The 72,089-nt window shown below is 42.3% G+C and overlaps 1 protein-coding gene across 1 annotated transcript; it reads right to left on the bottom strand.

Annotated features, from left to right (window-relative positions):
- Positions 1-31,349: 31,349 nt before the first annotated feature.
- Positions 31,350-68,290, bottom strand: LOC106582852 (RING1 and YY1-binding protein B). The gene is made up of 5 exons (XM_014166381.2): positions 68,125-68,290; positions 67,214-67,339; positions 38,423-39,115; positions 34,209-34,292; positions 31,350-33,197 (listed from the first exon to the last, which is right to left on the bottom strand). The coding sequence occupies exons 1-5, from the start codon at positions 68,148-68,150 to the stop codon at positions 32,948-32,950; spliced, it is 1,179 nt and encodes a 392-aa protein (XP_014021856.2). The 5' UTR covers positions 68,151-68,290; the 3' UTR covers positions 31,350-32,947.
- Between the last annotated feature and the right edge of the window lie 3,799 nt (positions 68,291-72,089).

Here is a 72,089-nt window from a genome sequence, read left to right as displayed (position 1 = left end):
ACATAAGTCATTTGGAGGACTAGAACAGTATCCATATACATTACACAACTAAAATATCTGTCCATTTGTTTGTTGACCGCTACTAGCCAATATCCATTGGTATCTAAAATGTCCCTTTGAAATTATGTGCTAAAATTGCAACCCCAGCTGTAAGATTAGTCCCGTGGGCCAAGAAAATGTCACTGTCCCACAGATTCTTCAAAAAATTATAGTCCTCTTTGCATGAATGTGTCTCTTGAACGAATACAAGATCTGCATTGCAGTCCTCACAAAACAGAAAAAAAGCTTTCCTCTTCAACAGGTTTTGTATGCCCCTGGCATTGATTGACATAAGCTTCAAGTCCATATATACAAAATAGAAAGGAAAATTCCTCTCCATAAAAATGTTCTTCATAAATGTATTAACATAAGTCTTAACTTGTAAACCATAACACCACAATTCAATACTACTCAGTTTATTGTGGGGGAAGGGGCTACCTTGTAAGCCTACCGGTGGAGCAAAACACCCCGGTCAAAGGTTATTTCTACAATACTGCATAAAGATCAGTATGAGTACTTTCTCTAAACTGCATGTGATTATTCAAATCTATGGCACAAAAATAAGCTTCCCACTTTGTGATATGCTAACACACACACTGTCACACACAGACACACACACAATGCCGATTTGAGGCCTGAAGTCAACTTCTTGCAGCTTCCAACCAGAGCACACAGAAGCGAGGATGCCACTCAAAGCACAGTGTTCAGCTAAATAGCCAAAGCAGTCCTCTGAAAATAGGGCACACAGCTGAAGGCTCTGGGGGATAAAGCACACGCCTTGAAAAATATGTGCTATCACAAAAAATAGAAAATTCCTGATATAGCTCTACAACAGGGATGAATGAAAACAATGAATGGCTCAAAACATACACACACACACACACACAGGCGAAGCTGAGCTCCAGCACCTTACGGGTCCAAAGAGAAGAAGGCTAGAAAGTATAATAAAATACTAACCCTAATCGTAACCCTAACCCTAGATTGGTAATACATTTGTACTTACAATGGTAACCCGAGCCCTAGCAATAACCCTAGCCATATCTTTATGTCTACATCTCAGTTCAACCCTAACCATAAGCCTAACCCTAACCCTAATATTGGCACAACCCTAACTCTGACCTAGGCACACTAACCCTTACCCCCACCTTTGAATTCTCAATTTAACCTCTGCATATGCACACAGACAGACAGACAGACAGACAGACAGACAGACAGACAGACAGACAGACAGACAGACAGACAAACAGACAGACAGACAGACAGACAGACAGACAGACAGACAGACAGACAGACAGACAGACAGACAGACAGACAGACAGACAGACAGACAGACAGACAGACAGACAGACAGACAGACAGACAGACAGAGACATTTTGACTATGGACTGACTCGGGGCAGGTTCAACACAATCTGTGATCCCATTTCCTATTTCCTCATGAAGCCATAAGGGTGTGTGGATGCAGTGCCCGTATCATCTTTCTCTTTCTGAGTCATCATGAATCAAAGGAATGGCTAATGATGGCATTAAGAGCAGAGCTATGATGGGATGCTCCAGTTAGCATGATAACCAGGCCTGATTTCCAAGGGGGAAAATGAACCTTCCTAGAAAAATACTTCTGTGAGACACTCTTATATACAGTGCATTCAGAAAGTATTTAGACCCCTTGACTTTTTCCACATTTTATTACATTACAGCCTTATTCTATAATTGATTTTTCCCCCTCATCAATCTACACACAATACCCCATAATGACAAAGCAAAAACAGGTTTTTAGAATTTTTGCAAATGTATTAAAAATAGAAAACATAAATATCACATTTACATATGTAAGTATTCTGACTCTACTCAGTACTTTGTTGAAGCACCTTTGGCAGCGATTACAGCCTTGAGTCTTCTTGGGTATGACGCTACAAGCTTGGCACACCTGTATTTGGGGAGATTCTCCCATTCTTCTCTGCAGATCCTCTCAAGCTCTGTCAGGTTGGATGGGGAGCGTCGCTGCACAGCTATTTTTAGGTCTCTCCAGAGATGATCGAGCGGGTTCAAGTCCGGGCTCTGGCTGGGACATTCAAGGACATTCAGAGACTTGTCCCGAAGTCAATCCTGCATTGTTTTGGCTGTGTGCTAAGGGTCATTGTCCTGTTTGAAGGTGAACCTTCGCCCCAGTTTGAGGTTTTCATCAAGGATCTCTCTGTTCTTTGCTCCGTTCATCTTTCCCTCTATCCTGACTAGTCTCACAGTCCCTGTCGCTGAAAAACATCCCCACAGCATGATGCTGCCACCACCATGCTTCACCATAGGGATGGTGCCAGGTTTCTTCCAGACGTGAAGCTTGGCATTCAGGTCAAAGAGTTCAATATTGGTTTCTTCAGACAAGAGAATCTTGTTTCTCATGGTCTGAGAGTCCTTTAGGTGCCTTTTGGCAAACTGGCTGTCATGTGCCTTTTACTTAGGAGTGGATTCCGTCTGGCCACTCTACTATAAATGCCTGATTGCTGGAGTGCTGCAGAGATGGTTGTCCTTCTGGAAAGTTTTCCCATCTCCACAGAGGAACTCTGGAGCTCTGTCAGAGTGACAATCGGGTACTTGCAAGGCCCTTCTCTCCCGATTGCTCAGTTTGGCCGGGCGGCCAGCTCTAGGAAGAGTCTTGGTGGTTCCAAACTTCTTCCATTTAAGAATGATGGAGGCCACTGTGTTCTTGGGGACCTTCAATGCTGTAGACATTTTTGGTACCCTTCCCCAGCACATTCAACTGTAGGATCTTATATAGACAGGTGTGTGCCTTTGCAAATCATTTCCAATCATTCAAATTTACTACAGGTGGACTCCAATCAAGTTGTAGAAACATCTCAAGGTTGATCATTAGAAACAGAATGCAACTGAGCTCAATTTTGAGTGTCATAGTAAAGTGTCTGAATACTTGTGTAAATAAGGTTTTTATACATTTGCTAAATTTTCTCAAACCTGTTTTTGCTTTGTCATTATGGGGCATTGTGTGTAGATTGATGAGGAAAAATCATAATTTTATCCATTTTAAAATAAGGCTGTAACTTAATAAAATGTGGAAAAAGTCAGGGGCATGAATACTTTCCGAATGCCCTGTAAACCATCCTAGGAAAGGTTTAGATCCATATCAATTCATGGAAACTAGAGTAAGGAAAATGTAATGTTATGGTGGTCCGAGATTGAATTTGATTGATTGGAATTATTAGATAAAAGTAGTAGGCTTCTCCACCTGGAAACAACATTACATACATTTCAAAATTATTGAGGATAAACACACAATAACGCCTCGAGGCTTATTTCCATTGTGGTCTTCATTTTGGCAGTGAGATGGCAGGTGAGCAAGACTGACACTTCACATGCACTCAATGCAATTGAAAACAACAACTGTACCCATTTACAACAATATTGATTGCACAGAGGTGCCCCTTTAAGAATCACCTCGTGAAAAAATACCCCTTAATTTAATCAAACCGACATGTTAGTTCTCAGGTATTTGTTTTGTCACACATTAAAGCTGTTCTCTTATGACAGAGTTTTCACGTAGCTTGGTAAGCTGTTCCACATAATGATTAATTATACAGCACTGCATGAAAATCTGAGTTTCTGGGTGAAATCGGATCTGCTATATTCCTGTGAAATGTCACAAAAACCAAAACCACAGCTAAATGCAGCACTAACCTTTGATGATCTTCATCAGATGACACTCCTAGGACATTATGTTATACAATACATGCATGTTTTGTTCAATCAAGTTCATATTTATATCAAAAACCAGCTTTTTACATTAGCATGTGACGTTCAGAACTAGCATACCCCCGCGTTTAGGTAAAAAGACGAAAGAAAATAAAGCATGGGGTCGACTCGTGCACGCGCCTAAGCCCATTGTCCTCTGATCGGCCACTTGCCAAAAGCGCTAATGTGTTTCAGCCTGGGGCTGGAATTACATCATTCAGCTTTTTCCCGCCTTCTGAGAGCCTATGGGAGCCGTAGGAAGTGTCACGTAACAGCAGAGATCCCCTGTTTTGGATAGAGATGATCAAGGAGGGCAAGAAATGGTCAGACAGGCCACTTCCTGTAAGGAATCTTCTCAGGTTTTTGCCTGCCATATGAGTTCTGTTATACTCACAGACACCATTCAAACAGTTTTAGAAACTTTAGGGTGTTTTCTATCCAAAGCCAATAATTATATGCATATTCTAGTTACTGGGCAGGAGTAGTAACCAGATTAAATCGGGTACGTTTTTTATCCGGCCGTGCAAATACTGCCCCCTATCCCCAACAGGTTAAAACGGTGTAAAATAGTTGATTGTTTGAGAAAATTGAATTATGGTATTTTAGTTGGTTTTGGCTAGGGGTTTGGCTAGAAATCAGAAATCTTTCTGATTAAGAGGGGGTCAAATACTTATTTCCCACATTAAAATGCAAATCGATTTATAACATTTTTGACATGTGTTTTTCTGGATTTTTTGTTGTTATTCGGTCTCTCACTGTTCAAATAAACTTACCATTAAAATTATAGACTGATAATTTCTTTGTCAGTGGGCAAACGTACAAAATCAGCAGGGGATCAAATACTTTTTTCCCTCACTGTACTTCAAGGTCTCAGAACGAGTGACGTCACTGATTGAAACGCTATTAGTGCGCACCCCGCTAACTAGCTAGCCATTTCATACCGCTTACATAAGCACCACATTAGAAATTCAAAGATTAATGAAAGTGTTTTCAAAAGAATCAAGCAGAGTACTGGTAGGAGTCATACCAGCTTGGCCCAGGGCTAGCCTTCATGGAGGTTACTTTAGTTTCAGGGCCTGCTTAGCCTAAATGCAGATACTATTACCCAATTTCTCCTGCTCTACTGAAATTAATTGTCATCTTTCAAGAAGAGGATGTGTGGAACTGATACACAGGAATGTTCTTGCAACGTTCCCATGAAATGGGTCTAGGGCATTAATATCTTCTATTCTGAGAACATGGAAACCATGTTCTGTGTAATTGATGGAACCCAGCAAACATGACTCTATTAGCCCCATGTGGGTATTTGGTGGGCAAGGTGGGCACGGGCTAGCCCACACCAGGCTCACACCAGCCCAACGCAGGCTAGCCCACAACAGCCCACCATGGGCTAGCCCACACCAAGCCCACACTAGCCCAACATGGGCTAGCCCTCACCAAGTCCAACATGAGCTAGCCCACACCAAGCCCACACCAGCCCAACCTAGCCCACACCAAGCCCACACCAGCCCAACATGGGCTAGCCCACACCAGGCCCAACATGAGCTAGCCCACACCAAGCCAACACCAGCCCACCATGGGCTAGCCCACACCAAGCCCAACATAGACTAGCCCAAACCAAGCCCAACATAGACTAGCCCACACCAGCCCAACAAAGAACAGCCCACACCAAGCCCAGCTAGACAAGGTTGCTCATTAGAATATTTGGGGGCGTGGTTTACACACAGTTCTTTTTGTGCAACCATTACTGAGTCATTCCAGTTTAAGTGTTGTGTTGTGTGATGCCCAATTTCTCTTTATCTTGTATACTGCCAATGATGAAGTCTTAAATGCTTAAATAAGTGTATGTGATATATGAGAAACTTAACAGTTTCTCTTTTAAAAATATATGTAGGATAGTAACGACTGGGTTGTCTTTCTGATACAATGTATTATGTTCCCTAAATACCTTAAAGGCTTAAATTATGCAATTCATGCATTTAATTAAATTATAATAAATAAATAATAATTAAATCAATTCCTATTAAATAGACTGCGCATCGGCCCAATCTGTGTAGCCTGCTTATTTCAGGCAAAGTGAGGGCTGCCTTCACCAGATATGGACTGGCCACACTGGGCAAATGCCTTGGGGGTCAACATGGAGCCGATGACCAGTCCATTTCCCTGATCCTCTCTGATGATGCTGCAGAGCAGATGCTTGGAGAATTTGACTACAGGGCGTTAGAGCTTCCCATGTACAGAATTCCGTGTCTCTCAGTATCTTTGCTAGCATCTATCTGACTTTATATCAGTAGCATGGTGACGTCTGTTTCAGGAGAGAGAACAACATGCAGCTGAGATGTTCCTCAGGATGTTGTATGCAAGGCCAGACTAGGCAAAACACATTTTAAAGCTTTATGTCAACCCCCTCAATACAATTCTTAAATTATGCTCAGTTTGCTTATGCAATATACGGCAAATAATATTTAAGACTTGAAATCTACATTCCAGTCTCTTTGAACTACCTCACCTTTTTGTTTGCGAAACATATCTGCAATCGCTGGGTCTATCAAAACAAAAAAGTAATTGAATTGGGTGATGACCTTGACGAATAGACCTCTCAGAAAACGTTTGGGACATAAATTAAATCCTTGACATCACAGGAGCGCAGAGCGAAAGAATGTGACAGTATTTCTCAAGGACTCTTTCATACTTATGAGTGGGCCTGGGTCTCCCATTGCTATTCTTCACACCTCCGTGGGGGCAATGAGGCGTAGCGATGAGTCATAAAGGCCCCCCAGCTCCCATGCTGCCTACCTATCTGCCTGGATGCCTGCCTGTCTGGCTTTTCCATGAAGCGTTAGCAAGGCAGCACCAGGGGTAATTGAGCAGCAGATGTCTCCTCAGAGAGTGCTAATGAGGGACCTTCACATTAAAAACCCACATGAGCCCAGCTCTACCATGGACACCTAGCAGCAGAAGGCTTCTGCCGAAGTCAAGGTGTCATTCTTCTAAAAGAATACAAAGGGAAGTACGAAAGAGAAGAAAAATGGTTTAGAACTTGTTAGAGGTCAAGAATCTTCTTTGATTCTGAGGTGGCTCTTGCCCTGAACACTAAGCAATCACCAAAATCCTCACTAAAATCCACAGCAGGTTTTCTTTTCTCACTATGTCAATTATGGTTTTACTATTCATCTTTTGGATCAGCACTTCTTCCCCCTGTATGGCATAGAGACTTGCCGTGTCCTGTGCCCAGGCATTGCTGACACATGCCAGATCTTACAATGCCTTGATAGGTATTTTACATATCAGCTTACCACATCATATGCAGGGGAACGCGCCCATTAGCTCATGTTTTAACCATTCCTGACAATCACCTTGGTTCATGTGAGAAGATGTGTCCTGCCTACCATTCCCATATCCCTCCTCTCCTCCTATCACTCATGGAGCTGATTCTCAAAGAGAGGTGAAAAAAGGGAGGGAAGCCTAAGAGGCACATTTATCACAAAGTGGCTCTCGACTAGCGTCACTTTCTTAATGAAATCTCACCTGACAAACCCTCCTGAACTCAGCAAAGATGTCAAGCATCTAGGCTATACACATCATCCAGCAATATGTTTTTTTAAGATCCACATTTTGGCACAATAATTGTACAGTAATAGCATTTTTTTCCCAGAGACGTATTTCATTGAGATCTGCTTTCCTTAATTGTATATCATTTTCACAGTTTGTCTCACTGCTCTATATGTTGACATGATAATAAGCCGTTTCAGCTGATGGAGATTCACACCACATCCATATGTCCCCTGTTGCAGCCCCAGCAGCACAGCAGGCTCTACAGGAATCACATCTGAGGTGTTTCTATCGGGCTGCACTTTCATCTCTTTCATGCTCGGAGAGTGCATTACACAGCCCTCTACAGCTCTCCCCCAGGTCCAGAGACAGGCCATTCACAGAGAAACTAGGGACATGCACAGAGCTGTCAAAAAAAAAGTAAACGTGCACATCTGACTCCAGGCAACAGATTGTCAATTAACATATTCGCATAATTCTAATGATGTGGTAGAGTGGTGATGAAGATGTAAGGGCACAGCTGTGAATAAGCAATTTAAAAAGGCAAAAGACAAACGTAAACAGACTGATTTTGTATTTTGGCTTATTATACATAGAACTACACTGAATTCACAAGAACGTATAAGTCACAGTCCACTGTAATTCATTGGGCAATGCAAAATGAATATGTGTGGGCTACATATGTGCATCATACCTGCATCACCGTCATTATGTGCATCATTGTCAATAAATATTTCACACTGCTTCAACTTCTTTCAGTATGAGAGCGAGAGAGAGAGAGAGGATTTGGACAGCAGATTTAGATGGTGAACTCCATTGGCCTATGAGTAACAAAGGTCACCGTAGCCCAGAAAATGTCCCTCTGCTATCATAGGGAAATATATTTGTGTTTCTGCCACTGAATGACCTGCATGTTTGACTCTAACCCACAATTCAGTCTAAACCCCTTAGTTTCCTTGAGACTTCCACTTTCCAAATGTGTAAATTAAAACAGAACATAACGCTGGACAAAAAAAGCTGTGTTAAAATGTGTGTACAAACAAAATGTAAGTGCAAATTTGCTCCAGCACAGCAGATATGATCTAAATCTTATCATTTAGGGAGAGTAATGGAGGGTGAAGGAAGTCAAGGACAAGCTCCAAATAGCTCTTAACTTCTGAGTGAATAGTGAAGAGCCCTGCACTGTGTTCTTCTTTGTCAAAAGCTTCTGCTCCAATAACTCCATTTTTACAGTTATCAGGCTTTGTGGCTTTATGACGCAGGTGCTGGCTACTTCAACTTTCAGATAAATTATTCAGAAGGATCTCCTATAAATATAACTCTGTTAAAAGGAGTGAGGACTGAGGAGTTACCCACAACGCTACTGCTAATGATTTATTCCTTCCCTGTGGCTCAGTTGGTAGAGCATGGTGTTTGCAACGCCAGCATGATGTGTGCAACGCCAGGGTTGTGGGTTCGATTCCCATCTGCTAAATGACTAAAATGTAATGTAATTGTATTCATACACTAGATGACTTACAGGGGGCACTGTTTTGAAGCCACCGCGCCTCCATCTTGCTAGTCCCCCATGTTGTAAAATATACTGCTCAAATAAATAAAGGGAACACTTAAACAACACATCCTAGATCTGAATGAAAGAAATAATCTTAATAACTACTTTTTTCTTTACATAGTTGAATGTGCTGACAACAAAATCACACAAAAATAATCAATGGAAATCCAATTTATCAACCCATGGAGGTCTGGATTTGGAGTCACACTCAAAATTAAAGTGGAAAACCACACTACAGGCTGATCCAACTTTGATGTAATGTCCTTAAAACAAGTCAAAATGAGGCTCAGTAGTGTGTGGGCCTCCACGTGCCTGTATGACCTCCCTACAACGCCTGGGCATGCTCCTGATGAGGTGGCGGATGGTCTCCTGAGGGATCTCCTCCCAGACCTGGACTAAAGCATCCGCCAACTCCTGGACAGTCTGTGGTGCAACGTGGCATTGGTGGATGGAACGAGACATGATGTCCCAGATGTGTTCAATTGTATTCAGGTCTGGGGAACGGGCGGGCCAGTCTATAGCATCAATGCCTTCCTCTTGCAGGAACTGCTGACACACTCCAGCCACATGAGGTCTAGCATTGTCTTGCATTAGGAGGAACCCAGGGCCAACCGCACCAGCATATGGTCTCACAAGGGGTCTGAGGATCTCATTTCGGTACCTAATGGCAGTCAGGCTACCTCTGTCGAGCACATGGAGGGCTGTGCGGCCCCCCAAAGAAATGCAACCCCACACCATGACTGACCCACCGCCAAACCGGTCATGCTGGAGGATGTTGCAGGCAGCAGAACGTTCTCCACGGCGTCTCCAGACTCTGTCACGTCTGTCACGTGCTCAGTGTGAACCTGCTTTCATCTGTGAAGAGCACAGGGCGCCAGTGGCGAATTTGCCAATCTTGGTGTTCTCTGGCAAATGCCAAACGTCCTGCACGGTATTGGGCTGTAAGCACAACCCCCACCTGTGGACGTCGGGCCCTCATACCACCCTCATGGAGTCTGTTTCTGACCGTTTGAGCAGACACATGCACATTTGTGGCCTGCTGGAGGTCATTTTGCAGGGCTCTGGCAGTGCTTCTCCTGCTCCTCCTTGCACAAAGGCGGAGGTAGCGGTCCTGCTGCTGGGTTGTTGCCCTCCTACGGCCTACTCCACGTCTCCTGATGTACTGGCCTGTCTCCTGGTAGCGCCTCCATGCTCTGGACACTACGCTGACAGACACAGCAAACCTTCTTGCCACAGCTCGCATTGATGTGCCATCCTGGATAAGCTGCACTACCTGAGCCACTTGTGTGGGTTGTAGACTCCGTCTCATGCTACCACTAGAGTGAAAGCACCGCCAGCATTCAAAAGTGACCAAAACATCAGCCAGGAAGCATAGGAACTGAGAAGTGGTCTGTGGTCCCCACCTGCAGAACCACTCCTTTATTGGGGGTGTCTTGCTAATTGCCTATAATTTCCACCTGTTGTCTATTCCATTTGCAGAGCAGCATGTGAAATTTATTGTCAATCAGTGTTGCTTCCTAAGTGGACAGTTTGATTTCACAGAAGTGTGATTGACTTGGAGTTACATTGTGTTGTTTAAGTGTTCCCTTTATTTTTTTTTAGCAGTGTATATTTTGGAAGTTTTCGAAATACATTAATTAATGTATACATTTGTTTTTGACACATTTGTTTACATATCATACACTTTAATGTATACTTTGTTTAAAAAAATTATTAGAGCAAAAAAATATATGAAAAAAAAGAGAATTCCATGTAATTTTGTCCTTGACAAAGTTGTCACGCCCTGACCATAGAGAGCCCTTGGTTCTCTATGGTGTAGTAGGTCAGGGCGTGACTAGGGGGTGTTCTAGTTCAAAATTTCTATGTTGGTGTTTTGTATGGTTCCCAATTAGAGGCAGCTGGTAATCGTTGCCTCTAATTGGGGATCATATTTAGGTAGCCATTTTCCCCACCTGTGTTTGTGGGATATTGTTTGTGTTGGGGCTTGTTGCACCACGTAGTCACGTTATGTTGCTTGTTTATTGTTTTGGTTGAAGAACTTTCACTTTAAATAAATATGTGGAACTCAACAAACGGTCTGTCTCTTATCAGCACCGTGACAACAGTGAACAGTTGGGAGTTTGGGACAATTTCATCGTAAAACTTTATGTATATACGGATTCCACATTTTGGACCATTGGGGAGGATGCAAAAGGCCACCCTTTAGATCACAGGGCGTCATTGTGAAATATTGGAGTATGGGCATACCATTTTGTTTCCCAGTTACATTGTTTTCCAATTTTGCGCCAACTAGAAATTGTGCGAGCAATAATAGGACCAAAGTATAGCTTTCATTGTTTAAGCGATGTCAGTGAAGACCACCTCTTCCAGGGCAATATTTCTCTCTATACTCAGCCAGGGGGCAGAAGAATCATGTCTAAACCAATTTAGGATGCTGCGAAGTGTTAGGAATTAATGGGAATGAAATTGTATTTCCAGGAACTATCAGCCTTTCTGAGGAGTGCCAATATGGCCGATCAGTGGCTTCAAAGCCTCATTTGCCAATACACAGCATCAGCAATCCAGGGTTTATGTACTTCATTGGTGACTGCAGTGTGCTGAATATTATACATAGCATTTCTGTTTGATTTATGGCTCACTAACTTCAGAGCTTTGAGTAATTTATTAATACAAATTTGAGAATGCCTGGACTGCACAGAGAGAGAAACTATAGTGTTTGCAACCTGTGTACAATTGAAGTCGGAAGTTTACATACACGTTAGCCAAATACATACACCTTAGCCAAATACATTTAAACTCCGTTTTTCACAATTCATGACATTTAATGCTAGTAAAATTTCTGCCCACAAATTTTCTATAGGATTGAGGTCAAAGCATTGTGATGGCCACTCCAATACCTTGACTTTGTTGTCCTTAAGCCATTTTGCCACAACTTTGGAAGTATGCTTGGGGTCATTGTCCATTTGGAAGACCCATTTGTGACTAAGCTTTAACTTCCTGACTGATGTCTTGAGATGTTACTTCAATATATCCACATCATTTTCCTACATCATGATGCCATCTACAGTGGGGCAAAAAAGTATTGTCAGCCACCAATTGTGCAAGTTCGCCAACTTAAAAAGATGAGAGGCCTGTAATTATCATCATAGGTACACTTCAACTATGACAGACAAAATGAGAAAAAAAAATCCAGAAAATCACATTGTAGGATTTTTAATGAATTTATTTGCAAATTATGGTGGAAAATAAGTATTTGGTCAATAACAAAAGTTTATCTCAATACTTTGTTATATACCCTATGTTGGCAATGACACAGGTCAAACGTTTTCTGTAAGTCTTCACAAGGTTTTCACACACTGTTGCTGGTATTTTGGCCCATTCCTCCATGCAGATCTCCTCTAGAGCAGTGATGTTTTGGGGCTGTCGCTGGGCAACACAGACTTTCAACTCCCTCCAAAGATTTTCTATGGGGTTGAGATCTGGAGACTGTCTAGGCCACTCCAGGACCTTGAAATGCTTCTTACGAAGCCACTCCTTCGTTGCCCGGGCGGTGTGTTTGGGATCATAGTCATGCTGAAAGACCCAGCCACGTTTCATCTTCAATGCCCTTGCTGATGGAAGGAGGTGTTCACTCAAAATCTCACGATACATGGCCCCATTCATTCTTCCTTTACACGGATCAGTCGTCCTGGTCCCTTTGCAGAAAAACAGCCCCAAAGCATGATGTTTCCACCCCCATGCGTCACAGTAGGTATGGTGTTCTTTGGATGCAACTCAGCATTCTTTGTCCTCCAAACACGACGAGTTGAGTTTTTACCAAAAAGTTATATTAATGGTTTCATCTGACCATATGAGATTCTCCCAATCCTCTTCTGGATCATCCAAATGCTCTCTAGCAAACTTCAGACGGGCCTGGACATGTACTGGCTTAAGCAGGGGGACACGTCTGGCACTGCAGGATTTGAGTCCCTGGCGGCGTAGTGTGTTACTGATGGTAGGCTTTGTTACTTTGGTCCCAGCTCTCTGCAGGTCATTCACTAGGTCCCCCCGTGTGGTTCTGGGATTTTTGCTCACCGTTCTTGTGATCATTTTGACCCCACGGGGTGAGATCTTGCGTGGAGCCCCAGATCGAGGGAGATTATCAGTGGTCTTGTATGTCTTCCATTTCCTAATAATTGCTCCCACAGTTGATTTCTTCAAACCAAGCTGCTTACCTATTGCAGATTCAGTCTTCCCAGCCTGGTGCAGGTCTACAATTTTGTTTCTGGTGTCCTTTGACAGCTCTTTGGTCTTGGCCATAGTGGAGTTTGGAGTGTGACTGTTTGAGGTTGTGGACAGGTGTCTTTTATACTGATAACAAGTTCAAACAGGTGCCATTAATACAGGTAACGAGTGGAGGACAGAGGAGCCTCTTAAAGAAGAAGTTACAGGTCTGGGAGAGCCAGAAATCTTGCTTGTTTGTAGGTGACCAAATACTTATTTTCCACCATAATTTGCAAATAAATTCATTAAAAATCCTACAATGTGATTTTCTGGAATTTTTTTCTCATTTTGTCTGTCATAGTTGACGTGTACCTATGATGAAAATTACAGGCCTCTCTCATATTTTTAAGTGGGAGAACTTGCACAATTGGTGGCTGACTAAATACTTTTTTGCCCCACTGGATTTTGTGAAGTGCACCAGTCCCTCCTGCAGCAAAGCACCCCCACAACATGATGCTGCCACCCCCGTGCTTCACGGTTGGGACGGTGGTCTTCAGTTTGCAAGCCTCCCCCTTTTTCCTCCAAACATAACGATGGTCTTGATGGCCAAACAGTTCTATTTTTGTTTCATCAGACCAGAGGACACTTCTCCAAAAAGTACGATCTTTGTCCAGTTGTGTGCAGTTGCAAACCGTAATCAGTTTTTTTGGGGTGGTTTTGGAGTAGTGGCTTCTTCCTTGCTGAGCGGCCTTTTAGGTTATGTCGATATAGGACACGTTTTACTGAGGATATAGATACTTTTGGACCTGTTTCCTCCAGCATCTTCACAAGGTCCTTTGCTGTTGTTCTGGGATTGATTTGCACTTTTCGCACCAAAGTACGTTAATCTCTAGGAGACAGAACGTGTCTCCTTCCTGAGCGGTATGACGGCTGCGTGGTCCCATGGTGTTTATACTTGCGTACTATTGTTTGTACAGTTGAACGTGGTACCTTCAAGCGTTTGGAAATTTCTCCCAAGATGGAACCAGACTTGTGGAGGTCTAGTATTTTTTTCTGAGGTCTTGGATTATTTCTTTTGAATTTCCCATGATGTCAAGCAAAGAGGCACTGCGTTTGAAGGTATGCCTTGAAATACACCTCAAGGTACACCTCCAATTGACTCAAATGATGTCAATTAGCCTACCAGAAGCTTCTAAAGCCATGACATAATTTTCTGGAATTTTCCAAGCTGTTTAAAGGCACAGTCAACTTAGTGTATGTAAACCTCTGACCCACTGGAATTGTGATACAGTGAATTATAAGTGAATTAATCTGTCTGTAAACAATTGTTGGAAAAATTACTTGCGTCATGCACAAAGTAGATGTCCTAACCGACTTGCCAAAACTATAGTTTGTTAACAAGAAATTTGTGGAGAGGTTGAAAAACGGGTTTTAATGACTCCAACCTAAATGTATGTAAACTTCCGACTTCAACTGTATGTTCAATATAATATATTCTCTTTTATCTGTCTCATAGTCTAAAAACAAAGTCCTACCTGAATTCAGACGAAGCAGATTCAAATAAAATTTCTAAGGAAATGTGCCTATCATTCTAAAACCGATGGTCTCAGGATACATCAAAAGTATAAGTAAAGTCCAATAATTGGAAATTGTATTTATTGTACATTTTTCCTTAGAAAATAAGCTGAATGAGTGAATGTCAAAGTGGAGGCAAAATGAGGACTAGTTCCTCTGCTGGTAAAGCAGGAGAAAGACAATATGGCTGGAGTCCAGCCTCCTACGGATTCACTCCAGGCATGCACTGCTGGTTTATGGTTTATACCTGTATTCATCGGTATAGGACACGCTCACAGGTAAAACTACATCCCCTAAGTATTGTAGACTCCAGGTTTCATTAACTGAAGGAACATAACGTTTTTAATTTGATAAAATCACAAGCTGAAACTTTACGTTTTTCTGAAGTTGAAGTTTTTTTGAAGTTGCTCAAATTCAACAACTATGTTATGTTCCATATTTGGTTATGTTTCATGGATCTATTATAATATGTTGGTGATTTTGGGGAGTCTGAAGCAGAACAAATAAGTGCCAGCTTAGTTCCAGCGTGCTCACTGACTCATAAGTGATGAATAATAATAATTAACACACCAATTAGACATCTGTTCTATCTCCAGTGCTGTCCTGAGGATAAATTGTTTACAATTGAAGTAAAGTGATCAAATGAGCAAAGAAACACATATCATCCCTTAATGGGCAGCGATCAACAGGGCGATGGGCTTCAAAGCGATGGGCAGGGGAGTGGAGCTGGATTGTTTTGTGAAGAGGTGCCCGTGGAGCTTGTCATATCTGATTAAGTGAAGAGAGATAAGAAGCCAAATGAGCTGGATTGAGCTGTGAGCACCACAAGTGGTACTTAAATAACCACTGGGTGTCAGCACCAATCACATCACAGCCTCCCTCTGACAACTAAATCAATGATCTAATTGACCGGGACCATGGCCACTGTAACACCAGTATTAAACACTCAGGACTCAGGAACCAACCAGTCAGGGCTTGTGATTTATGATTAACCAGTTGTAGTTCAGGGACAAACTCGGGAGGATGGTGAGGGAGCCAAGGACTTTTGTTTGACCACAAGATGGCACAGTTAGACCATAAAAAGTCAAGTAACTTAGTATATTATCCATTGATGGGAGTTCATGTTTCAAACTTGGTTTTCTGTCTCACCACTTAATTCATGTAATTCATTATACTAACACAAACTGAGGTGGGAGAAATGAATTAAGATTCAATGTCATCATAGAAGGGCCATCTACTTGGTATGATTTGAGTGTAAACACTGATCAATATTGCCATCAGCGTGGGAGTTCTGTATTGTACTGTACAGTGCATGATGCACGTTTTGTCAGGCAACACAGTCAGGAATGCAGACTACGTCCATATTTAGAAAAGAGAGGAATCGCTCACCGAGCCCTCTGACCTCTCCTTGTCCAGGTTCACAGGGGTCACATGACAGAGGGACCCAAACACAATAGCAGGGGAGGGAAACTTGGGCTTGTATTTTTTTTTAACTCCTACCGGACTTCCGAGACGTTTCCCCCTGGGCCAGGGAATTCAACGTGTCCACGGATGTTTACATTCAGCATATGTCTGCCCTCTTCTTTGACACTTCTCTGAGTGAAAATGTGTTGACAAAGTGATATAACTAAGGTCATCATCAGTACCATTCAGGCTTTATGTTTAATGTTTTGCGTGGAACCCAGGAAGAGTAGCTGCTGCTTTAGTAATAGCTAATGGGGATCCTAATAAAATACCAAAAATACATAATCACAGACCACGTACATTTAAGTGATAATGCCCGAGAAGCCGGTGTTTGGAGGATATATTGGCACGGGAGTTGTTAGACCCAAGACAAAACCGTGCCAATATATCCTCCAACACACAAATTAATTTTATCTAAATGTTCCTTTGCCGTACTGGCTGGCAATGTTCCTATACCTTGTTTTCTAGCTAGCCAACGACAGCTTACTTACAGTCACGTCAAACAGTGCCGCCAGAATAACAGGAAAGTAGCTGCCTTTGTATTTGTTTAAGCTGTTTTCTAAGGACATTTATTTGGATACATCCATAACAATGAGCTAATGAGGCGCGATTTCACCTGGCATAGAAAATGTGCTCTCTCATTAGGACACTGTTGTTCAGAGGAGCGAGCCAACAACATAGCTAACACAATCACTTCAAACTGATGCTGGAAAGACTGCAAACTAGCTGCACTTCATTTTGTTCTACCTTTTTTCAATTGACAATTATTTGTATACATCCATAAAAATTATGCCAGCTAATTCATGACTTCGACTGTTGAGAAACGCTGCCTGCCTGTCTGTCTCGTCCCGACTTTCGACACGTTCATTACTATGGGACAGCTGGAGATCAAATTTGAATATTGAAACAATTTTGCAAATGTCGGAGAGACAGACAGTAAGGTTTATACAAATCTCCGCTGTTGAAAATGAAAAGTTAGTCTAAAAGAAATGTGAGATAATGTCTAGATGCTTTTTATAGTGGAGATCAAGTTCATACATTGCATGGCTGATGAGACAATGTATTACATTTTATCTAAATGTCTTACATCCCTCCAAATTAACAACAGTTCATATCGTCTATCTCTATGTTATAATTCAACACTATTATTGAAATCTTGTTAGAGCATTCCATAGGGAGATCACATATGAGCACCAAGCCACGGCACCAGAGCAAGAGCAATGCAACTCATTCCAGAGGCTCCTGTCTACTGTATGTTGATCTGTCTGCAGTCGCTGCTTCCATCCCTGTTTCCAAGGCAGCAAAGCAACCTGCTTTCGCATTCATAGAAATTCTGCCCATTAATTTCCAAGAACCCCAGATAAGTTCCACACTGATGAAATACTTATGTGCGTGGAGGAGCAAAAGCAATCTTTAAGGCAACAGACACCTTCAGTTCATTCTGTTTTGGCTGGCTGGGGCTGGTTGGGGTATGTGGAGGGTGGGTGATCATTTTTTTCCCCCGGCTGTGAGTTCCTGCATCTCAATCAGACTGAGAAAACAGCAATCTGGCCAAGGTGGGTGGGATGTTTTTTCACAATCCACCTCTAGTGTCCATATGACATCTAGACACAGGAACAGAGTGAACACATATAGGCTTCCATCAATGGAATCAATAACTTGATGTCAAATAGCTGATTAGTTATGCAAAAGGAGAATGCTAATTTAGAGGTTTTACAACTCCAAACTGTATAACGTCTATCCAAAAGACCAAAGGTCTAAGCTCAGCCCAGTGGATTAATCAAATTTGTTCAGTTCATTTGGTCTATCTTGTTTAACATCCCGTACATGTAGAGACTATATCACACAGGGCTTGCTAGATTACTGTATGAATGATTCACCAGCCCACTGCTGACTGTGGGTGCCTGCAGTGCTCTCTGGCTGCTCTCTGGTGGAAACACTCAGTATGCAGAGACAGAGTCAGAGACATGCCAGCTGGCAGAGTGGAGGGGCAGTTTGGAACCCATCACACCTCTTGTAGGTATGACACATCAGACAGGATCATAACATCCCAACCTGTCCTTCCCCCGGCTTCTGACTGACATAAAATCCATTCAATGGGAGTGATGCGATCCACAGCAGAGCCTGCAATACGACTGGAGCTCATCCATACTGTACATAACAACTCTGCATCGAATTATGGTTCCCAGTTCCCACTGGAATGAAGCATGTGGGCCTGACGGACTGACTGAGTCAGAATGGCCTTGGAAAATATAAGCGTGACATGCATGGAGCGATGCAAAACATTCAGGTCTGAAGCCCATTATATCACTACAGTCGTGGCCAAAAGTTTTGAGAATGACACAAATATTAATTTTCACAAAGTCTGCTGCCTCAGTTTGTATGATGGCAATTTGCATATACTACAGAATGTTATGAAGAGTGATCAGATGAATTGCAATTAATTGCAAAGTCCCTCTTTGCCATGCAAATGAACTGAATCCCAATAGAACATTTCCACTGGATTTCAGCCCTGCCACAAAAGGACCAGCTGACATCATGTCAGTGATTCTCTCGTCAACACAGGTGTGAGTGTTGACGAGGACAAGGCTGGAGATCACTCTGTCATGCTGATTGAGTTTCAATAACAGACTGGAAGCTTCAAAAGGAGGGTGGTGCTTGGAATCATTGTTCTTCCTCTGTCAGCCATGGTTACCTGCAAGGAAACACGTGCCGTCATCATTGCTTTGCACAAAAAGGGCTTCACAGGCAAGGATATTGCTGCCAGTAAGATTGCACCTAAATCAACCATTTATCAGATCATCAAGAACTTCAAGGAGAGCGGTTCAATTGTTGTGAAGAAGGCTTCATGGCGCCCAAGAAAGTCCATCAAGCGCTAGGACTGTCTCCTAAAGTTGATTCAGCCACGGGATCGGGGCAGCACCAGTACAGAGCTTGCTCAGGAATGGCAGCAGGCAGGTGTGAGTGCATCTACACGCACAGTGAGGCGAAGACTTTTGGAGGATGGCCTGGTGTCAAGAAGGGCAGCAAAGAAGCCACTTCTCTCCAGGAAAAACATCAGGGACAGACTGATATTCTGCAAAAGGTACAGGGACTGCTGAGGACTGGGGTAAAGTCATTTTCTCTGATGAATTCCCTTTCATATTGTTTGGGGCATCCGGAAAAAAGCTTGTCCGGAGAAGACAAGGTGAGCGCTACCATCAGTCCTGTGTCATGCCAACAGTAAAGCATCCTGAGACCATTCATGTGTGGGGTTGCTTCTGAGCCAAGGGAGTGGGCTCACTCACAATTTTGCCTAAGAACACAGCCATGAATAAAGAATGGTACCCACACTTCCTCCAAGAGCAACTTCTCCCAACCATCCAGGAACAGTTTGGTGATGAACAATGCCTTTTCCAGCATGATGGAGCACCTTGCCATAAGGCAAAAGTGATAACTAAGTGGCTCGTGGAACAAAACATAGATATTTTGGGTCCATGGCCAGGAAACTCCCCAGACCTTAATCCCATTGAGAACTTGTGATCAATCCTCAAGAGGCGGGTGGACAAACAAAACCCCACAAATTCTGACAAACTCCAAGCATTGATTATGCAAGAATGGGCTGCCATCAGTCAGGATGTGGCCCAGAAGTTAATTGACAGCATGCCAGTGCGGATTGCAGAGGTCTTGAAAAAGAAGTTTCAACACTGCAAATATTGACTCTTTGCATCAACTTCATGTAATTGTCAATAAAAGCCTTTGACACTTATGAAATGCTTGTAATTATACTTCAGTATTCCATAGTAACATCTGACAAAAATATCTAAAGACACTGAGGCTTCAGACTTTGTGAAAATTCATATTTGTGTCATTCTCAAAACTTTTGGCCATGACAGTACATTCATAAGTCAACAGGAAGCTTGTCCTTACTTGAACATTGCTGAGCTTTTAACATCCTCACCACCCTCATTATTATTAACATCATTGTCATTATCAACAGCAGCAGCGAATGCAACTGTCTGCATGATTGTCAACATCCATCATCAACACTACGAAAATCAAACACACTATAAACACACACACTTCACACGAATGCGGATACATAATCATACTACTCGGGGTGTCATATTGATTTGAAAGCTTCTATAAACAATCTCCCAGGCAGGCAGACAAACAAACACTCAGAAATCCCTAAAGAAAAGAGGAGTCCTTATCGGTGAGTTGATAAAATAGCACTTCAGCAGCAGTGTAGATGGCTCATCACAATCACTGAGCTCTCTCTCTCTCTCTCTCTCTCTGTCTGCCTCTCGCTCTCTGCCTCTCTCCTCTCTCTCTCTGCTATCTCTCTCTCTGCCTTTTTTGCCTCTCTCCCTGCTTTTCTCTCTCTCTCTGCCTTTTTTGCTCTCTCTGCCTCTCTCCCCCCTCTCTCTCTCTCTCTCTCTGCCTCTCTCTCTCTCTCTCTCCTCTATCTTTCTGCCTCTCCCTCTCCACCTCTCTCTCTCTCTCAATTCAATTTCAATGTAATTTCACTTTCAATTTAAGGGGATTTATTGGCATGGGAAACATATGTTTACATTGCCAAAGCAAGTGAAATAGATAATAAACAAAAGTGAAATAAACAATAAAAAAATTCACAGTTAACATTACAATCACAAAAGTTCCAAAAGAATAAAGACATTTAAAATGTCATATTATGTGCAAGTAGTTAAAGTACAAAAGGGAATACAAATATGGGTTGTATTTACAATGGTGTTTGTTTTCACTGGTTACCCTTTCTTTGTGGCAACAGGTCACAAATCTTGCTGCTGTGATGGCATACTGTGGTATTTCACCCAATAGATATGGGAGTTCATCAAAATTGGGTTTGTTTTTTAATTCTTTGTGGGTCTGTGTAATCGGAGGGAAATATGTGTCTCTAACATGGTCATACATTGGGCAGGAGGTTAGAAAGTGCAGCTCAGTTTGTTCCTTATTTTGTGGGCAGTGTGCACATAGCCTGTCTTCTCTTGAGAGCTAGGTCTGCCTACGGCGGCCTTTCTCAATAGCAAGGCTATGCTCACTGAGTCTGTACATAGTCAAAGCATTCCTTAACTTTGGGTCAGTCACAGTGGTCAGGTATTCTGCCACTGTGCACTCTCTGTTTTGGGCCAAATAGCATTCTAGTTTGCTCCGTTTTTTTGTTAATTCTTTCCAATGTGTCAAGTAATTATCTTTTTGTTTTCTCATGATTTGGTTGGGTCTAATTGTGTTGCTGTCCTGGGGCTCTGTCGTGTCTGTTTGTGTTTGTGAACAGAGCCTCAGGACCAGCTAGCTTAGGGGACTCTTCTCCAGGAAGGTTTGGGAATTACTTCCTTTTAGGTGGTTGTAGAATTTAACGGCTCTTTTCTGGATTTGGATAATTAGCAGGTGTCGGCCTAATTCTGCTCTGCATGTATTATTTGGTGTTTTATGTTGTACACTGAGAATATTTTTGCAGAATTCTGCATGCAGTTTTTGTCCCATTTTGTGAATTCTTGGTTGGTGAGCGGACCCCAGACCTCACAACCATAAAGGGCAATGGGTTCTATAACTGATTCAAGTATTTTTTGCCAGATCCTAATTGGTATGTCGATTTTATGTATCTTTTGATGGCATAGAAGGCCCTTCTAGCCTTGTCTCTCAGATCGTTCACAGCTTTGTGGAAGTTACCTGTGGCGCTGATGTTTAGGCCGAGGTATGTATAGTTTTTTGTGTGCTCTAGGGCAATGGTGTCTAGATTAATTTGTATTTGTGGTCCTGGCAACTGGACCTTTTTTGGAACACCATTATTTTTGTCTTACTGAGATTTACTGTCAGGGCCCAGGTCTGACAGAATCTGTGCAGAAGATCTAGGTGCTGCTGTAGGCCCTCCTTGGAAGTGGAGAGAGGCACCAGATCATTAGCTAACAGTAGACATTTGACTTCAGATTCTAGTAGGGTGAGGCCGGGTGCTGCAGACTGTTCTAGTGCCCTCACCAATTCGTTGATATATATGTTAAAGAGGGTGGGGCTGCATCCCTGTCTCACCCCACGGCCCTGTGGAAAGAAATGTGTGTTTTTTTCCCCTCTCTCTCTGCTTCTCTCTCTCTCTCTCTGCCTCTCTCTCCTCTTTTGCCTCTCTCTCCTCTCTCATCATTGTGCCAGTTGGCATGCTGATGAAATAGAAACTCTACGGTCTCTTTCATAATTCAGTCTTGGTGAATGAATAAGAGGTCTACAGTAGGGAATGAATCACATCAGTGGCTCGTCACCAAACATTTGTCAGCGTGTAGAGTAGACTAGTTAATCAGGGGAGGAAAAGACTGATACTGTACTGTCGAGCTATTGAGAGGCAAAAAATATACATTTGCTAGTCCACAGAAGGGATGAGAGGATCATTTGAAAACCAAAAAGAACAGCAACACAGATTAAGTTGCATGTGTACACTAGCCATGCATCCTCCTGTGTAACTAAACATGGGCAAATAAAATAAAGAGCACCATTGTTTGGAAATCCTTACTGATTTCCAATCAATAAAGTACAAGCTTTTCTCTGCTGTGATGTGTTGATTCCAATGGAAATTCTCTTAAGCCTTTGGTCAATTGAGTGAATGAGTTCACGTTTGGCTCCTCCCCCTCCTCCCCAACCCCCCTCATCCCTGGATCTCTCATTATGATTGCTTTGCCGAGCACTCAGGGTTTTGTTTGGATGGCTCCCAAATGGAAACACACATTTGGAGTGGTGCCAGGTTGTCAGCTTCTTGCATGATTTGCAGTGTGAATAATGGCTGCTCGTCGGAGAGAGAGGCCCATCACGCAGTACAGGGCAGTCAAAATCCTCCAACCGAGTGAAAAAACCCAGAGTCCTGAATTCATTCAGGGAGAGTTTCACATTATCCTGGCGATGAGTATTGAGAAGAATTTCTGACTCTAAGACAAAAGCACAACTTTCGAGCACCCTGCTTTAAACAGACAAGACCAATGCATCATCACCTCCCTATATCTGCACAAAATGCAGTAACATTGAAAAACACCCTGTGCACACATGAAAACATGTCCTAGTCCATCCAGCAACAAGGCAGGTTGGCGAACACAACACAAACCCAAAGCCCGCACAGACGCGTTCTCTCCAGAGTCAACCAAGCTCTGTGTGACCACAGTGATTAAGGCCTCAGACTTAATGGATGGAATTTAGTCCTATTAATTATTAAGCTGGCGATGTTGAGTATTATACAGTTCACATACTTAATAAGTGGAGTTCAGTGAGTAGGTCAAGAATGATTACACACTGCATCAGACAGGCGGTGAGCAGCCATTTGTTCAGTAGTAATTAGCCCCAATAATAGAGCAATGCACTGCATTAAGCGAGAGGATAGGACATGTTCAACCACTTTAACACTGGGAAATTAAGACGATAATTGACAATACTGGTCAGCCAATTTGCATGAAGACAACACAATCTTTTTCACCCTCTGATAACGGTGAAACAACTGCAGTTGTAAGATAATTGCACTGGGCAATCGTTAGTCCCGGTGTTGTTCTTAACTCATTCAGTTTCAGCATGACATCAATCAAGCAAGTATTCAGTAAAAAGAGACAACGGCAAAGCCTTTAAGCTAGCGTGGTGTAAAACAGCTTAGACAGAGACAGAGCCAGGTATCAGGTAGTCAGGCCGTGTAAATGGTCCCAGCGAGCAGGTGAAGCTGAAGCCAGGCCCTGAGGTGGAGACATGACAGATAGAAACGTGATAGCTATCAGAGGCTGGGTTTCTGACCTCCAGGTACGTCTGCTTTACAAGCCTCTCAAGGCGCCAGAGTTCATCAATAATTTACCGCGCGGCTGCTCGTGTTAACACTATCCTTAAGCGCAGTCATTATGTATAAGAAACACACACACACACACGAACATACGCATGAGCACGGACGGACACCACATGAGGTTCTGTGGCAACTTAATTGGGGAGGATGGGCTAATGGTAACGACTGGAGCAGTATGAGTGGAATGGTAACAAATACATCAAACGTGTTCGATGCCATTCCATTTGTTCCATTACAGATATTATTATGAGCCATTCTCCCCTCAGCAGCCTCCTGTGGCGCACACACACGCACGCACACACACGCACACACACACACACACACACACACACACACACAGATAATTATGAAATGATCCTCATTATCTCATGTCATGAGAAGGTGTAATTTTGCACATAATAATGGCAGGCAAAGATCATACAATATGGTCAGTATACGAAAGAGGATTCAAGGCTGTCCAATTTCCTAGAAAGTATGGATTGTCTAAATTAAAGTACATACTCCACTTCATTTCAGTTCCTGGCACAAATACGAAGACAATGCGTGGCAGCTGTAAAAGCAAATGTGTCCTCCCACAGACATGGTGGAAAAAAGAAGCCAAGTTCTTGAACAGAGATTTACAGTTCCAGTTTATGAGCACTGGGGGCTGCTGCTCAATAAATCCTTTATCATTGGGCTTTTATTGGGAGATTATTTATTCTCAGCAGACAGATGGGGATTGTGTTAAAATCATTCTGACTGAACCAAGATGTGGTGCCATCCATGTAGACGGGCACTATAGTAATTGTCAATTATTGAAATATAGTTAGTAGGTATGTGTCTATCACAAATCATGTCTGCTCTTAATGTGCTATTTGTGTTTTTGTCAACTCATGAGGAGTGGGTGGCAATCCGGTATTCTCACCAGTTCAGCTGTTGCTGCTGGCAAAATAACAGGTGTAGACTAACAGTGAACTGCTTACTTACGGGCCCTTCCCAACAATGCGGAGAGAATAATATAGAAAAATAATAACACGAGGAATAAATACACAATGAGTAACAATAACTTGGCTATATACAGGGTACCAGTACCAAGTCTAGTGCAGGGGTACGAGGTAAATGAGGTAAATATGTACATATAAGTAAGGGTATAGTTAGGGGTAAAGTGACTGGGCAACAGGATAGATAATAAACAGTAGGATAGATAATACATGTGATGAGTCAAAAGAGTTTGTGCAAAAATTGTCAATTCAGATCGTCCAGGTAGCTATTTGGTTAACTATTTAGCAGTCTTATAGTTTGGGGGTAGAAACTGTTCAGGATCCTGTTGGTTCCAGACTTGGTGCATCGGTACCGCTTGCTGTGCGGAAGCAGAGAGAACAGTTTAAGATTTGGGTGGCTGGAGTCTTTGACAATTTTTAGGGACTTCCTCTGACACTGCCCTCCTGGTATAGAGGTTCTGTATGGAAGGGAGCTCGACCCCAGTGATGTACGTACTACCCTCTATAGCGACTTGCGGTCGGATGCCAAGCAGTTGCCATACCAAGTGGTGATGCAGCCAGTCAAGATGCTCTCAATGATGCAGCTGCAGAACTTTTTGAGGATCTGAGGGCCCATGACAAATCTTTTCAGCCTCCTGAGGGGGAAGAGGCGTTGTCGTGCCTTGTTCACGACTGTGTTGGTGTGTTGGGACCATGTTCATTGCTCAGCCCTCCATTTGCTGTAGTCCACGATCAGCTCCTTCGTTTGCTGACGTTGCGGGAGAAGTTGTTGTCCTGGCACCACACTGCCAGGTCACTGACCTCCTCCCTATAGGCGGTCTAATCGTGATTGGTGATCTAGCCTACCACCATTGTGTCGTCAGCAAACTTAATAATGGTGTTGGAGTCATCCGTGGCCACACAGTCGTGGGTGAACAGGGAGTACATAAGGGGAGTAGACACGCACCTGTGAGGTGTTGTTGCCTACCCTCACCTCCTGGGAGCATCCCGTCAGGAAGTCCAGGATCCAGTTGCAGAGGGAGGTGTTCAGTCCCAGGGTCCTGAGCTTAGTGATGAGCTTGAAAGGCACTATGGTGTTGAACACTGAGCTGTAATCAATGAACAGCATACTCACATAGACCGGAGATCAATGTAGTATTGACTCTTACCTATCAAACTAAATGGTTTTCCCCCATTGATTGCAGTGGAGAAATGAGATGTGAGTGTGGTGTGACTTGTATTCATGATAAGCAACGCAAAACTTTTCAGTGGAATATCTCAGCATGTATCCTCAAAACGTATCCTATTTGCTGGAGTCTCTTGTTGGAGTCAGAGAACCTAATAATGTTCAAAGAAGCAGTGGACCAACAAACGTTCTAAGCACCGGGCTCAATTCCATTTTCTTAAGTGAATTGTCTGCGCGTGCATCTGGACAACAAACAACATCTGGTATCAAATGGACCATGTGATCTGTTCTGTCAGGTGTTACAGTTAAGAGTTCGAAGGACATGTGGGGCTTGTAGGTGGAGTCCAGCGACAACCTTTACTGCGCTCCAAGCCACTGCAGTTATGAAGGCGTTAACATTCTGCAGTAAAAAATAATCCACCAGGAACAGAAAGAAAATGCAGCAGATATCACTCATGCAATTCCAAGGCATGAAGAAACAGTTTCTCAGTGGTGGTGCTCAAACAAGCACAGTGCTTTAATTTCAGCTCTTGGATGGTGCATTATATGGAGAGGCTCTGAGAGAGGTCTGACTGCTGAGGAGGGAGTGGGTTGAGAGCTGCAGCTCTATACAGGGCCTGGCAGTCTGAGGAGATGCAGGTGGCCGTCCGGACCCTGTGGTGGCCTCCTCCCAGGAGCCCACTACCTCTCCTGCTGTATTATCTGCTCAATACACACTGATACCCATATTTCCAACCTGCAATACATACACATAACACATGCACTCTGCAAAATGTTAATATCTACTTTGTGGTTGAGAATGCTAGAATCATAGGGCAATCTGGGAAACGATAGAGAAAATAGCTGCACATTTTCACTAGACTAATTGCTAGGAGACAAATACAAACTTGGAAGTGAAGTCTGCATAGAGACAAAGAGGATGGTCTTGCTTTTAGACTAGCCTACCATGGACTCTGTTTGGAAGCAGATAAGTGCTGTGTGCTGTCAAAACAACATTTGGTAGATTATTGAAATCATAGACAATACTTTGTAGTCATACCCAATCAATCAAACTGGTGCTCGAATGATGTTTTAACCATGATGCTTTACCTTGCCACATGCTCTGGATTCCCTGTTTAGCTGACACGCTAGCTAAGAAATGTGAAGCTAACGACCCTCTCTGTGGTGAAAATCAATAACAGTAAATATATCTGGCATAATTTCTACATGATAAATTAGGCACTACAAAAATATTAGGAGATTGCAGAAACATCAGACACATTCTCCTTCCGTTAACCACATTGTTCAACATTAGGTGTCTTCATTTTTCCTTTGTATCAAAGCTGCTCTCTTTCCTGCAATGTACAATCGTTCCTCACCATATGGATTCATTCACAGTGCAGTGCGGTTAAGTTTTGGCTGGAGGAGAAGAGGGGGTCTCCAATGGAAGAGAGCCATCTGTTGGAACCTGAGTGGAGCAGAAGTCATTCTGAAGAGCGTCTCTCTCTAGGGGAGAGTCCGGAAGTGGAGTAAGCAGCAGGGAAGGCCAAACCCTGTCACCGGATAGCCCAAAGACATTACAAAGACTGTAATGAGCCACAAGAACTACTGCACAATCTGAGACTAGAGCCACAACAACAGAGGTGGAATAGGAGCAAGGTGTTATGATTCTACAAGGTGTAAAATTATACTTCCTTGGTCATTATATTTTGTTGAGGAGCGGTTAAGACTCCGGTTTTGCAACATAGTGCAAGCAGATGACGAAATAGCAAGCAATTGGATAGCAATTCAAGTTACCTTTAAGTTTAACTCATTCAAGTCAAAGTGTATTAGTCAGGTACACAGTTTAGCAGATGTCATAGCAGGTGCAGCAAAATGCTTCTAATCATCATGTATCTTTGACTCATCTGTGGTGTCTAGTCATCCAGGTTGTGACAGACAGCAGAGGGCTGCTGCTTCTGCCCCCGAGCCCCGCCTCATCCAACTGTCTGAGAGAGCTCTACTGCTCTGTTAACCAGCCACTGGGGAGAAAGGATTTCCCCAGCAGAGATGACTGGGGGGTGTCTACCTGTAAGGATCCCCCGTGTCTCGTGTCACTGCACTGTGTAGAAAGAAATCCCCCTCACACACCCTCACCTCCCTCCCTCCTCATACACTCAGACATCTCAATCAGGTCTGAGTGATAGCGCGGGAGACGACCAGGCCGGCGTGACGGCTGATCTGTGAAGGCAGCCAGAGATAACTGATAAGACATGGAAGCCACAGCTCAGGTCAGAGGGGGAAATAAAGAAAACAAAAAGGAATAGATAACTTGAACAATTTTATTTGTGAAAAACTACAAGCAAAATTCATAAATATACATTTCTATTTGAAGCAGAGGAAATAATAAGGTAGCCTATAAGCGTTAAGCCGTGCACATGCCAGGAAACATGTATTATTCAACATTATATAAGCTAGGGGACAAGAAGCGGTGATCCTTTGAAATTCGCTCCATACATTTCCACTAGTGAAGTAATGTGACCATCTCACAGGGTGACCAATGACACATCAGCAAGTAGTAAGAAAGAAAACAGAACGCAAACGGGATTAAACAAAAAAATTGATTAATATACTGACCATACATACTTTTACTGAGCATTAACTTTAAAAGCATTGTACAAGACATTGTAATACGGGAAAATGAAAAGAGCTTGTTGACAATTCCACGATAAATAAGTGATGCCGAGACAGATTTTTCACTTTAAAATGTATGTCAAACAAAAAACAATGATAGCAAAGTTAAACAAACCATACAACTTTATGAATAATTTCTTACCATTTTAAAACACATTTGACAAAAACACATTTACTTGAAGAACAGTGCAGATGCAACACACTGGGCAGATGTCATTTCAACATCTAGTCTTGATTTACATTTGGTTGAGTTGTCAACTAAGATAAATTTAACGTGAAATCGAAATAAAATATTCACCATGTCAATAAAGTTGGGTGAAAAAATGAAAAACAAATCCCTTATGTTGGGCTTTTTGCAAATCCAATGAGTTTCCCCATTGATTCAATGTCATGACATTGAATGTTTTTGTTGAAATTATGTGGAAACAACGTTGATTCAACCAGTTTTTGCCCAGTGGGAAAGTCTGGAAGCACATTGACGGTTACCAAACTTTGGATCTGCACCCTTCTTCATGTAAATGTGTTTTGTAAAATTTCAGTGGAAATTGTTAAAAGTAGTCCTTATGGATAGAGTTGTATGGTTTGTTTAACTTTGCAATCACTGGTTTTTTGTTTGACATACATTTTAAAGTGAAAAAAGTGAGTCTCAGCATCACTCTTTTACTGTGGAATTGCCCTTGTATAATACATTTAAACTGGAAATTCAAGAGATTATTGTTACTCAGTCAATAAACAAGCAGTCTATATTTAGGTGTCTGACAAACAAAGCTAAAAAAAAAAAAATGTAACCATCTTTACACAGTAAATTAAGGTTACTGGTCGCACAAGAACAGAACTGCTTGCGCGTAAAACAAAGGAAAAATATATCAAATAAAACAATGCCATTCTAATAAAGTTTGCTCTTGCACCATTTCAGATTATACATACAAGCAAAGTTTTATATACCCAGCAAATGGCCATTTTCAATAATTTAACATACAATGAATCAATTCTATAATAATGTCACAGAAGTCAGTCATGTGAATATGGTTGCGGGTAAGGCATGTGAAAATATGGCTTTTAAAGCCAATTTCTTCTGGATTGCATTACAAAGCAAAGAGTTAATATTCTCAGTAAAAATGTGACCGATAACATATTTTTCTTCATATCTCAGCCAGACACCTCATTAATTCTGTTCACATTGCATTTTCTTTGAATGAATCTGATCTTCTTCCTCATTCAATGTAGCCTAGAGATTCCATATCTTTGCACCAAAATCTAGAGTTTAAATAGATAATTATTACATATCATAATCATACAGCTGAACAGCAAAACGAAACTCAGGGAGGTGTCAGAAGAAGTTACAACTTATGCTTAGGCCATACAAAGTTGATTAACTTTCAACGGATTTCATTTTTTAGTAAATTGAGGCGAGTGACCGAAAAGAAGAAGAAAAAAAAAAAGAGGAAAAAAAATGAATTGAACTAAAGCAACCTTAGTACAACACCTAGCAACATTACCAACAGATTTTAGCCTTTTGGTAAAACGGTTTTGGAATGAGTCCCCCCCCCCCCCCCCCCAGTTCATTCAGTTTTAGGCACAGTACATTTTTTCAGAGGCATAGTTGTGCCATTTCTAATAATTGATGTGCTATCTGAAATAAATAGCACTCCTAAAGAAATCAGACCTACTCTCCCTATTATGATCAGCTTCAGCTTCTATTTAGCTTGAATTCTACATGCTTCACATCTCCCACTAACATACAAATTGGATTTTTAGACAGCTGAAGCAAGCACACATTTTTCTTCGGGAAATGTGCCTTTTCTAGTTGCCATATTTATCTTTCCTTAGAAATGTTTACTTTGCAGGTTGACTAGCATCTATTGAGTTGTAATGTTCCATAAATTGAATTCCCAACTCTACTTAAAGTATCGACAAAACACGTTTTGTAGCCACATAATCCAAAAAGGAAGGCTACAGCTTATCTTTTGCCCCAAAAATACTGCTCACAATTCTCAAATTCTTATTTTGATTCACAGCAATTGAACCAGATCCCAACAATAGCGAAGTGAATTGTTTGTTTCATCAACAAATCATTTAAAAGACTCGATACATATGAATCGTAAAAAATAAAAATAAAAGTGTGGTCGAGAAATGTGAAGCAGGCATCTGTTAAAACAGTAAATCAACTGTGTATGGCCTTATTGGACAACAAACATTGCTTATTCACAACACACAAATATGATTATCGTATCTACACTAAATAGATCGTAAAGCCTTTACTACAACACCTGCCGGGTGGACTCATGGTCACGGTAAGTTAGAAGGGTATGCCTACCTTGCCTGACCTGCTTTAAAGAAGTCTATAGGGAGAGATTGAACTGGCCTGGTTCTCTGCAGGGGGAGATACTGTACGGAGGGCAGTGGAGCAGAGGCTCAAAAGCACAGGGCTTTACATGGCTCCAAGAGCTTCTGTACACCACAGAGATCCCTGCAGCTCACTGCCCATTGAATGCTTTTCATTGCCTCAAGTGTTCTCTAAGTAGAGAAACTGACTTGTGATTGAAATAATGTTAGTGTTATTTTCTGTTCTGCTTATTCTCAGGTTTATCTAGGTAAGTTCCTTAGAAAGTGGACAAGAATTACACCATTTAAATTGATTATATTAGTCTTTATTTAAAATGTATTTCATTTCACACATTTTATAATTGCATCTCAAATTGTTATTCATTTGTCTATGTATCATGTCATTATGAAATTCCTTTGGTCCTTCAATAAATAAAACTAAGATATACACATTTATTCTTTATACAATTTAATACAGTTAAGAGGAAATTATGGTCTATTTTCATCTAAGGAGAATGAGAATTAGAACCATTTAATTGGTTATTTAGGTAAGTGTTTACTGCTTTGAAAATGCAAAATAAAAATCAATATTATTCTATTAGCTATATCATCTACTTGCAATGTTTCTGCCTTCAATTAACCTACATATTGGAGTCTTAAATATATCTTAGCAGAAAAAGTCACTCAAATCAATTCTCAAATCGTCATGAACTGTCCAGGCATTTGCACTAAATAAACTGGAAAAATCACAACTTTGTAAACCAGAGCATTCAAAAAAAAAACATTAGTAAACGTTCACTAGGACTTCTAAAAACCTGAAGTCCCTTAGCATCAGTTGGATATCATAAACGGTATATGGCATCACTATATTACAGTTCAAACTGTGGTCTTGACAGGTGGATCTGAACTTGACCTTTCTTTCAGTCATTACAGAAATAAAAAAAGGTACCACACCTTTCCTCAACTGGCTAACCAATATTAAAGCGACAGAATGCAAAAACATCAACTTTAGTGTTTTTCACAATAGCCTACACTATAGAGTTAAGGACAGGAGACACGGACTGTATAAGATAGATGCTATATATCAGACAAAGGTTTGGGTGTGTGTTGAGTTGACATTGTAGGCCTTTCAAATCAAAACAAAGCAGGTGACCTTCATATGCTGCACATTCACCTCTACACATCAACCTGAAAGACCACATGGAGGTTCAAACTAAAATCAGACACGAGTGTAAGAGAGTGAGAGTGTGCGAAAGAGGGAGAGAGAAAGAGAGCGAGAGAGAATTTCTGGGTTATTAGCACTTTTGTTGGATCGTGTGAATGACAGTCCCACGTCGGAAACTGTTTCACAGTGTATCGATGTAGCACCAGTGTGTAGTGGTCTCAAGCGTCTTGTCCCATCCTACCAGTTCAACCATCAAAACAAGTGAAAGTGAGAGATGGGTACAACTACACAGCAAAGCCTCAACAAAAGAAAAGTCTCTCAAAGTATAAGGGTGCAACAAGTAATAAATAAGGGTCATGTTTCAGAGTTGCTAAAATGGTGGTGGTTATTGTGTACAGCAGATCATTTCTTTACACAAAAACAAAATGTCGGCCGCACATCCACGTACAAATATCAAACAATACATACAAGTGTCAGGATGCCACCAATGGGGGCGCTATTCCCATCAGCCCCACTCTCCCGCCTGGGCCATGCTCAACGTGTACCCATGATTGGACGTTTCTCCATTAGGCGCACGCCATGGGCTGCTCCAATCAGAAGGCAGACTGCTCCAATCAGCTAGCTTTCTCAGCATCCTGGGACGGTGATGGAAGGAAGGCGGAGGCAGGAGGCAGGAAGGTGAAATATCTCCCCCTAAGGGATCCGATCCACAGAGTCATCACGGAGCACCTGGACTGTAGGGCTCAGAAGGACTCGTCGTGCCCCACAGAGAGCTCTCCTTTGGGGGTGGAGGCGCGAGACGAGCTCTTGTCCATGCTCTCGGAGCCAGAGCTCTGGTGCCGCTGCTCGGAGCCCGAGCTGGACGTCACGGTGGACGAGGATGTGGACGAGGAGCGGGTCTTCTCCTTAAAGTCCGTTATGATGACCGTCACGTTCCCCACCGTTATGGCTAGCTGCTGAGCGGTGCTCCGGTCAATGTTCTTCAGTTTGGGTCTGGTCAGCAGGGGAGAAACACAGGGTTAGGATTAAATTGATAAAACTGCCTTACTAAGATACAACCACATTAAGGTGTGTAGTACTGTGTGGGTGGTTAGACCCAACTGCTCATTTCAATGTATACTACAAGGCCAACAGGAGTAAGAGGGAGAAAGTGAGAGTGGGTGTAGAACATGAAATAGCATTTATGAAACACTTGAGTTTGATTTTGGCAATGAAGTCCTTTTCAACTTACCCAGAGTCAGATGAATTAGTGGATACCATTTTTATGTCTCAGTGTTCAGTGTGAAGAAAGTTGCTAACTAGTGTTAGCACAATTGCTTACTAGCATTAGTGCAATGCCTGAAAGTCTATGGTAACAGCTAGCATGCTCCCCTAGACTTCCAGTCATTGCGCTAATGCTAGTTAGCATTGGCTAGCAAAACTACCTCTAACTTCCTTCATACTGGATGCATAGACATAACAATGGTATCCATGAGTTCATCTGACTCTGGGGAAGTAGATAAGGTACGTCATTGGCAAAATTCCGAAGTATCCCTTTAAAGCGGCAATCAGCAGTTGAAACAATAACAGTGTTCTCCCCACCTCCGTTTTGGGAAAAAGCTGAGAGATGGGGCTGGAGAAATGTAACCATAAATTCATATACAAAGCTATGGATCCATGATATAAAAAAATGAGTTTTAACCATGTATTGAGACTATAGTGTTTGTTCACGTTTACTTTGTTTACAAACATTGGAGTAAAACAAGCTTATATTTTGGGTTCTCATGGGGTACGACAGTTGAACTAAGCTCATGAAACATTTATAAGTTATATTCTTCAAGCATCCATGGGAATATCTTCATTTATTAGTCCAAAAATGGATGTAACAACTGCTGATTGCCCCTTTTAGAATATCTTGTACGAGTTCCAATTTAAAAAATGCCATGACAGGTTCTCACAATGTCCAACTGGAAGATAAGGTCAGTACTAGTAGTGGAAGACATCTGTAAGAGGAGAATGACCTACCTGGAGATGTGAGAGTTGTTGATCTTGGTTGTTGACTCCCCAGACTGTATGCTGGGTAGACTCTGATGAACGTCTGTCTTGGGTCTGCACAGAAAACACAGATGAGTATAATATATATATATATTTTTTTTTATTATTATTATATATATTTTTTCTTCTTTAGGGGGTAAATCAGCTTTAATATGCAGATAGATTGTAGCTTCCATCAATGTAATTGTCTGCATCACTTCCAATCCTCCATATTATTTTTTGCAAATACACATACATACAACTTAGCCAAATACATTTAAACTCAGTTTTTCACAATTCCTGACATCTAATCCTAGTAAAAATTCCCTTTCTTAGGTCAGTTAGGATCACCACTTTATTTTAAGAATGTGAAATGTCAGAATAATAGTAGAGAGAATGATTATATCAGCTTTTATTTCTTTCATCACATTCCCAGTGGGTCAGAAGTTTACATACACTCAAATAGTATCTGGTTGCATTGCCTTTACATTGTTTAACTTGGGTCAAACATTACGGGTAGCCTTCCACAAGCTTCCCACAGTAAGTTGGGTGAATTTTGGCCCATTCCTCCTGACAGAGCTGGTGTAACTGAGTCAGGTTTGTAGGCCTTCTTGCTCACACACGCCTTTTCAGTCCTGCCCACAATTTTTCTATGGGATTGAGGTCAAGGCTTTGTGATGGCCACTCCAATACCTTGACTTTGTTGTCTTTAAGCCATTTTGCCACAACTTTGGAAGTATGCTTGGGGTCATTGTCCATTTGGAAGACCCATTTGCGACCAAGCTTTAACTTCCTGACTGATGTCGCTTCAATATTTCAACATCATTTTCCTTCCTCATGTTGCCATCTATTTTGTGAAGTGCACCAGTCCCTCCTGCAGCAAAGCACCCCTACAACATGATGTGTCATGCACAAAGTAGATGTCCTAACCGACTTGCCAAAACTATAGTTTGTTAACAATAAATTTGTGGAGTGGTTGAAAAACAAGTTTTAATGACTTCAACCTAAGTGTATGTAAACTTCCGACCTCAACTGCATATACATGTTATGGGCACAGTATGTTTTACATTAGTTATCTTGTTATTAGTCCCAACCTTCAGCTCCATTCAACCCCTCCCATTTATCTCTTAACACCATCCATATTGGATTCTATTTGCCATATATTTTTCAACTGTGCCGTTTCACAAAAGTTCTGAACCTTTCTATTTTCATTGTTTCTACAGATTGTAAATTGTAAATAAACACTTTTGCAAAAATTATTATTATATTATTGATTGACTATGACTTTTCAGATCGTCCAGTAGTGCTATCTGCAGGGTTAGCTTGTTGCAATTCTTCAGCCATTGCTGGACCTGTGACCAAAAACAAGCTACATATGGATAGTACCAAAACAAATGCTCTAATGATTCTGCCTCTTCGCAGCAAAATCTACAGAGCTGGGAAGGTTGTATCGCACATATAAATAACATTCTGTTGGTTGCAAGAATTCTGTATAATAATTTAAATTGAAAAATTCAAAGTTTTTAATCTGGCATTGTTTTGCTTATCAGTTCATAAACCATGTGCCATGGAATTGGTACATCAAAAATCTCTTCAACTATTTTGCAATCTATATGGCACAGCTGTATATTCTTTGGTCCTTAAATAAAATTGGTATACTTTTTAAAATGTATTACAGTTTTCTTTAACCAATTATGGTCTTTAATGCAGGGCCGACAGACAAGTTTCTTACTTTTTTCCCCCCTTCCCTCTCCTATTTTTACGGTAACGCTGTAATTAGTTGGTTGTTATTTTGAGTAGAGCAGACATTTCCATGTTTTAGGTAGCTGCATGTATGACATAGATTATAGCCTTTTTTTTTAATTCAAACAAATTATGTTTTTTTTTATCAAATAGTATATTTGAGTTTAACCACAATATATATTGTATTATTTGTTCTGTCTTTTCTGGTGGATTAAATTGAAATTGCAACCAACTTTCAATGGCTTATTTTAAAAATAGCGATATTTGGGAGATGATTTCCTTTTCAAATAACAATGTGAGAGGTTATAATCTGAATAAAGGGAAAAAAAGCCTTTCATGAACATAGGGTGAGACATTCTTACTTATTTGCTAGAGAACCAGTTTGGATTAAGTATAACTTTAGTATGACTGAAGCCATTAGTGAGAGGTCTAATGCTTTCATATTTAAGACTTTCTGCCCTCCGAATGTATAGTCATTATATAAATAGGCCTGTATAATTTTGTCTTCCTTTCCATTCCAAATAAAATTGAATATTTTGTTTTCTCATATAGTAAGAAAAAGACAACTGTTCTCCAGGTGCAGGCAAGACCATAGGCAAATAGGTAAACTGGGATATGACTGAAGAGTTAATCAGGGAGATTTTTCCACAAATAGAAGGGTATTTACCTTTCCATGGTAGCAAGATCTTATGTATTGTTACTAACCTCTAATAAAAAAAAATGTATTGGGAGTGAGATTATTTATTTAAGGATATGTATACCGAGTATATCCACAACACCATCAGACCATTTTATTGGTAAACTACATGGTAATGTAAAAGTTGTATTTTTTTTGTGATCCAATATGTAATTTAGTACACTTATCATTTGGTTGTAATCCAGAGAGGTTAGAAAAATGATCTAGATCCTATATGAGGCTGTGGAGGGATCCAAGTTGTGGATAAAAAAAAAAAAACATGAATCATCAGCGTACAATGACACCTTTGTTTTTAAGCCCTGTATTTCTAATCACTTGATATTAATTGTTGGATCTGATTTGAATAGCTAACATTTCGACGGCCATAATAAATAGATATGCCAATAGTGGACAACCTTGTTTTACTCCTCTTGACAGTTTAAAACTTTCTAAATAGTCATTATTTACCATTTTACACCTAGGGTTACTATACACGATTTTAACCCATTTTATAAGAGATTCTCCAAAATTGAAATGTTCCAGGCATTTCTATAAAAACTCCAGTCATACTTCATCAAAAGCCTTTTCAAAGTCAGCTATGAATAGCAGGCCTGGTTTCCCAGATTTTTCATAGTGTTTCCAGTACTTGCCTTATATTATCTCCAATGTAAAAAACCTGTCTGATTAGAATGAATAATGTCTGACTTTTTAATTCTATGCGCTATACATTTTGCTAGAATTTTCACATCACAACACTGAAGTGTAAGATGCCTCCAATTTTTATTAACCGGACTGGATCTTTATATTTCCACTTGTATCCTGTTTCAGTAATAACGAAATCAGACCTACTTGTTGAGTGTCTGATAATCTACCATTTACATAAGAGTGGTTAAAACATTCTAATAACGGTCCTCTGAGTATATCAAAAAAGGTTTGGTATACCTGAAATTGTATGCCATCCAGCCCTGGAGTTTTCCCAGACTTAAAGGCTTTAATTGCATCAAGAAGTTCCTTCTCTATAATTTCACCTTCACATGAGTCTTTCTGTATGGCTGTTCATTTAAAGTTATTAATAGAAAAAAAGTCCATACAATTAGCTTCGGTTAAAGGAGCTGAAGGAGACAAATGAAAACACATGGTTAAAGTACTTTGCTTCCTCTTTCAAAATATAATTTGGTGAATCATTGGTGACTCCGTCATTTGTAACAAGTTTCAGCAAATAATTTGTGGGCGCTGAAGATTAAAAAAGAAATTGGTGCATTTTCCCCCATATTCCATTCAGTTTGCTTTACTATTATTAATATATTATTCTTGATCTTTGTTGAATAAGTTCCTCCATTTCTTTTTCCTCCAACTTATTCTGAGCCTCTATGGTACAGTTTTCATTGCCATCTATCTGTTCTGTTAGACCTATTTCCTTTGTTAGTATGGATGCCTTTGACCTGAATTGCTTTTGTTTTAGAAAGGAGTACTGAATTGCATGTCCTCTAAAAGGCACATTTAAAAGTGGCCCATACAATAAGCGGATTTGCTGTACCTATGTTATGTCAGAAAAATTATGTAATAAATTCCTCTGTCCTAGTTAAAAACAAGTTATCATCCAATATGCTTTGATTAAATTTCCAATATCCTCACCCACATGGAAATTCAGTAAGAGTAATGTATATGCCAATTATTTGATGGTCTGACCACAGAGGAGTATATTAGTAAAGTTAATGTCTGGAGAGGAAAGACACTTACACAAACAATGAACAGACATCTTATTCCTTTATAAACACACACTGACCTGATCTTTTTGATGCTGGGTTTCTTGGCGATGGGCCTGGCTGGGTTGCTCTCTTTGATGCTGGGTTTCTTGGCGATGGGCCTGGCTGGGCTGCTCTCTTTGATGCTGGGTTTCTTGGCGATGGGCCTGGCTGGGCTGCTCTCTTTGATGCTGGGTTTCTTGGCGATGGGGCTGGCTGGGCTGCTCTCTTTGATGCTGGGTTTCTTGGCAATGGGCCCGGCTGGGCTGCTCTCTTTGATGCTGGGTTTCTTGGCAATGGGCCCGGCTGGGCTGCTCTCTTTAATGCTGGGTTTCTTGGCAATGGGCCCGGCTAGGCTGCTCTCTTTGATGCTGGGTTTCTTGGCGATGGGCCCGGCTAGGCTGATCTCTTTGATGCTGGGTTTCTTGGCGATGGGCCTGGCTGGGCTGATCTCTTTCCCTTTCTCCTCCTCTTGCTCTGGCTTTGCTGCTTGGTCGTTTTCCGGCTTCTCCTTATCGCTCTCGTCTTTATCCAGGGGAGGTTCTCCTTCTCCTTCTGGCTTCACTCTTTCCAGAAGCTCTCCCTCGGGGTGCTCCCCCTCCCCATCCAAGAGCTCCCCGTCCGGGCCGTGCTCCCTCTCAGGCCTCTCCTTCCTCTCTTTCTTGGGCGGGGGAGGCATCGCGTACTGCTGAGCCACCTGCTGGGCCACCAGCTGGGAGTTGATCCTGGGTTTCCTGTAGAGGCCAGGGCACAAATAGGGATTAGCAGGCAGCAGCGACTCCAGGCTCAGCTTACTCAGGACATGATGACCATGAGCAGCCCCTGCCTGACCACATAGCAACACACACACCCTCGCTGCATCATCTTATAAGGAGTTTGCTGGATTGAGTCACAGTGCCTCTGTGGAGTGAAAGGGTTAATGTACACACACGGCTGGCTGACTGGATGCAAGTGACAGCTCTTGGTCGGGCTGGTCTGTTTGAAGAGTAATCTCACTAGCTCAGTGCTATAATAAAATGAATGTGGGGATCACAAGGTGGGACAGTTGCAGCATGTCATTTACGTCCTATTATCTGATTACTGCAGCGCTGACACCATTTGTCACAGACTGGGATACACAGAGACGTGCAGCCGCTCACTTACTAGCTGGCTAGCCCACCAGAGCAGAATGAAGTCACTCTCTGTGGCTCTCTGTCGTCACTCACACAGACACACCTAGCCTAGTCTCTGAGCCAAACCCTTCTCGTTCAGCAGGCAAATGCGTTGTGAGTGAGAGATGGAGACAAATGAGTGCCTTGGTGGATGAATAAAAAGATCTAGGATAAAAGGCTCATTGGGAGCTCATCACTCTTCATCCTGAGAGGTTAGAAGAGGTACTTCATTGGGGGGAAAAAAACACTTCAGTCAACTGAATGAGAACGCGAGGATTATCGTGTGAATAACTCCCGACTAGGGGCTGTTCTTAGACCGACACGAAGCAGAGGGCCGGGGAAACAGCCCTTTGGAGGGTGAAATTAACAATAAATCCCGGGTTATTGCTTTTATAAAACAGTTACTAACATATTTTTCAAAAGATTACATGTTTACATTGAAATATTTAAGGGCCTCCCGAGTGGCGAAGCAGTCTAAGGCGCTGCATCGCAGTGCTAGTGATGTCACTACAGATCCGGGTTCGATGCCGGGCTGTGTCGTTGCCGGCCGCAACTGGGAGACCCATGAGGCGGCGCACAACGATCCCAGCGTTGTCCAGGTTAGGGGAGAGCTTGACCGGCCGGGATGTCCTTGTCCCATCGCGCTCTAGCGACTCCTATGGCGGGCCGGGCGCATGCACGCTGACACGGTCGCCAGTTGGACAGTTTTCCTCCAACACATTGGTGCGGCTGGCATCTGAGTTAAGCGAGCAGTGTGTCAAGAAACAGTGCGGATTGGTAGGGTCGTGTTTAGGAGGACACATGGCTCTTGACCTTCGCCTCTCCCAAGTCCGTACGGGAGTTGCAGCAATGGGACAAAACTAAATACAAATTGGACATCATGAAATTGGGGAGAAAAAAGGGGTAAAAAATAAAATAAAAAAAATATATTTTAATGAGTAAATTCATTTCTTTCATCCTTCCACGCAAAAGTCGTTAGCCAAATGAACTGGTTGTCCATTCCAAATGTTCTAAGCAAAAAAAGGTTGCCATGCAGGCTACAGTAGCTAATCCTCCATTGCTAGCTAGCCAACTAGATCAAACACAAGCAGCTGAAATGACAGCAAATTTCTTTTACCTTTGTTTCTATTGCCATTTCTTTGGATATATCCATTATAATCATCCTGATAAATGAAATCACCTGGCTCAGAAGTTGTCAGTCTCTTCACGTTCATTCTCTCTACGGCAGGTGGAGATTGCAAAAAAAACCCTGCAACGTTGTTGCACAGGTCAACGAGAAAGGCAGCAAGGTTGAGACTAGAGGTCAATCAATTAATCGGCATGGCCGATTAATTAGGGCCAACATCAAATTTTCATAACAATTCGGTAATCGGCCTTTTTGGACGCTGATTATAGCCGATTACATTGCAATCCACGAGGAGACTGCATGGAAGGCTGACCACCTGTTACGCGAGTGCAGCATCAAAAGGACAAGGTAAGTTACTAGCTAGCGAAAAGTGCAAATCAATCCCAAAACAGCAGCAAAAGACCTTGTGAAGATGCTGGAGGAAACATGTACAAAAGTGTCTATATCCACAGTAAAACGAGTCCTATATCGACATAACCTGAAAGGCGGCTCAGCAAGGAAGAAGCCACTGCTCCAAAACCTCCATAAAAAAGCCAGACTACGGTTTGCAACTGCACATGGGGACAAAGATCGTACTTTTTGGAGAAATGTCCTCTGGTCTGATGAAACAAAAATGGAACTGTTTGGCCATAATGACCATCGTTATGTTTGGAGGAAAAAGGGGGAGGCTTGCAAGCCGAAGAACACCACCCCAAGCGTGAAGCACGGGAGTGGCAGCATCATGTTGTGGGAGTGCTTCTTGCAGGATGGACTAGTGCACTTCACAAAATAGATGGCTTCATGAGGAAGAAAAATTAGGTGGATACATTGAAGCAACGTCTCAAGACATCAGTCAGGAAGTTAAAGCTTGGTCGCAAATGGGTCTTCCAAATGGACAATGATTCCAAGCATACTTCCAAAGTTGTGGCAAAATGGCTTAAGGACAACAAAGTCAAGGTATTGGAGTGGCCATCAGAAAGCCCCGACCTCAATCCCATAGAAAATTTGTGGGAAGAACTGTAAAAGCGTGTGCGAGGAAGAAGGCCTAGAAACCTGACTCAGTTACACCAGCTCTGTCAGGAGGAATGGGCCAAAATTCAGCCAACTTATTGTGGGAAGCTTATGGAAGGATACCCAAAACATTTGACCATATTTAAACAATTTAAAGGCAATGCTACCAAATATTAATTGAGGTTATGTAAACTTCTAACCACTGGGAATGTGATGAAAGAAATAAAAGCTGAAATAAACAACTCAAGTATTATTCTGACATTTCACATTCTTAAAATTAAGTGGTGATTCTAACTGACCTTAGACAGGGAATGTTTACTAGGATTAGATGTCAGGAATTGTGAAAAACTGAGTTTGAATGTATATGTAAACTTCCAACTTCAACTGTATATGAAATACAAATGGTATAGAGCGAAATAGTCGACGCGTCATAACTCCTATAATAACTACAACCTAAAACTTCTTAACTGGTAATATTGAAGACTCATGTTAAAAGGAACCACCAGCTTTCATATATGTTATCATGTTCTGAGCAAGAAACTTAAACATTAGCATTTTTACATGGCACATATTGCACTTTTACTTTCTTCTCCAACACTGTTTTTGCATTATTTAAACCAAATTGAACATGTTTCATTATTTAGTTGAGACTAAATTGATTCTATTTCTGTATTATATTAAGTTAAAATAAAAAAGTGTTCATTGTTCATTCAGTATTCTTGTAATAGTCATTATTACATACACATATACATACATATATATATACACATATACATACATATATACACACATATATATTTTAACCGATTGTGATTTTTCAACACCGATAGCGATTATTGGAGGACCAAAAAAAACGATCCCGGTTAAAGTATTTCGACATCTGGATGAGAAGCGTGCCCAAAGTAAACTGCCTGTTACTCAGGCCCAGAGCTAGGATATGCATATAATTGGTAGATTTGGATAGAAAACAGGCTAAAGTTACCAAAACTGTTAAAATAATGTCTGTGAGTATAACAGAACTGATATGGCAGGCGAAAACCTGAGGAAAATCCATCAAGGAAGTGGGATATTTTTGATGTATGTAGTTTTCAATTGAATGCCTATACAGTATATAATGGGTTAGGACCCATATTGCAGTTCCTATGGCTTCCACTAGATGTCAACAGTCTTTAGACATTGTTTCAGGCTTGTTTTCTGAAAAATTAGGAAGAATGAGACCATTTTGTAAGTGGACTGTAGAATGAAGCAGAGCTGGTTTGTGCACGTGACCGATTGCGCGCCCTTCGTTGTTTTTCCTTTCTATTGAATACGCTATTGCCTGGTTGAAATATTATTGATTATTTAGACAATAGACAACCTGAGGATTAATTATAAACATCGCTTGACATGTTGACAAACTTTACCAGTACTATTAGAATGTATTCGTCTGCATGTTGTGACCGCCATTGAGCCAGTGGATTACTGAACAAAACGCGCCAACAAAACGGAGTTATTGGGAAATAAAGAGGGACTTTAATGAACAAAACAAACATTTATTGTTTAACAGGGACTCTTGTGACTGCAACCAGATGAAGATCAAAGGTAAGTGATACATTTTATCGCTATTTCTGACTTTCGTGACTCCTCTACTTGGCTTGAAAATGTTTGTATGCTTTTGTATGCAGGGCGCTGTCCTCAGATAATCACATGGTATGCTTTCGCCGTAAAGCCTTTTTGAAAGTCTCAGGGGCAGAGAAAGACCATAGAGTGCCACAGACACAGGGTTAGCCAAGATTTGGCTCTCACCGGCACAGATAATCACATCACTGGACTGGGCCAGCTCAGTGAAAAATACCAGAGTATACCACACACATACACACTCAACCACACCTGAGGAGGTGCATGGTTTGCCAGCTACTCAGGAGACACAATCCTATGGCATAGCCTCCACATCTCATCTACTGCATTGCCAAGAGGTCCTGTTTATTGTCTAGCTGTTCAGAGTGTGTCATGATTAAAGAAACTCTGCAGGTTTGAGGGCAGATGGGCACTTCCATGCTTTCTGATCCACCTGCCTGAGCCTCAGAGACTGAACTGATAAACAAGCTCTGTCTGGCTCCTAGAAAATGTAGCCTACCTGTTGACTAGAATACCGATGAGGTGCTGACTCGTTCGCTCAGAGAGTCTGTTATCGTTAAGTTGGTCAGAACATGAGCAGAAACTTGATGACAATACTGAGTGGGACTGTTCTGATAGAGCTGGCACTGCTCAAGACATATTTTAGACAACATGGTCCCCAGGCTTTACTTACGGTTCATTTCAGATCTGGTTGTCTGATTACAATGGGTACATTGATAATGATGCATGGCTGATGAGGTCTATTTGTGGAGAGGAGAGTGTTTTTCACAAGGCTGCTGGAGTGATTTACCTTAGAAACAGCACATCCTAGATATCAACCCTTTTACTTTCTCCAGCCCTCTCCCTTTCTCTCTTTCCCCGTTCTGCAGCAGATAGAGAACCCACCGTCTCTCCCTCAGGGGGGACCAGTCGATCAGAAGGCAATCAATCGCTTCATAACATGGCATCATGTCGTAGCGCTCGCGCCGTGCTCCAATCAATAGGCAGGCTGTGGTGAATACTGATGACCTTGTTGTGACTCCACCCAGCACAGCTGGCATGGCTCTGGAGCTGCAGCATAAAGCTAGCCTACTCACTCACTCCTGTAGAATCAATGCCAGTCACACTCCACAGGAGAGGAGGGATTGACATGCTCACGTTCAGCAGCATCTGGATGATGAGACACTCAAAAGAAACTTAAGTGACTTGACAAGGTTTGAGCAACTTCATATCAATGGCAATTCTCAATACCCTTGAGGAGCCTCACTTGTACTCTCAGACTGGCGCCCGAGGTCACTTTGCAACAAGCACTCAAACACACCAAAACTATTTGTCTCCAACGGCAGTGAATATTGTCGCCAATCCATCAAAGGATTTGGCAGGACGCATGCAGACCAAACACTCGTAAACAGGTTCTCAGCGCAGCCCGTGTCTGACGGGCCCAGAAATCATTTCCCGTGGCAGGTTAAGCTGTCAGCAGAGTGCTGGAGGTAGAAAGTGAGCGTGATTGATTGATTGATTGGCTCACCGCCTCCTTGGCCCATCACCCCAGACCCAGAGATTTGTGTCAGATGCAGCAGCAGTAGAGCTCAGCCCAGAGAGAGGGAGGCAGCAGGAACAGCCCCAGTAGTTAAGCTGTGATTCAGTGCCAGCTGTAACTCAGCCATGGAGCTGTTGCTGGCATGATCGGAGTGGTGCTCCCTGTTGGCCTGCCCTGTGGTGCGCTTACTCTACAGTGTATTATTACATTTACCAGCTACGTCACTGCTGCCCTGAACACCACCACTCTGACCCATTAACACGGCTGGCTAGCTGGATTCACACCACCGGGCTGACCACACTCATCTTGCTGGTAGGCAGGAAACCAGCGCCACTGCGTCTGTACCAAGCCACTTCTCACTGAGAAACACCAGATAAGCCTAGACCGATTAACTTCCTCCTTTTCACACCTCCATAGATAATGATTGACATTGTCTCTGCTGACCGCCCCTTAAATTCCCCTTGATATGGGGTGTGGATTCTTACCCCACAGGAGGCTATGAAATGACTGTCATCAGCACTAAACACTAAACCCAGGCAGACAGACCTATGGTTATGCTGCCAGCCATACCCACTATACTGTCAATCATAAGAAGTACTTCCAAGGAACTACTCATGCATGTCAATATTAGCCTCCTACCTGAAGAGCATAGCAAGTGGAGACCTAAAGATGCCAATAACATACTGTTGAACTTAAAACCAAGCAGTGTTGTGCAGAATTGAGATAGAGTACTTCTGTAGAGACAGACACGGAGGGAGAGGTGACCATGCGACCACAGGAAAGCCCTCATTAACACGGTTCTTTATTTTGAGTGATAATTGGAGGACAGGCTATTACTCCCAGCCAGCCACAGACCCAGAGCATGCAGCAGCGGCAGCTCGAAGAGAGAGAGAGGCCTAGACAAAAAGGTCCTCTCTAACAGGGACAGCCAACTATAGTCAGACAGTAAGATATCATCTGAATCTAAAATACTGTGCACCTGGAGTTAGGACTACACAATTAATTGTATTCAGATCAAAATTGCGGTTCTTCAAATAGCCACCCTTTGCCTTGATGAAGGTTTGCACAGTCTTGGCATTCTCTCAACCAGCTTCATGAGAAATGCTTTTCCAACCGTCTTGGGAGTTCCCACATATGCTAAACACTTGTTAGCTGCTTTTCCTTCACTCTGCGGTCCAACTCATCCCAAACCATCTCAACTGGGTTGAGGTTCGGGTAATTGTGGAGGCCAGGTCATCTGATGCAGTACACCATCACTCTCCTTCTTGGTCAAATAGCCCATACACAGCCTGGAGGTGTGTTTTGGGTCATTGACCTGTTGAAAAACAAAATGATAGTTGGACTAAGCCCAAACCAGATGGAATGGCGTATCGCTGCAGAATGTTGTGGTAGCCATGCTGGTTACATGTGCCTTGAATTCTAAATAAATCAAACAGTGTCACCAGCAAAGCACACCCACAACATCACACCTCCTCCATGCTTCATGGTGGGAACCACACATGCGGAGATCCGTTCACCTACTCTGCGTCTCACAAAGACAAGGCGGTTGGAACCAAAAATCTAAATTAGGACTGAAACCAAAAGACACATTTCCACTGGTCTAATGTCCATTGGTCGTGTTTCTTGGACAAGCAAGTCTCTTATTATTATTGGTGTCCTTTACTAGCGGTTTCTTGGCAGCAATTTGATCATGAAGGCATGATTCACGCAGTCTCCTCTGAACAGTTGATGTTGAGATGTGTCTGTTACTTGAACTTTGAAGCATTTTTTTGGCCTGCAATTTCTGAGGCAGGTAACTCTAATGAACTTATCCTCTGCAGCAGAGTTAACTCTGGGTCTTCCTTTCCTGTAGGGGTCCTCATGAGAGCCAGTTTCATCATAACGCTTGATGGTTTTTGCGACTGCACTTGAAGAAACTTTCAAAGTACATGAAATTTTCTGAATTGACTGACCATGTCTTAAAGTAATGATGGGACTGTCATTTCTCTTTGCTTATTTGAGCGGTTCTTGCCATAATAAGGGCTTGGTATTTTACCAAATAGGGCTATCTTCTGTATACCACCCCTACCTTGTCACAACACAACTGATTGGCTCAAACTCATTAACCTGTTAGGGCTAGGGGGCAGTATTGACACGGCTGGATAAAAAAACGTACCCGATTTAATCTGGTTACTACTCCTGCCCAGTAACTAGAATATGCATATAATTATTGGCTTTGGATAGAAAACACCCTAAAGTTTCTAAAACTGTTTGAATGGTGTCTGTGAGTATAACAGAACCCATTTGGCAGGCCAAAACCTGAGAAGATGCCATGCAGGAAGTGGCCTGTCTGACAATTTCTTACCCTTCTTGATTATCTCTATCCATTACAGAGGATCTCTGCTGTTACGTGACACTTCCTTCGGCTCCCATGGGCTCTCAGAAGGCGGCAAAAAGCTGAATCGTGGCTTTGCAGGCTCTGGCTGAAAAAAAGTAGCGCGTTTGGATAGTGGCTGGTTACAGTACTGTGAGACTCAGGCTCGTGCCCGCGTCGACCGAATGCTTTGTTTTCTTTCCTCTGTTTACCTAAACACAGATTCCCGGTCGTAATATTATCGCTTTTTTACGAGAAAAATGGCATAAAAATTGATTTTAAACAGCGGTTGACATGCTTCGAAGTACGGTAATGGAATATTTAGACATTTTTTGTCACGAATTGCGCCATGCTCGTGACCCTTATTTACACTTCGGATAGTGTCTTGAACGCACAAACAAAACGCCGCTATTTGGATATAACGATGGATTATTTTGGACCAAACCAACATTTGTTATTTTAGTAGCAGTCCTGGGAGTGCATTCTGACGAAGATAACAAAGGTAATCAAACTTTTGTAATAGTAAATCGGAGTTTGGTCAGGGCTAAACTTGGTGGGTGTCTAAATAGCTAGCCGTGATGGCTAGCTACTCAGAATATTGCAAAATGTGCTTTCACCGAAAAGCTATTTTAAAATCGGACACCTCGATTACACAAAGGAGTTCTGTATCTATAATTCTTAAAATAATTGTTATGTTTTTTGTGAACGTTTATCGTGAGTAATTTAGTAAATTCACCGGAGGTTTGCGGGGGGTATGCTAGTTCTGAACGTCACATGCTAATGTAAAAAGCTGGTTTTTGATATAAATATGAACTTGATTGAACAAAACATGCATGTATTGTATAACATAATGTCCTAGGTGTGTCATCTGATGAAGATCATCAAAGGTTAGTGCTGCATTTAGCTGTCTTCTGGGTTTTTGTGACATTATATGCTAGCTTGAAAAATGGGTGTCTGATTATTTCTGGCTGGGTACTCTGCTGACATAATCTAATGTTTTGCTTTCGTTGTAAAGCCTTTTTGAAATCGGACAGTGTGGTTAGATTAACGAGAGTCTTGTCTTTAAAATGCTGTAAAATAGTCATATGTTTGAGAAATTGAAGTAATAGCATTTCTAAGGTATTTGAAAATCGCGCCACGGGATTACACTGGCTGTTGCGTAGGTGGGACGATTTCGTCCCGCCTAGCCCAGAGAGGTCAAGTAAAGAATTCCACAAATTAACTTTTAAAAAAGGCACACATGTTAAGTGAAATGCATTCCAGGTGACTACCTCATGAAGCTGGTTGAGAGAATGCCAAGAGTGTGCCCACTGTCAAGGCAAAGGGTGGCTACTTTGAAGAATCTCAAATATAAATATAGTTTGATTTGTTTAAGACTTTTTTGGTTACTACATGATTCCATATGTGTTATTTCATAGTTTTGATGTCTTCACTATTATTCTACAATGTAGAAAATAGTCAACAAAAAAATAAAGAAAAACCCTTGAATGGGTAGGTTTGTCCAAACTTTTGAGTGGTACTGTATGTAGCCTATAAAACAATGTTGAAAAAGATTAGTTTCATTTGGTTTAGTATTCAGTTAACACAGTACGTGATCTCATTCTACAAGGATGTGATCTCATTTTACAAGTTATTTTCTCAACCCTGACGCGTTTTAACCATGTCTGATGATATTACCAAGTTTTCACCCAAGTGTTTGAAAATCACAATCTGGTCCCCCACCCCCACAAAAAATAAATGGTTTGCTATTAGACATTGTGCAGCCCTACCTGGAGTGGAGAGCAGCTCCAGGCTGCAGCACTGTCTGCATGACTCACTGCTGAATTAAACATTCATCCATGTCCTCCAGACACAAAATCCTGCACCCCCAAGGGGGATGCCCCTGCATGCCTCCCCATGCCCCGGGTACTCAGTGAGCACAGTGGGCTCCAGCAGAGCCCTCCTTCTCCACAGCCCTCAGAGGAAAAGAGCACGACAAGGCAGCTGAGCATGACATTCGTTCCCACGGTGATGTACAGTGACAACTATTTGGGACAGTTGACAAAAGAGAAACAAATCAATGAAAATCTTAAAAACCAAAAAAATGGGGAAAGAAATAAGTCCCTCATCCTTACAATTATTATTATTTTTTTTAAATAGCACCCTTTAACCTAAACCAGTGTGGGGCTTCTGAGTGTGTGTGGCCTCCCACTGGGAGATATTCCCTCCTATGTCTGACCTTCAGGTTACAAACTGCTTCCCATCAGGGTGATTGACAGCCGTCGTTGTGACAGCACTAAGCATGCATGAGCTCCCTCCATCAGAGGCTCCATGACACATTCCTCTTTGTATAACATGCGCTCTCTCCGCCCTCGCTTTCCCTGCTGAATCATTATCTATTTTCTTTACCTCTTGTCAAGTGTATCATCTACTTTGTCTCCAGTCCCCATTCTAAATATGTAGCTATTGCTTCCCTGCTATACCTTTTCTGTGCTGTCAGTCACACACTGTTTTTCACTCTTCCTTCCCTTGTTATTTCTCATTCCGTGGCTCTCACCTCAAGCTCCTCTCTTTCCCTGTAGTATATCTCCTCTGTGTCAGTCTGCCTCCCTACTATGTGAGGGGTGTCTACCAGTCACCCTGCAGCGGTCATGCGTTGTCATACTTGCTCTTGTGTAAACTTGGCCTGTTTCAAATTAGCTCAACAAGTCATCAAGCAACACTGCTCAGGGGAACACAGTGGTTGACAGCAGGCATTTCATGTTGTACAGTGCATTCGGAAAGTATTCAGAACCCTTTACTTTTTCCACATTTTGTTACGCTACAGCCGTATTCTAAAATTGATTAAATATCCCCCCCCCCAAAAAAAAACACACACACCCCATAATGACAAAGCAAAAACAGGTAATTTTTTTGTTGCCAATTTATACAAATAAAAAAAACTGAAATATTACATTTGCATAAGTATTCAGACCCTTTACTCAGTACTTTGTTGAAGCACCTTTGGCAGTGATTACAGCCGAGTCTTCTTGGGTATGAAACTACAAGCTTGGCACACCTGTATTTGGTTTCTCTCATTCCTCTCTGCAGACCCTCTGAAGCTCTGTCAGGTTGGATGAGGAAAGTCACTGCACAGCTATTTTCAGGTCTCTCCAGAGATGTTCGATCGGGTTCAAGTCCGGGCTCTGGCTGGGCCACTCAAGGACATTGAGAGATTTGTGCCGAAGCCACTCCTGCGTTGTCTTAGCTTTGGGCCTTAGGGTCATTGTCCTGTTGGAAGGTAAACCTTTGACCCAGTCGGAGGTCCTGAATGCTCTGGAGCAGGTTTTCATCAAGGATCTCTCTGTACTTTGCTCCGTTCATCTTTCACTCGAACCTGACTAGTCTCCCAGTCCTTGCTGCTGAAAAACATTCCCACAGCATGATGCTGCCACCACCACCATGCTTCACCGTCGGGATGGTGCCAGGTTTCTTCCTTATGTGACACTTGGCATTCAGGCCAAAGAGTTCAATCTTGGTTTCATCAGACCAGAGAATCTTGTTTCTCATGGTCTGAGAGTCCTTTAAGTGCCTTTTGGCAAACTCCAAGCGGGCTGTCATGTGCTTTTCACTGAGGAGTGACTTCCGTCTGGCCACTCTACCATAAAGGTCTGACTGGTGGAGTGCTGCAGAGATGGTTGTCCTTCTGGAGCTATGTCAGAGTGACCATCAGGTTTTTGGGCACCTCCCTGACCAAGGCCCTTCTCCCCCGATTGCTCAGTTTGGCCGGGCGGCCAGCTCTAGGAATAGTCTTGGAGATTCCAAACTTCTTCCATTTAAGAATGATGGAGGTCACTGTGTTCCTTCAATGCTACATAATGTTTTTGGTACCCATCCCCAGATCTGTGCCTCGACACTATCCTGTCTCGGAGCTCTACGGACAATTCCTTCGATCTCATGACTTGGTTTTGCTCTGACATGCACTGTCAACTGTGGGCCCTTATATTAGACAGGTGTGTGCCTTTCCAAATCATGTCCAATCAATTGAATTTATCACCGTTGGGATCCAATCAAGTTCTAGAAACATCAAGGATGGAAACGAGATGCACCCGAGCTCAATTTCAAGTCTCATAGCAAAGGGGGTCTGAACACGTTTTTAATTTTAATATATTTGCAAAATATCATTGGGGTATAGTGTGTAGATTGAGAGAAAAAAAAAGTGGGAAAGGCGTCTGAATATACTTCCCGAAAACACCGTAAACTATACAAAAGAGAACAAAACAAACATAACCTAAATACAATCAGAGAAACCTTTATCCTGACACTGCATAATGCTAGTGAATAAACACTACACGAACTGCTATAATTGGGTGATTTCCAATGTTCACTCTAAGCTGCGTGCTTACGTGGCCGCGCACCTCCAGGACTGCCGCACAGAAGAAATGTCAAACAGCGCAGAGAAGACCCAAGAGATTGAACTTCACCGAGTTCACCCTTAGTTTGCCCTATATATACACTGCTCAAAAAAATAAAGGGAACACTTAAACAACACATTCTAGATCTGAATGAAAGAAATAATCTTATTAAATACTTTTTTCTTTACATAGTTGAATGTGCTGACAACAAAATCACACAAAAATAATCAATGGAAATTTATCAACCCATGGAGGTCTGGATTTGGAGTCACACTCAAAATTAAAGTGGAAAACCACACTACAGGCTGATCCAACTTTGATGTAATGTCCTTAAAACAAGTCAAAATGAGGCTCAGTAGTGTGTGTGTGGCCTCCAAGTGCCTGTATGACCTCCCTACAACGCCTGGGCATGCTCCTGATGGAGGTGGCGGATGGTCTCCTGAGGGATCTCAGAGATTCATACCTGAACCGCACCTTTATTTGCCAAGGAAGAATACATGATCAGTGAATATATTCAATGTGGGAATCTCATACGTGGTAATAAATACAGTACATGTGTATATAGGACTTGCATCCTTGGCACAATAAAGTTATTATATTCTACTCTATCCACAGGCTTCATTAATGCCATTCAGACTTGAAGTTGATACAACTATGATCGCTGAGGTTCACAGATTGGTATGAATATTAGTTCAGAACCTAACGTTTTAGGGTCCATACACAGATCAGCTACATACTGTAGCTAGCTACACATCCATAGGCATACAGTTATTTTTATCCTTTACTACACAATAAGCAAATAAATAGTTAGCTAGCTATGTTACTTTAGCTGCATTGCAAGGCAAGCTTACACAATTGTACATTCAATGTGCAGTAAATGCTTTAGCTAGCTAGATTCTTTACATCCACGGTTTCACAAGATGACAGCCTGGTTTGCTGGTTCTCAGGAGTCCCGAAAACATTAAACAACACGAATTACAAATGAATTCTCCTAACACTAGCAAGCTGTCTAATGTTAGCTAGTCAGATAACTTGCTAAAATAGCAATTTTCGTGAATTAGCTTTATGACAAAAAAATATGCACAAACGTTTGTCTCTGCATAGTCAATTTTTGCTTGACTTGTTATGACGTTATAACAACTTACATCTGGTTCCACCGTAATGTTTTGTCAGCCATCTTTGTTGAAGAACGCCACAAGGCAAGGGTGGCTCACGTCAAAATTCATCATTGGAACCACTCGATATGATTTGTCAATAAAACCTTGGGACCCAAATGCATAAGGAGTGCTCTAACTCCCCCTTGTGGTGGTCTGGAGCAATGAAGCCATGACGCTGGGCACCTCCAAGTCCCGCAGTGCAAGCTCGCAACTTTTAAAGGAGGAACCACTGTAGCACACTAGGGGTCTTTCAATCACCAGCATTTGTTATTATTTGTTATTATTTGCTAACGAGTTATTAGCCCAGTTATAGATAAGTATAGGTCAGTAATGGGAAGTTACTGCTTCCTACAAGAGCACAAAACATGTAGGCTACATTTCAAGCGGTCTTTGAAAAGCCAGTTATGTAAAAAGCTGATGTCTTAATTAAAGAGGCAGTGTTGTATTTTAAGACTGGCTTATTTGCATATTCAAGCCTATAGGCAGAGGGGTAGCCTACATTGTCTAATTCACTATATGGTAATAATAATTAATTGTATTTTGTAAAGTGATTTCTTGCATCATACAACAAGGTACAAAGCAATTTACAGTCACCCATTTGGCCCATGGTGTTACAGACAAGTTAAAAAAAATCATTAATTCATGTCAAGCCCTTCATAATGTAAAAATGTTTTTAAAAAGTCTCATGCAATGTAGGCCTGCATTGAACACCACATATAGGCTACTGTAGGCTATATCATAGAAATCAAAAGCTATTTCCAAGTTAAAATGTTATGGGATTTGCTCCATTGGTTTTGTTGGTAGTCCTACATTATTCTCAAATCGTCACAATAGCCTATTGGCTACTGTCTAAAACTAAGGGTACAGCCTCACTGCAAAATTCTAAGAACATTCAAGTTTCCGTTCACAAAACCTACACTTTGCTCAGTGCCCCAAAGAATTACAGGGAACATTGACGACGTCACAAATTTGCTTTGATGGAAATACCACTGAGCCAGACTCCAAATTACAAAATATTATATACACAGAAGACTATCATGTCACAATCTTACCTGAATAAAAAGACAATACATTTTTAACTTGCCTAGTTAAATAAAAGGTTAAATAAAATAAAATAAAAATATATATATATATTTTCCCCAGATGACACTACCGCTGAGCTGTTTCTTTCCCAGTCTCGTGTTGTGACAGACACGGATGGAGTTGTGATCCAGAGGGATGGCCATGGTGGAAAGAGGCATGTGTGAGGGCCAGCCCAGCTCTTTCCTTCCCTTAGCTCCCTGGGTAATTATGTGCACCATTCTGTCATCCCCCAGGAGACTCTTGGCTGAGTGAACACATCCCCCCTCCACAGTCCATCACGCCCAGCAGCCCCCCCTTCCTTCATCCCCGTCACAGCACGACCGGGCCCAGCCACTCCAGTATCCCGTATGCTTCCCCTTGTCCCCCCGTACCCTCCTGATTCCCCTTGTCCCCCCGTACCCCCTTGATTCCCCTTGTCCCCCCCGATTCCGGCCGTCCCCCCGTGATTCCCCTTGTCCCCCCCGTCCCCCCTTGATTCCCCTTGTCCCCCCGTACCCCCTTGATTCTCCTTGTCCCCCCCGTACCCCCTTGATTCTCCTTGTCCCCCCGCACCCCCCTTGATTCTCCTTGTCCCCCCGTACCCCCTTGATTCTCCTTGTCCCCCCGCACCCCCTTGATTCCCCTTGTCCCCCGTACCCTCTGCTCTCGGTTCTTCTCCCGGCTACTTTGCCTCCCCACTCTGTCACTCTACACGTCTCTCTCGCAGTCTCGTTTGCTCGCTCCCGCCGTCCATCCTCTGAGGACAAGTTCAATTCAACAGCTCGTTCTCTCAACGTTTCTCCATTTGTCAGATTGCCAAATGGGCCATTGTATTTCAAAATCACTCACATTCTCTCAAATCTCATGAAGTAATTAAGAACTCTGAAATCTGCCAATTAACACATTTAGATTAGGGCCTACCTGCTCATGCTTAAGGATTAATGCAGATGCTGATAATGATTGATAAGCATAAGCCTTTACAAATACAAATGGAGTTTGCAAGCACGTCCTTCTTAAGTAATTCCATTAGCCTTGACAATTTGTGTTAATGTGACAGCGGTAAAATCCACAGATTATAATGACAATGGCCGGGCGATATGATGATATATATCGTGTGACGATAGAGCATAATATGAAACGATAGACGTTTTTCTATCGTTTATTTCGTTGTGTCACAAATCACACTCTTTACGGCAATATTTTTCATCAATTGGAAAGAAATTTGCAACACAAACAAACATGGAGGACAGTGAATGTGACACAGAGCTCGTACCTGAAAGAGTGGCCACTTCGGTCACATGGACGTGATTTGGGTATGAAAAGTCTGACACGGACCAGAAAACCGTCCTCTGCAAAATATGCCGCAGGCCGGTCCCGACGCAAGAATCATGTGAAACAGTACGGAGAAAGTCTACGGATGAGAAACTAAAAAGTACAGTCAAGTGCTCAAAACAAACCCCCGACTCAGACGTTGCAAGAGGCTTTTGCCCGCGGCACACCATATGGCAAAGAATCACAAAAGACGGAAGGAGTTAACAGCTGCCGTTACAGCTTACATCTGCAAAAACATGGCCCCAATTTACACGGTGGAGAAACGGGGGTTGGTGCTAACACTCGACCCAAGGTACCAAATGCAAATTGATATGCGACACGTATTAATGCCAAAATAACATGCAACAGGCAAGCCGCACCCCCCACAAAAACTATATATTTTAGACCTATATTTATGTTGTTTGCAATTATAATTGAAGTGTTTTCTATTTACCCGTTTCGATTTTATACATTATTTTATTACCGTAATTTCCGGACTATTGAGTGCACCTGAATATAAGCCGCACCCACTGAATTTAAAAAAGAAAATCTTATTTTGAACATAAATAAGCCGTAGGTGCCTACCGGTACATTGAAACAAATGAACTTTACACAGGCTTTAACGAAGCACGGCTTGTAACAAAAATATATAGGCTTTAACGAAGCACGGCTTGTAACAAAAAATAAAACATTTGCAGTAAACAGTAGCCTACCAAGAAAGTCATCGGTCACCATCTTCCTCCTCCTGTGCACTGAAACCACTGAAGTCATCTCCTTCGGTGTCAGAGTTGAATAGCCTCAGAATTGCTTCATCCGATATTGGATCGTTTTCATTGTCGCTCTCGTCACTGTTTGACCTTAACCCGTTCAGCAATTTCATTGGTCTAATGAAAGCTTCATGCCGCCAAAAAAACTGAGCACGTCACAGAATGTGTTTTTTTGGAAGAAAAAAAATGTAAAGCGGGAAAAATCCATATTAGCCACGTCATTGTTTAAGCCGCGAGGTTCAAAGCGTGGGAAAAAAGTACACGCTTAATTTAAAATTTGCACAAAGGTTCTAAATAAAAGGAGAAATAATCGAGTGTGTAAGAACCTTTTATTTGTTAATTCAACATGTAATAAGAAATAGGCCTTTACATGTGATCATTTTATATAAACTATTTATTCATTGAATTTACATAAAATGTGCTATATCATGATATGAAATGACCTATCGGGACATGAGATTTTGGCCATATCGCCCTAAATGACTCTATTCCATCATTTTAACAGACGCGCATGCAAGCACGCACGCACACTGTAGGCTATTATTGCTTTCAGTGTGACCCAATCAAAGCAGTCACAAAGAGGATGTAAATATTCAAGTAGGCCGAAGACTTATAATTCAATTACCATAAATGTCCCTGTCCATTGTGAGGCTACACTAAAATAGAGCAATACATGCCTCCCATTCCCTCCACTTAGGTGAAGCATATTTTTGCAAAGCAGAACATTTGTGAATGTGCAAGTTGAGTGAGTGCTACTGCAAACCTCAGTTTAACACCATCACACTAAACTGAAACACTCAAACATCTGGACATCAAAATGTCGATGTGAAGCGTCAACAGGTTGCAGTCTGCATACCAAACAGTAGCCGAGTTTACGCAATTCTAATAATTTGGTTTGGAATGTGATAAATCACCAGCGTGACGCACAGCAGTGAGCCAAAAATCCTACCTCTGCATAAACATGTCTGGAACAAAGTGGCAAGCAACAATCAACAAGGAACGTCACGTCCCCCAAAACCACAGCCTGAGGCATCACGCCACAACAACCAAAGAGCATTAGCCCCTGATACCCGACCATTAATCAAGTTGATTCCGACCATTAATCAAGTAATCAACATTACATGTTGAAAATAAGAATTTGTTCTTAACTGACTTGCCTAGTTAAATAAAAGTTAAATCAAATTTAAAAAATAAAAATGTTAAAAAGGCCCCGCCAGGACCTGGAGCAGCTCAAGGTGCAGCATACCAACAAGCACAGCCATCAAGAAAACTGTGCTGATCCAGCAGCAAGATGTCACAATCTAGCACTGATTGGTTTCATGTGCTGGCTACTTTCGAATATGATAGCTGATCACTGCTGTCAGGCGTATGCTGCTAACGCAAAGATACTCAAGATGGGCCTCTTCCAGTATAAGAACGCTTCAAAAATGTACTCCAACTATTAACAGCAGAACTCGGGAGGTCAGGTCACAAAACACACAGTGCTTTCTTGTTAGAGAACCAAAGTGAGTGCAGTGGCAGTGCACAAATTTAGCCTACTTGGGCATTGTGTGGGATTGGGTGAGAGTTGGATCTCCCCATGCATGTTGATATTGCTTCTGTAGCACATGTTAGCACTAGGAGGTCTTCACGGATTCAGCTGTACCCGAATACCCGAGACCAGATCCAGGACCCTGATTTAATGGTCACGGGTATGAGTAATTTTAACTGACTTGACCAAGAGGGACCAATACAGAGCCGAATGCACCTGCTGCAGTAGAGAGAATTTGTATAATTTATGCTGCTGCTCTGTGCTTTTCACGAGAGTGCCGCATGTAGTTTGTTGTTGGCCAATCATAAATCATCAAAGCGACATTAGGCTAGTCATAGATCCTCCATGTGGGGCAAAAAAACACTACATGACCAAAAGTATGTGGACACCTGCTCATCAAACATCTCATTCCAAAATCATGGGCATTAATATGGAGTTGGTCCCCCTTTGCTGCTATAACAGCCTCCACTCTTCTGGGAAGGCTTTCCACTAGATGTTGGAACATTGCTTCCATTCAGCCACAAGAGCATTAGTGAGGTCGGGCACTGATGTTTGGCAATTAGGCCTGGCTCGCAGCCGGCGTTCCAATTCATACTAAAGGCATTTGATGGAGTTGAGGTCAGGGCTCTGTGCAGGCCAGACAAGTTCTTCCACACCGATCTCAACAACCCATTTGTGTGTGGACCTCGCTTTGTGGGGGGGGGTGGGTACTGTCATGCTGAAACAGGAAAGGGCCTTCTCCAAACTGTTACCAATGTTGAAAGTACAGAATCGTCTAGAATGTAATTGGATGCTTTAGCATTAAGATCCTCCAAACTTTACAGTTGGCACTATGCATTGGGGCAGTTAGAGTTTTGTCCGTCGGACTGCCAGATGGTGAAGCGTGATTCATCACACCAGAGAACGCATTTCCATTGCTCCAGATTCCACTGGCGGCTAGCTTTACACCACTCCAGCCGACGCTTCGCATTGCGCATTGTGATCTTAGGCTTGTCGCGGCTGCTCGGCCATGGAAACCCATTTCATGAAGCACCCGATGAACAGTTCTTGTGCTGACGTTGTTTCCAGAGGCAGTTTGGAACTCGTAGTGAGTGTTGTAACCGAGTACAGAGAATTTTTATGTGCTACGCGCTTCTGCACTTGGCGGTCCTGTTCTGTGAGCTTGGTTGGCCTACCACTTCGCGGCTGAGCCGTTGTTGCTCCTAGACATTTCCACTTCACAATAACAGCACTTACAGTTGACCGGGGCAGCTTTAGCAGGGCAGAAATGTTACGAACTGACTTGTTAGAAAGGTGGCATCCTATGACGGTGCCATGTTGAAAGTCACTCAGTTCTTCAGTGAGATCATTCTACTGCCAATGTTTGTCTACGGAGATTGCATGGCTGTGTGGTCGATTTTATACACCTGTCAGCAATGGGTGTGGCTGAAATAGCCGAATCCACTAATATGAAGGAGTGTCCACCTACTTTTGTATATACATTGTATCTAATCAATGGAGGAAGATGGAATTAAAATGTCGGCTGCTACTTTATATTCTGAATGGAGTTGTTTGTAACTGTGTAGGACAATAAAGCGTGGCAGATGTTGCCTAGCCTCGCCACCTGGGGGACGGCCCGTCAGGAAGTCCAGGATCCAGTTGCAGAGGAAGGGGTTCAGTCCCAGGGTCCTGAGCATAGTGATGAGCTTGGAGGGCACTATGGTGTTGAACGCTGAGCTGTAGTCAATGAACAGTATTCTCACATAGGTTTTCCTCTTGTCCAGGCGGGAGAGGGTAGTGTGGAGTGCAATAGAGATTGTGTCATCCGAGTATCTGTTGAGGCAGTATGTGAATTGGAGTGGGTCCAGGATGTCTGGGATGATGGTGTTGACGTGAGCCATGACCAACCTTGGCTACAGATCTGAGTGATAAGGGGTGGTAGTGATTTAGACAGGTTATGTTAGCATTCTTGGGCACAGGGACTATGGTGGTCTGCTTGAAACATGTAGGTATTACAGACGGGGTCAGGGAGAGGTTGAAAATGTCCATGAAGACACTTGCCAGCTGGTCAGCGCATTCTCTGAGCACGCATCCTGGTAATCCGTCTGTCCCCGCGACTTCGTGAATGTTAACCTTGATTAGGGAGAGCGAGATCACACAGTCATCTGCAACAGCTGGTGATCTCATGCATGGTCCAGTGTTGCTTGCTGCAAAGCGAGCAAAAAAGGCATTTAATTTTTGCTTGTAAGCAGGAATCAGGAGGACAGAGTTATGGTCAGATTTGCCAAAGGAAGGGCGAGCCTTTCATGCTGGTCCCTCAGTTGGTAGAGCATGGCGCTTGCAACGCTAGGGTTGTGGGTTCAATTCCCACAGGGGACCAGTACGAAAAAAGTATGAAAATGTATGCACTCACTACTGTAAGTCGCTCCGGATAAGAGCCTCTGCTAAATTATGTAAATGTAGAAAATGTTGTGAAACGGATCAGTTTCCCTGCATTAAAATCACCGGACATGAGAAGCGCCGCTTCTGGATGTACATTTTGTTTGCTTATGGCCCTACACAGCTCGTTGAGTGTGGTCTCAGTGCCAGCGCCGGTTTGTGGTGGTAAATAGAAAACTACAAAAAAGATATACTGCTCAGAAAATAAAGGGAACACTTAAACAACACAATGTAACTCCAAGTCAATCACACTTCTGTGAAATCAAAATGTCCACTTAAGGAAGCAACACTGATTGACAATAAATTTCACATGCTGCTGTGCAAATGGAATAGACAACAGGTGGAAATTATAGGCAATAAGCAAGACACACCCAATAAAGGAGTGGTTCTGCAGGTGGGGACCACAGACCACTTCTCAGTTCCTATGCTTCCTGGCTGATGTTTTGGTCACTTTTGAATGCTGGCGGTGCTTTCACTCTAGTGGTAGCATGACACGGAGTCTACAACCCAAACAAGTGGCTCAGGTAGTGCAGCTCATCCAGGATGGCACATCAATGCGAGCTGTGGCAAGAAGGTTTGCGGTGTCTGTCAGCGTAGTGTCCAGAGCATGGAGGCGCTACCAGGAGACAGGCCAGTACATCAGGAGACGTGGAGGAGGCCGTAGGAGGGCAACAACCCAGCAGCAGGACCGCTACCTCCGCCTTTGTGCAAGGAGGAGCACTGCCAGAGCCCTGCAAAATGACCTCCAGCAGGCCACAAATGTGCATGTGTCTGCTCAAACGGTCAGAAACAGACTCCATGAGGGTGGTATGAGGGCCCGACGTCCACAGGTGGGGGTTGTGCTTACAGCCCAATACCGTGCAGGACTTTTGGCATTTGCCAGAGAACACCAAGATTGGCAAATTCGCCACTGGCGCCCTGTGCTCTTCACAGATGAAGCAGGTTCACACTGAGCACATGTGACAGACATGACAGAGTCTGGAGACGCCGTGGAGAACGTTCTGCTGCCTGCAACATCCTCCAGCATGACCGGTTTGGCGGTGGGTCAGTCATGGTGTGGGGTGGCATTTCTTTGGGGGGGCCGCACAGCCCTCCATGTGCTCGCCAGAGGTAGCCTGACTGCCATTAGGTACCGAGATGAGATCCTCAGACCCCTTGTGAGACCATATGCTGGTGCGGTTGGCCCTGGGTTCCTCCTAATGCAAGACAATGCTAGACCTCATGTGGCTGGAGTGTGTCAGCAGTTCCTGCAAGAGGAAGGCATTGATGCTATGGACTGGCCCGCCCGTTCCCCAGACCTGAATCCAATTGAGCACATCTGGGACATCATGTCTCGCTCCATCCACCAACGCCACAGACTGTCCAGGAGTTGGCGGATGCTTTAGTCCAGGTCTGGGAGGAGATCCCTCAGGAGACCATCCGCCACCTCATCAGGAGCATGCCCAGGCGTTGTAGGGAGGTCATACAGGCACGTGGAGGCCACACACACACACTACTGAGCCTCATTTTGACTTGTTTTAAGGACATTACATCAAAGTTGGATCAGCCTGTAGTGTGGTTTTCCACTTTAATTTTGAGTGTGACTCCAAATCCAGACCTCCATGGGTTGATAAATTGGATTTCCAAAGTTTATTTGTGTGATTTTGTTGTCAGCACATTCAACTATGTAAAGAAAGAAGTATTTAATAAGATTATTTCTTTCATTCAGATCTAGGACATGTTGTTTAAGTGTTCCCTTTATTTTTTTGAGCAGTGTAGATAAATAGTTTGGTCTGCAGCTTGTCATGAGGTATTCTAACTCAGGCAAGCAAAAACTTGATGCTTCCTTAAAGGGTAGGAAACACGCAACACAGTGTAGTCACAATCTGGTTACCTATACATGCAAAAAGTTGTTACAAATTCAATATTAACTTAACTTATTTCCGGATATCTTCTAAACTACCCACAATGCACTATTTCTCAACATCAAGTGGAGGATCTGCTCTGTGCTACTGAGCAGCTATCTCAAGCTGGCTAACGTTAGCCACTAGCGATGACAGCATTTAATTACATTCCAAACCAAGTGTTGGCGGTGGTGAGCTACAATCCACCAATCTCAGGAAGTGTGATGTAAACAAGAAGTTGATGGGGCACATGCGGCCATGAAGCATGCTCTTCACAGACTTTGTGGCTTTGTTATCTATTTGGAACCCGTCAGCATGGCAGGCCCTGGTGCCTTCTTCCCGTGGGCTCAAATCGATAGAGAAAATCTAATTTTGTAGTACCTCGTCTGTTCTCCTTTTTGTTTTGTCAACTTTTCAGCATATTCCCTGTTTAGTACACTATAGGAGTTTTGTAACCTTTTCCACCTTGGCTTAGTGCTAACGCAATAGATTCCAGATATCCGTCAGCTATCTATTTGGGATTTCCCTGAGACTCTCCATCAGCCAGTGAAGTACCCGCCTCCTCCTGGCTTTGGGTAGCTAACTCAGATCCAAAAATAGTTATGCATTTCCAAAACTCTGGTTTACTTTAATGTAGCTGTAAGCTAGGTGTTGATAGCAACTGGCTGACTCGTGTAGTGCTAACATAACACTAGCAGGCAAGTAGGGCTAATGTTAGCAGGCTAGTTGGCTATTAACCTTGCAAGTTGGTTTGTAACAATAAATTCATTAAGTAATTGCTTGTAAGTTGCCTGAAAATTACACTGAAACCAGTATTCAGGACCACAAACGATTTGGTTTAATTTGAAGTTATTTCTGTTGGAGTTTACATTATAGAAGACAGGCTGGCTTGCCGGGTCCTCCATAAAACATCACCTTACGGAAGAATATTTTCCGACATGACTTCGGCATTCTGATCAGCTTTATGTAATAACTCAAACAATAGAAAACTGAAGTGTGACTTTGCATTAAGACTTGAGGTCTATACTAATGCAAATATATATGCTACGTTTATGCTACCTACCCTTTAACAGAGATCACGCACCAGCTGTTAAAGATACACACCCCTCCCCTCTTCGTCCTACCCGAGGCTGCCGAGCGGTCTTGACGATGCATGGAAAAACAGCTAGATGTATGTTAGCCATGTTCTTGTTCAGCCACGACTCCGATAAACATAGAATATTACATTTCTTTAGATCCCGTTGATAGGATACTATCGAACAGAGCTCGTCCAGTTTGTTCTCTAGTGACTGTACGTTTGGCAATAGAACGTAGGGTATAGTAGTCTCATCAAAGTAGTCTCGTCTGGAATGCCGGCTCATCTGCCTCTCTTGCACTGTTGCTTCTTCTTTCAAATCCCAGAGACTGGGCCTGGTCAGGAGTAGGTTTGGGTAGTATCCTGGTTTTCATATCGTCATACCATCCTTCTCTCACCCCAGGAGATACATTATTACCAGTTTAGTACACATGCAACTGTCCAATTTTTTTGCAAAAACCCAATTGGGTGTCTATTACCAGAATGCTAACAAAATTAGCACAAGTAATAGCGAATTTCCATGGAGCCTGCTAGCTAAATGTGATAAATTGCAAAGACAGCCAATCCAGCTCACAAAGTTTTACATATATAGGTAGAAGCTACCGAATGTCATTTTTGGTGAGTTTGGACAATTACAAGCGAATGAGAACGAGAGAGTTTCTACGCATGCAGTACTGGCTCTCGAGCAACATGTCTACACCAAAGATTTGTATAACTAACCCCATCTGTGTCAACACGCTGTGTCTGTGTGGAGTCTGCTCTGCTCGGAGAAGAGGGGGGAGGAGCAGGTGGGCCGAGAACAGAGAGGAGGGAAAAAAATGAAGGAAATCAACATAGCAATGGCAGCTGTACAGATAACTCATGCAAAGGGCTTTGACTTCTCAAACATGGCAGAAAGCTAAAACAATATGATGCCCCTTCACCTTATTAGATTCAATGACCTTACTTAGATTAGGCCTGGTTCGCAGTCGGCATTCCAATTCATCCTTAAGGTGTTTGATGGGGTTGAGGTCAAGGCCCTGTGCAGGCCAGTCAATTTCTTCCACACCGATCTCGACAAACCATTCCTGTATGGACCTCGCTTTGTGCACAGGGAGCATTGTCATGCTGAAACAAGAAAGGGCCTTCCCCAAACTGTTGCCACAAAGTTGGAAACACAGAATTGTCTAGAATGTAATTGTATGCTGTAGCGTTAAGATTTCCCTTCACTGGAACTAAAGGGCCTAGCCAAACCATGAAAAACTGCCCAAGATCATTATTTCTCCTCCACCAAACTTTACAGTTGGCATTGGGTCAGGTAGCGTTCTCCTGATATCCACCAAACCCAGATTCGTCCACCAGATGGTGAAGCGTGATTCATCACTCCAGAGAATGCGTTTCCACTGCTCCAGAGTCCAATGGTGGTGAGCTTTACACACCACGCCAGCTGACGCTTGGCCTTGCGCATGTGATCTTAGGCCTGTGTGCGGCTGCTCGGCCATGGAAACCCATTTCACGAAGCTTCCTACGAACAGTTATTGTGCTGACGTTGCTTCCAGAGGCAGTTTGGAACTGAGTGTTTCAACCGAGTACAGGCGATTTTTTACGCACTTCAGCACTCACTGGTCCCGTTCTGTGAGCTTGTGTGGCCTACCACTTTGCAGCTGAGCCGTTGTTGCTCCTAAACTTTTCCACTTCACAATAACAGCAATTACAGTTGACCGGGGTATCTCTAGCAGGGAAGAAATTTGACGAACTGGCTTGTTGGACATGTGGCATCCTATGACGGTGCCACGTTGAAAGTCACTGAGCTCTTCAGTAAGGCCAATCTACTGCGAATGTTTGTCTATGAAGATTGCATGGCCGTCTTCATATGGTCACATGCCACAAGGCAACTTTGAAGCCAGAAACTGTCAATAGGCTGGTGTTCCTGGCACAGAACTTGTGAAGAGGGAGGCAGTGAATTGTTACATGTTGAACTGAGAAACATACAGAGTGTCTGGTGAATGCTTGAAGAAGTTAGTTTGAAAAGGTTTACAACTTGAATTCATAATGTCCAGTATTATGCTGAAAAAACAGACTGCACTTCTTATGTGTCAGGAAAAAAAACATTTACATTGTTTTCTTTACATCCTGAATACTTTAAATATTTGTTTTATTTAATTTTACAGCACATATATTTAAGTTTCATGTTTGCACAGGTTTACCATAGAATTGTTTTAATTTCTTAAATAAAGTGCAATGCTTTCTGTTTTTATAGGGTTAAAAGCAATATTGTCTCATTTATTAACTTTGAAGGGCTCATAAAATGTTTGTTTTATTAAAGTACAGTATATCGTTATCATCCAGAAAGTAGAAAATATTGTGAAATAAACTTTAGTTCATATCAACCACCCTTACCACACACACACACTGTTAAAGTGTGAATCATTTGGCTGAGAGCATACTGCATCAAACAGAGAGAAAATATGCCTAATGAGTACTCATTACAATAAGAGCCAGGCTTACAACAAGCAAACAACTGCATCAAAGGTTAACAATTCAGATCAAATGGGAACGTGACAACCCACTTCAATGATGTCATGCGATTCCATTTACCAAATAGAGGCAATTGGGCTGTTGCCAAAAGCTCCACGGTAAGGGGCTTGGACATACTTGTCATGACATCCCCTTATTAACATAAAGCATGCTAACCCCCACTGTGACGTACCAGTATATGTTAACTTGCCCTGGCCAGACCAAATCTAAACCAATCATAGACGTAGATGTTTCACAAGTTAACAGCACAGTAGAGAACAGTACAGTATAAGAAATGTAGAGTACAGTATAATGTACTGTATTCTACATAGGCTATCTACTTTGCTGCACTGTGATGTCCAAAATTGTGAAACATGGACGTCCATGATTGGTTCCGAATTGGTCTGGTCCGGACCAACCAAATGTGGTCTTTGTGACACAGGAGGTTGGTGGCACCTTAATTGGGGAAAACGGGCTCATGGTAATGACTGGAGCGGAATAGTATCAAATACATGGTTTCCAGGTGTTTGATGCCATTCTATTTGCTCTGTTCCGGCCATTATTATGTGCGGTTCTCCCCTCAGCAGCCTCCTGTGCCTTGGGAGTGGAGCTCATTACAACCATAGCCAGTGTGTAGAATAATACCCAAATACGCAAAAGGATATTACATATTTGTACTTTTGTGTACCTATTCAGGATACATCACCATGAAAAGAATGATATTCATAATAATGCATTTCTGTATAGTACAGATAAGGGACCTATGATGTAATTCCATTGCCGTTATTTCGTTCCCAGATGTAAATCCACCTCACCTACTATAGTTTAATATCCAAAATATATATTTTTTTAAACTCAAGGTGTCATGTCGTAAAATCTGAGTGAGATTCTACCGTAATTCTGTTACTAAACTTTGCAACTGCACAGTTCTTCCAGTAAATGTGTTATGACATTCTCTGTGTAACTTGTTCAAAGTAGGTCTTGTGCTTAGAGTTGTATGGTTTGTTAAACTTTGAAATCAATGTTTTTTGCTTGGCATACATTTTAAAACAAAAAATCTGAGTCAAAGCATAATTCCGTTAATGTGGAATTGCCCAGTACACAACACACATTTCGATTAGCAGTAAACCGGTCACTGTTTTCCCAGTGGCAGACCAAAGGTGTCAGCAGAACACTCATTCTAAAACCACAGCTGGAAAGGTTAGAGCATGGAGGGACTCTTCTGCAGGCTCACAAATGACTCATCTATCTCTAGATTTCATCTATGTCTAGATTTCATCAGGCAGCTGATGATAAGTGTCTGTAAACTCACACTGACAACTTATCCGCAGTACCCAGAACTCAAGCTGGAGTGGTAAACATGACATTTAAAGGGAATCACGTAAAAAATGTGTGATGTCATCTTAGTTGCCCATTGCAGTGACAGTCCAGAAAAGGTTTCTAATGGGGGGGGGGGGTGATTTCTCCCACTCTGCTGAGGAGTATTTATGCTCCACTCATACAAGAGTAATAAGGGCCTAATGCACTAACTTATTTGTATATAAAAAAAAAAAAACATTATTTCAGGGGGTGCTGCAGCACCTCAGCACGCCTAGCTACTTCCCACGGCTATGCCAACTACTGATGTTTAATCCTACAGGTAGCCTAAGTGATATATTCTAACAGATGTTTCAAGCTACAGATGTCTTGTTTCAATCTGGTGATACTAATGTCAAATTCAGAGATTCACTTGGGAGCTGCTTTATTCTAGCAGTTCCATACAGCTATTATGAAGTAAGGTCCCTCATTCCCACCCCATCCCCCTCTCTGGCTACCAACAGCAAACCTAGACGACTCAATTCACTCACTATCCATACAATAATGAAATGCATGGCCACACAATGCAACATGCCTACGTCAATCAATAAGTCAAAGCATTACTACGGAAATTGGTAGACAGTTAATGTTGATTTCAATAAATTGCGATGCTTTACTGCAGAAGTAAAACACCCGTTCAGACATACCTTGTGGATGTGCCCTTCCTCACATCGCAAATGCTGCATTTAAAAGCCTCTGCACTGTTCTTGAAGGTGCAGACGCTACAGTCCCAATATCCATCGTCAGCACTTGGTTTAGCTTGTCTTTTTGGCCTTAGAAATATAAAAATGTAAAGTCAAGTTAGTTTATTACATATAATTAATTTGGTTATGACTGTTGTTAGTGCTGACGACATACAGTAGCCCCTAAATAAAAAAATCAGCTAACTTAAACTATTATAGAAAAAAAAATCGCTGTCAGGTTATCCATTCGAATCCCGAATAACCTACGCAGCGTGAGTTTCTCGATTAGATCAGTCACTAGCTAAAATCAAGGTCCTTGCTATCTGGGATCCTTGGGACGTCCCTATCCCATTGAAGTTGACGTTTAAAATTGTTATGGTAAGGGTTGTTATGGTTGGGGTAGGAGTTTAGATTAGGATAGGGATGACCCAAGCATTCTGGATAGTACTAACCCTAGAATCAAGCGACCTAGCTAGAATTTCGGTTAGCTAGCTAGCTAACGTTACAACATTCGATTGTATCGCGGCTTAGCCTAATGTCTGTTCGGGGCTAAGCATGTTAGCTAGCAAAACGAATGTCAAATAATGTCCATTCGACATTGATCTTCGAACGACTTCTGTTGACATTGAATATAATTTTCTAGAATGGCAGGCATATCCACTGAAAAATTCCCTTTGTCTGAGAGTGACTGGTAGAGAGTAGGGAGCGAGAAGCCGCCATAGTGCCTGTGCACTATTCTAGCTCTGGCATACAAACTGAAAAAAGGGAGAAACACTCCTTGAGAAATCATCCGAATATCAACCGCAAACGCCATGGAATTATCGCAAAACAAGTCGAAATCGACACAAAACGGACTGGGGTATACGGTTAAATACCTGGTAGGGCTTTTCTTGTCGCCCATGGTGAAGAACTGTCTTCCAAAAGAAGAAAAGGTCTTCAGTAATAATCAGTAATTGTTGTAGGTTGTGCGCGGAGGATCCAGATAGAACCGCTGCTAAAGCTGGCAGTTAAGCTCGCATTCAGCGGCAGGGCGACTGCACACCGCGTGACTCCAAGACGCCCAATCACCGCATGCCTCGGTTTAAAAGTCTGGTTGGAAATAAGAGAAATCAGGTAGCTCGCTATATATTTCCCCGAAATATTCTGTATCGAAATGAGATGATGCGGTTTATAGTCGAAATGTAGGAATACCAATGTATTCACAGGTTTCGTGAGTGTCATACTGTGCAGTACCACAGCATGAGCTGGTGTCATTGCATTTTATGCCTACTCTCATTGAAGATGTATGTAGCTGGTGGAGTTCATCTTGGGACACAGGTGCATAGAAAGTTATTCCCCATCATCCCTTTTCAATCGTGACAGGTGTAAGAGTCAAAATGTCTAGGCCTACTAATAAACCAAATGCAAAAATGGATGTTGAGTGCTATCAGAGCAGTCTAGAGCAATCCGGTCAATTTAGTCCGTAGAGCTTTTGTCCCTATCATACCTGTCCGTGAGACAGACATGTTTCAGATGTTTCATCTTCTGGGGTTGTAGTGTGCCTAACATTTGAAAGGACTCAAGGAAATTGGGATTGCCTTATGTTTCAAATAAGACATAGAAGAAAGAAAGAAAGAAAGGATTACCTCAGATACTAAACATTCACCTTGAATGATAATTTGTATTTAGATACAAATGTTCACCTTACTCAACCTTTTCCAAAATTCCAGACATCCTGGAGGACCCCTAAATAATTTGCAGATACTCCTAGCTTTAGTGAGCTACTTCATCATGCACCCCTTGAAGGCCTCCCTCCCTCCTGCACAGGACACGACTCTCTCTGTGTGGAGGAGATGAAGCGTGAATCGTATAGCCTCATTAGCCACTTGCCATGGCTCCTGGTCCTATATGTATGCACGAATGACTAAATCGCTTTGGATAAAAGTGTCTGCTAAATAGCATATATTATTGTGAATCTCTCCCTTCTTCTATCCACCAAGTGGAGAGGAGAAGATACGATCACTTACTTCTGCTGTGTCACTGTCATTCTTATCACATCGGCTCTGCCCTCTACCCAGTGATTATACACTCTTAGAAAAAAGGGTTCAAAAAGGGTTCTTCAAAGCTTGTCCTATATGGGGGCAGGTGAAGGACCATTTTAGGTTCTAGATATCTGCTTAGCTCATAGCATGCTGCTCTAGAGGTTCATCTGCTCATCATGATATTAATAACCTGAATTCAATCATAACAGCATTACGCATTGCCTGGCGCATTCTGTAATTCATTCAAGGGAAAATTGGGCATTTTTGATGTTACAGTAATAAGAGAGACATTATAAGAAAAGCAACAAGTGAAAAGAGAATTGGGGGAGGGGACAGAGACGAGAAATGATACCATGCATTAGGCAATTCAAGAGTGTGACTGAAACAGCTCTACCCACATCAGAGTTCCTTCCTTTACTGAATCTTGTTATTGCTCAGAAAAATAATCTGTGATTGGCATGTTGCCAAACTGTCAACAACCAAAAGTGCATGGTAGCTCTGACATACATTTCCTCTGACTGAATCTCTTTGGAAAAATAGACATGGTGCTGAAGTTCTGGTATGAAATGTGTTTAACTGAGTGTAGTATGATGCGAGATTATACGTAGGGATTACAGATGGATCAATAACATACAGTTGAAGTCAGAAGTTTACATACACCTTAGCCAAATACATTTAAACTCAGTTTTTCACTATTCCTGACATTTAATCCTAGTAAAAATTCCCTGTCTCAGGTCAGTTAGTATCACCACTTTATTTTAAGAATGTGAAATGTCAGAATAGTAGTAGAGAGAATGATTTATTTCAGTTTGTATTTCTTTCATCACATTCCCAGTGGGTCAGAAGTTTACATACACTCAATTAGTATTTGGTAGCATTGCCTTTAAAGTGTTTAACTTGGGTCAAACGTTTCGTGTAGCCTTCCACAAGCTTCCCACAATAAGTTGGGTGAATTTTGGCCCATTCCTCCTGACAGAGCTGGTGTAACTGAGTCAGGTTTGTAGGCCTCCTTGAACGCACACGCTTTTTCAGTTCTGCACACAAATGTTCTATGGGATTGAGGTCAGGGCTTTGTGATGGCCACTCCAATACCTTGACTTTGTTGTCCTGAAGCCATTTTTCCACAACTTTGGAAGTATGCTTGGGGTCATTGTTCATTTGGAAGACCCATTCGCGACCAAGCTTTAACTTCCTGGCTGATGTCTTGAGATGTTGCTTCAATATATCCACATAATGCCATCTATTTTGTGAAGTGCACCAGTCCCTCCTGCAGCAAAGCACCCCCATAACATGATGCTGCCACCCCCGTGCTTCACGGTTGGGATGGTGTTCTTCAGCTTGCAAGCATCCCCCTTTTTTCTCCAAACATAGCGATGGTCACTATGGCCAAACAGTTCCATTTTTGTTTCATCAGACCAGAGGACATTTCTCCAAAAAGTACGATCTTTGTCCCCATGTGCAGTTGCAAACCGTAGTCTGGCTTTTTTTGTGGCGGTTTTGGAGCAGTGGCTTCTTCCTTGCTGAGCGGCCTATCAGGTTATGTCGATATAGGACTCGATTTACTGTGGATATAGATACTTTCGTACCTATTTCCTCCAGCATCGTCACAAGGTCCTTTGCTGTTTGATTTGCACTTTTTGCACCAAAGAATGCATCTCCTTCCTGAGCGGTATGACGGCTTTGTGCTCCCATGGTCCCACTTGCGTACTATTGTTTGTACAGATGAACGTGGTACCTTCAGGCGTTTGGAAATTGTTCCCAAGGATGAACCAGACTTGTGGAGGTCTACACATTTTTTTGGCTAATTTCTTTTGATTTTCCCATGATGTCAAGCAAAGAAGCTTGACATCAAGGTAGGCTTTGAAGGTAGGCCTTGAAATATATCCACAGGTACACCTCCAATTGACTCAAATGATGTCAATTAGCCTATCAGAAGCTTCTAAAACCATGACATCATTTTCTGGAATGTTCCAAGCTGTTTAAAGGCACAGTCAACTTAGTGTATGTTAACTTCTGACCCACTGGAATTATGATACAGTGAATTATAAGTGAAATCATCTGTCTGTAAACAATTGTTGGAAAAATTACTTGTGTCATGCACAAAGTAGATGTCCTAACCGACTTGCCAAAACTATAGTTTGTTAACAAGAAATTTGTGGAGTGGTTGAAAAACAAGTTTTAATGACTCCAACCTAAGTGTATGTAAACTTCCGACTTCAACTGTATAAAGCAGGTGTTCTGCCTTGAGCACTCACTTATATTAAACTATATTAACTGAGAATATAACACTTCAGTAAAACTGTGTCTTTTGTTTCTTATATGGTAATTAAGATAATTATTGGCCAATTGTTTTTTTGTTTTTTTGGTTTTTTATACAATGTGAAATCAGGTTTCAACATGTGGACAGGTTGTTTGTTCCAGAGAGACGGTAATCTAAAGGAAAAAGCAGTTTATTTTTGTCTATTTATGGAAAAAGACAGCATCGTGTAGCGGAAACGTGTTGCACTTCACACAATTCCTTTGCTGTACACTTGTTTTTGGAAAATATTAATTGGACTGAAAAACAGTGGAGTGGAAGAGATGGAGAGAGAAGGGCAGGTTAAGGTTGAGCCAGGGAGAAGAGAGGCAGTGGAGCAGACAGGGGAAAATAGGCTGTTAAGAGACAGGTAGGATAGCAGACGAGGACACATTCTCCTGATACTGAAATCACACAGGAGAGGAAAGAAGCTCATGATTAATCGAGGTCTCTCACAAAGTTCCCTGATGACATTCCAGGATCAATAAAAGTCTCACAGGAAAGAAACTCAACACTTCCTCTT

The sequence above is a fragment of the Salmo salar genome, chromosome ssa22 (genome assembly GCF_905237065.1).
Source record: "Salmo salar chromosome ssa22, Ssal_v3.1, whole genome shotgun sequence".
Classification (NCBI taxonomy): Eukaryota; Metazoa; Chordata; class Actinopteri; order Salmoniformes; family Salmonidae; genus Salmo; species Salmo salar.
This window is presented reverse-complemented; position numbering and strand designations above follow the sequence as displayed.

Bases quoted from the DNA above. Each gene is read 5' to 3' on its own strand.
- LOC106582852 (XM_014166381.2), bottom strand. From the start codon at position 68,150: ATGGGCGACAAGAAAAGCCCTACCAG. The intron at 67,340-68,124 runs GTATTTAACCGT...TATATTTCTAAG, and splicing joins GACAAGAAAAGCCCTACCAG to GCCAAAAAGACAAGCTAAAC. The intron at 33,198-34,208 runs GTAGGTCATTCT...CCTGCTGACCAG, and splicing joins AACAACTCTCACATCTCCAG to ACCCAAACTGAAGAACATTG.